Source organism: Ranitomeya variabilis, chromosome 8 (assembly GCF_051348905.1).
Source record: "Ranitomeya variabilis isolate aRanVar5 chromosome 8, aRanVar5.hap1, whole genome shotgun sequence".
In the NCBI taxonomy this organism is placed as follows: Eukaryota; Metazoa; Chordata; class Amphibia; order Anura; family Dendrobatidae; genus Ranitomeya; species Ranitomeya variabilis.
This window is the reverse complement of record NC_135239.1, coordinates 22,977,531-23,048,808: the sequence shown is the minus strand read 5'-3', so window position 1 is coordinate 23,048,808 and position 71,278 is coordinate 22,977,531. Positions and strand designations below refer to the sequence as shown.

The window sequence follows — 71,278 nt, the reverse complement described above, 5'->3', positions numbered from 1 at the left end:
CTATCTATCATCTATCTATCATCTATTATCTATCATCTATCTATCTATTATCGACCTATTATCTATCTATCTATCTATCTATCTATCTTTCTATCTATTATCTAACTTTATATTATCCATCTATTTATCTATCTATTATCTATCTATCATCTATCTATAAACATAGCTCAACATTGAAATTGCAACACTTAGAAAGAAAAGTTGTGGAATTATGAAAGTGACCGGATGGATAGACATGTTACTGATCTGCAAATTACGAGAGGATGGAAACAAAATGTTCACAACCTCTTGATTTATTCAGTCTGCAGTATGAGCCTTGTGCAGAAATCTCGGCATTTACAGCCTTGACTGCTATCACTGAGGTAATTAATGGTCGTCTGAGGAAGGTTCTGCCAGGTTCCATGACCAAATCAAGATAAAGGCAGATGCAGATGACAGTATTTTGTCTCATCCAAGAGAATCCGGACGATTAAGCTGATCACAGTTTGATCAGAGTGTGATCACAGTGTGATCCGATTCTCTCGGATGAGAAGATGGAGAAAAACATTTCATCCAAGACAAAAGTGGGATTTCTTACTAAAGAGGACAGACCTCCATTCCAGACCCCATAGTCGTCTTGCTCTGTGCCATGAAAGTTTTTGAAAACGGTGGTGTGGGGTCAGTGGACACCTGTAGCCGGACGTTTAGTTCGTAGCCCGCTGAACTTTGATGCCTTAGGCTTTGTATGTGAATTGCCATTTCACTTGCATTACTGAATGGATTAATTCAGGAACCAATGGTGCGGCCATCTTCCACTAGGCAGCATGTTGATAGCAGCCGAGGCTGTAAGTATAGGGATTTCTACACATGGCCCTACACATGGTGAAAAATCGAGATGTTTTGAAAATTTTGTTTCCATTTTTTCATCATACGCAGATCAGTAACGTCTCCATCCTGTGATTATTTCCATCATTCCACAACGTTTTCTTCACGGTGTTACAATGTCAATGTTGAGGAGTGTATCTCCATCTCTTATGTATTTATTTTTACCTTTCTTTGATTTTTTTTGTATGTCTATTTTTGTAGTAAACGCAAATTTGACTTTTTGTCAGGAAAATGTCTCCATGGCCAAATATTCTGCCCTATGAGCCATTAAAAATAGGACTAGAGACTTTCCTCTGCGGCATGTCCTGGAGTAGGTGCCATCCTGTTTACAGCAGATAGGAGACCTTACAGGAAGACGGGTCCCAGAGTTTAGATAAATAAATCCTTTCCAGTTTGATATTTCCAAAATAAATGATTCTGAGATAAAATCTGACAAGTTCTCACCATTGGTCTCTCCGGGGAGAGGAAGAGTCGAGTCAGGGAGTATCTGCGGATGACGCACGGGATGTTCCGCACGCGGCCATGCTCCATTACTTCAACTTGAACTTGTGCAACTTTGTGACTGATTTATGGGATTATGTCATTGGGACCACTCGGATTATCAGTGTCCATTGTGCTCTGGAAGGTGTGCTGATATAGAGCCGGATAGTATAGTTATTTTTAACGTCTCGTATAAGAGATATAAGATGTACTCATCAGATAGCCCCATACAAGACAAGTGAATATAGAACTTCTACCCAATTTGTGTATTAGATACTTTTTTACGCCTGCCATGATATTGGTGTACACATACATAGCTCCACGAGGCTATACTAGGAGTGAAATGGGCCAAACATGTCGTGTTTTGTCTTTCCACGTGTCCCATATTGAAACATTTGTTGTATTTTCTACAAGTTTTACAGCTTCTAATTTGATGCATTCTGCTACAATATTGCTCCATTTCCAGCACTGTCTTTCCTTCTCCAGCGCTCCAGTGACAGCTATGATGGTAAGATGTGGCAGTACAGTCCTGCATTAGTGGTCCTACCCAGCTGTCTCAGGACCACGAGATGCCCTCAGCCTGACACCTAAACAGGAGTAGGTGTGAACAAGCATGTCAGTGGGTCAGTATTTTATGTGTAGCCATTAGACACAAAACAGCTCCTGGTACGAGGATGATACAGTGATGGACAATGACGCCGCAGGATAGAATTCAGACTGGTGTACTCGTTGCAAGACAGAAAGGTATAATGGCTGCAGTATCTCAAGTAAAAACTTAATAACATAACAGCATAGACAAGGAGCTTGGTGGTTAGAGTTTAAGTCTGAGGCATTAAGCTTGATGGTTGCAAAACAACAGGAACAGATTCTAGCTTGATGGTTACTGTCACAACCGACAAGGTTAAGTCCAGCAGACGACACAACTTATGTCTCCAATGGAATGGAATAAGATGAGGAAGGCCCTAACCATAGGGAACAAGGGACAGGGGCACCTCCTGAGCTCCAACCTGAGCCTGTCCCTAAACTCCCCTTACGTCATAAGCGGGTCCTTCCCCCCGCCGCTGTCACATGCCTGGTCCCTGATTGTCACCTCACTAATCTCTGGCTAGTGCACTGGTTGGCAAGGATGTTAGCCTCACCACTGCAGATAATGAACAACACAGGGAGAGTGACAAAACACAAGACAGACAGATAGAGGTCCCTATGCTAGGTCCCTATGCAGCAGGGCGGACCCTCACTTACTGGCAGTGTCTGTCATGATACATGACACACTTCCGGTTCCGGCGACAGTATGATCCCGCCCTGCCACTATTAAAACACAGACCACTGGCCCCTGTGCATTCAACCAGCGGCGGATACCGCGTTGATGTGCACCCCCTACCTACCTTATATTGGTGAGTTCTTTTTGCTCTTTCCCCCGTAGCTAGCACGGACTATGTCTTATACTTTACTATACTATAGGAGCCGGGATCATAAACACACCTATTCCAGGAGCACTCTCAGCAGAGCCCTATAGTAATAGGTGAGTCGTTATTCCTCTTGGGGTCCAGGCACAGTTACTTATACACACATACACTCACCGGCCACTTTATTAGGTACACCATGCTAGTAACGGGTTGGACCCCTTTTGCCTTCAGAACTGCCTCAATTCTTCGTGGCAGAGATTCAACAAGGTGCTGGAAGCATTCCTCAGAGATTTTGGTCCATATTGACATGATGGCATCACACAGTTGCCGCAGATTTGTCGGCTGCACATCCCAAAGATGCTCCATACAAGGCAGGATGGATCCATGCTTTCATGTTGTTTACGCCAAATTCTGACCCTACCATCCGAATGTCGCAGCAGAAATCGAGACTCATCAGACCAAGCAACGTTTTTCCAATCTTCTACTGTCCAATTTCGATGAGCTTGTACAAATTGTAGCCTCAGTTTCCTGTTCTTAGCTGAAAGGAGTGGTACCCGGTGTGGTCTTCTGCTGCTGTAGCCCATCTGCCTCAAAGTTCGACGCACTGTGCGTTCAGAGATGCTCTTAGGCCTACCTTGGTTGTAACGGGTGGCGATTTGAGTCACTGTTGCCTTTCTATCAGCTCGAACCGGTCTGCCCATTCTCCTCTGACCTCTGGCATCAACAAGGCATTTCCGCCCACAGAACTGCCGCTCACTGGATTTTTTTTCTTTTTCGGACCATTCTCTGTAAACCCTAGAGATGGTTGTGCGTGAAAATCCCAGTAGATCAGCAGTTTCTGAAATACTCAGACCAGCCCTTCTGGCACCAACAACCATGCCACGTTCAAAGGCACAAAAATCACCTTTCTTCCCCACACTGATGCTCGGTTTGAACTGCAGGAGATTGTCTTGACCATGTCTACATGCCTAAATGCACTGAGTTGCCGCCATGTGATTGGCTGATTAGAAATTAAGTGTTAACAAGAAGTTGGACAGGTGTACCTAATAAAGTGGCCGGTGAGTGTATATATAACTGTATTATGCATTCTTTAGGTCTTACGCAATTACGCTGATATCTATAGCCAATTTATGAGATTTAATCTCTTCCTGATGAGGATTACACTGCTTCGTGGTGAGACATTTTCTTTATTTATACAGAGACTTATCTACGCCTATGTATGTAAATGACAGTATTTCACACCTTTTTATAGCCAAAACGTCCTATCACCTGATACCACGGACATACATACCTGAGTCCATACTCTAATACGGCTACATTAGGTGAGAAACTCCACGTGTTCCCATGTAGATATATTCACTCTCTGACACCAGCTCCTCCAATTTATTTATATGTTATCTTGCAGTCTTCATCCTCGCCATATTCTTTCTTTCCATATATTTGGAACGCCAGGCGTACACACACAGCTTACCTGGTTAGTATACCATCACTGTCCCAATTTTTCTACCATATATTCCATCATATAATTATCTTCCATTACTATAGGGAAACACCCTCCCCAGGTCCATCATAACAGTGATATATGACCTGGTCCATCTCCAGCAATATCCTACATCATATAAGCAGTCGGGTATGTCAAAAGATGTTACCTTATCCTTATCCCATCTCTCCTCCCTTCCAATTTGTCACATATCACGTAATTATTGTGAGATTTATCTTTTGGTTAATTTATCCTTTGTTGTTGTTTTCTATATACCTATTGTTGTTTTGTTATATATTTGTAACGCAGTTTACTGAAGAAGGTCTTATTGTTTTGACTGAAACGTTTATGCTGGACTGCTATTCAAGTAATAAATATCAATTTCTTTAAAATCACCACTATACACAAGTTGAGTGCCAAGTTATTTACTATATATATATAGACAGATAGAGGGGAACTTATACTTAAAGGGAACCTGTCACCCCCCAGGCATTTGTAACTTAAATAGCCACCTTGTGCAACATTAATGCTGCATTCTGACAAGGTGGCTCTTTTAGTTCTTGGTGCTGTAACTGCAGAAATAATCGATTTTGCAATTTGTCTAAAATACCTTCAAATAGTCCTGGGGCAGGTATTTCCTCCCCTAATGCAGACACAGCACCGCCGTCACTCATGCCCTCTTGGCGCCGCCTCAGCGTTGTTTTCAACTATCCCGGTGCCTGCGCTGTTATCTTATGCCTTGGGCATGCGCAGTTAGCACTGCCCATCTTCTGACATCATTTGATGTCTTGCTGACTGTGCCTATGCGGCTGTGCTGCCCGACATCCTGCCCCGCAGTGTCTTCTGATTTATTCACACTGCGGGGTGGGATCTCAGACTTCACCGGAAATGACGTCTCCACCCACTAGGATTCATGTCTGCAATCACCTGATCCTCAAGTTTACAGCAAACGCGGCCCAATGGAGATGGCAATAACATAGGCTCCAGAGGCATAACAAATCTCCAGAGCACGACCTGTGGAATATGTTGTATATCTGCATTACTGGGGGTATCTCCAGCTGGTAAGCCCTCGGGCTGATAATGGCCAATACCCGATACGGCCCAATCACCCTAGAACTCCAGGTCCCAGATGCGTACTTTCACCTGATGTTTTTGGTGGACACCGACACGTATTCATTCACACACAGGTCCGGACCTGAATGTTTATTTCCACGCATGTATTTGCCAAAAGATGGTGATCACTTTGAGTAGCAGACAAAAGAGGCATCCCCCTGTGTCACCAAACTCATACCTTCGCTACTTACAGAGGAAACCACCCCTCCCCAGATACCACCTCCTTAGAGGGCTCCAAGACTCAGGGTTTACTTGTAGTGAGGGTTGAGTCTTGCCCCTACTCCCAGGCAGCACCTTAGCTGCCCCCACCAGAGAAGATGGGGTAGGTATGAGAAGAACGGCAGAGATCATAGCTCCCAGGCAATAGTTTTTACAAGACTGGTCTCAACTGACTACTTCCCTGGACCGCCAACTTACGACTGGGTTGTGACTCTTCAGCCAGGAAAGGCCTAAGATGATAGGAGTTGGCATACACTCCAAGATGTAGCACGACAGGAACTCTTCATGAAGAATCCCTATATGCAGGTTAATATTGTCTACGACTTGTGTCACACTCCCTGGCTGAGAGGAACAGAGTCAATTGCCCGAACGGTAATGGGTCTCTCCAGCATCCTACCGATCAGACCATGGGTCTGACAAAGCAAGAATCCACCAAATTGACTCCCACTCCATGATCCACAAGCACCGGTACAGTCTCAGTTTCCCCACCAGCCACCACTTCAGCCAGAATGGTAAACTGAGATGTAAAGGTGAAGGAAATGTACACACCTGGTCGCCTCCCTCCACATGACCAGGGGAACACGGCTTTTGTGATGGAGTACATACTTTGGCGTGAGCTGGGCAGACATTGATGTAATGATCAGTCAGACCACAGAAAAAACATGCCCCTGTCCCACGGCGAACCGCAGGCAACCTAGTTTGAGAGGAGGTTACTCCCACCTGCATGGGTTTGCCCATCAGCACCAGTGTGTCCTCCTCCCTACCTCCCTAGAAAGAACAACAGGGGGTAGATTTGGTGTATGTCTCTCCCTGAGGCGTCTATCCACCGGGATAGCAAGGGCCATGGCGGCCTCCAATAACCCAGGAGATTGTGGAAGTCACTGGTGAGGTTTGTGGTTGACACTGGTAGGAATCTTGCCTGATGTTGGCAGGGATTGTGGCTAATTGCTGGTGGGGATTGTGACTGACGCTGGTGGGGATTGTGGCTGATACTAGTTGGTATTGTGGATGACACTGGTGGGTATTGTGGATAACACTGGTAGGGATCTGTTGTGGATTCTGTTTGTGGGCTCCCTCTGGTGGTTGCTGCTGGTACTGGGTGACTTTGGTGGGTTGCGGCCTTTGGTTTCCACCTGTCCATCAGTGGCTGGGTGTTTCCTATTTTACCTGGCCTTTCTGTCATTCCCTTGCCGGCTAACAATGTATTCAGATGTGCTCTGTTTGGTTCCTGCCTACCTGCTCCCAGATCTTTCAGGATAAGCTAAGTGCTGATTTTCAGTTGTTTGGTTTTTTTGTCCAGCTTGCTTATTATGTCTCTATGCTAGCTGGTAGCTCTAGTGGACTGAGGTTCTCCCCATGTGCCATGAGTTGGCACATGGGTTCTTGTAATCTCAGGATGGTATTTTTGATTAGGGTTTTTTGCTGACCGCTCAGTCCCCTTTTGTATCTTTCTGCTTTCTAGTTTACAGCGGGCCTCAATTTGCTAAAGCTATATATATCATCTCTATGTGTGTGCCTTCCTCTCATTTCACCGTCAATACATGTGAGGGGGCAACTATATCTTTTGGGGTTCATTCCTCTGGAGGCAAGTGAGGTCTTATTTTCTCTGCAGTACTAGTTAGCTCTTAGGCTGGTGCGTGGCGTCTAGAACCAACGTAGGCACGCTCCCTGGCTATCTCTAGTTGCGTTTGTCAGGCGTAGGGCAGCGGTCAGCCCAGGTTCCATCACCCTAGAGCTCGTCCGTTATTTATTTGTACTTTGTTTGTCCTGTGCTATCCCTAGCCATTGGGGATTCATGACAGGGATCTTGCCTGATGCTGGCGGGGATTGTGGCTGATGCTGATGGATATTGTGGATGACACTGGTGGGTATTGTGGAAGACATTGGTGGGGATTGTGGCTTACATTGGTTGGTATTGTGGATGACACTGGTAGACATCTTTGCTTGATGCTGGCAGGGATTGTGGCTGCTGCTGGTGGGGATTGAGGCTGATACTGGTGGAGATTGTGGCGGACACTGGTGGGTATTGTGGCTGACACTGATGAAGTTTGTGGTTGACACTGGTAGGGATCTTGCCTGATGTTGGTGGGGATTTTGGCTGACAATGGCGGGGATTGTGGTTGATGCTGGTGGGGATTGTGGCTCATACTGGTGGGTATTGTGGCTGACACTGGTGGGGATTGTAGCTGACACTGGTAGGGATTGTGTCTAACACTGGTGGAGATTGTGGCGGACACTGGTGTGGATTATAGCTGACACTGGTAGGGATTGTGTCTAACACTGGTGGAGATTGTGGATCTCACTGGTAGGGATTGTGGCTGATATTGTGGGGTTACTGTGATTATCTGTGGGGCATCCTGACTTTGGAACATTCTGCCTGACAATATAGACACACTGGTATTGATGAAGGATCTTTGGGATTGGAAACATTTGCTTATCTGTGTATCTGCTCTGTTAGGTCTGATGAACCATTAAACTTTTAACTAAAGGGTTAACCAGACGAGTCTTTAAACAATGGCCATTATTTTACATGTTACTATTGGGCCTTTGACGATCATTCAACCATGCGAAGCTTCTTAATATTCTATGCTGTGACGAAACTTTGGAGACGGGAAGGAGAGCAGGGGTCGACTTCATTACGAGAAGCTTCGTGCTTGCTGCCTGTATTAATTTGCTGGGGCCCATAGCTGGGTTTGGAGGGGGAAGAAATTCAGCACAAATATATTACATGTTTATGCTTTGCTGCAATGAATTGTTTTGGCATTTCCCTGAGCGTCTCATATGGAGAGGGTCGCATTTAATGATTTTATTAAAAAAAGGAATTAAAGGTCAAGAGGCCTCGTTCCAAAAGCCCTTCATTTCCTGCCCAAGCTCCAATTAATGTTCATAAAAGTGCTCTGATTGAGACAAGAAAGGCGCAGTTAAGCCGGTGCCTATCAGAGCCAGTCTGTTCGCGTCCCATCACACAGTGCAACCAGATTAGACCTGAGCTGCTTATAATGTCTCATAAACAAGCACCAATATTAGATCCGGCTCGGGCTGATATTATGCCTCTTGTCTTAATATGGAGAAGTCGGAGATACAAAGACAAGACTGAGGATATTTATGTCTTGTTGTAGGGAAGAGCACAAGTTTATAGAAACCATCTTGTGACTTATTTTGCAACATGTAAAAACATGCAATTTGCAAGCATTATTTTGCTACATTTCTGTATCCAGGAGAACTTAAGCCATAAATGTCTGATAGATACGGACCTGCACCTATCTTAAGAATGGGAAACCACCCCGTGCCCCAGGAATTGAGAGGTGACCAAATTCATGACAAGTTTCCTGAAATTTCGGGATTCTCACAAATTTAACATTTTGGAGGATTTCATTAGCACAAATGCAACACAAGTGCATGCAGCCTTTGGAGGACCAAGAAGGGGCTAAAATAATAATGAGTCCAAAAAAAAGCATTATTCTTCCCTGTTGTGGTTTTCACCCAGCTCCTTACGCCACGTTGATGCTGTCTGGTCCTCAGCACTGGCCTTTGGTTCTTATTTTAACCCCTTCTCCAATTGTCCGGACGATGATGGCACTTTCAGTTCAGACAGAATTTTATTTGGGCCAAATCAAATCTGTTGTCTTGTGGAATCTGTCCAAACCAGATTTTGGGAGGTTTGCTTGTCTCTAGTGGATACACTGGTGCAGATCTCTCCATACACTTCTATAGGAGTTCCAAAAATTGTTGTGCAACAGCCAGGAGGTGCGAAATTGGGCCTTGTTCTTAGAATGAGGGCAGATCTCAGCGTTGGAACCTTCATCTACATGGAAAATCTATTGACCATCCTCTTTATGTGCCCACAGGTGGTCTTCACGTTGTCACCCCCCCTTTGATCTGGAGCTCTTTGGGAATGTAGTGAGGCTGAACCAGTATTTGGAGGCGGTAGAAGCCATCTGGACACTCGGATCTTATACCGCGGCTTCTATGGCAGATACACCATCGGCCAGACCTGGGATGGTGACGGATATACTCCATGTGCTACTGGGAAAGCTGGGGGGCAATCATTATGGCTAGCATTATAGCTGCTGAGAGCTTTTCCCAAAACCTAAATTGCAGTAATAGAAGGGTGGGAGATTTCTACTAAGTTGTTACACCTTACAAAACTTTAGAAAAGTTGGGAAAAACGAGCAGAAAAGCTGCAGGGTTCACTTAATTCCTAAACCATCTGGACTATAATTTCTGACCCTTTACCAAATAATTTAATTCCTGCTCTCGAATATTCCGGTTGCTCTCTACCGCCCATTTCAGGCCACCGCTGGATGAGGCTTTCAGAAGGCTAAAATCAACACCATTAGTTAGACAAATTGGCTGCGACGCAGGAGCCGCTCGCGGGTTGTGAAGAGCGCAGACACTGCCGTTATTATTCCATTAGAATGACACGGGAAGGCGAATAGAGTGAAGAGAAGATGAATCATCCTCTGCGGTCCAAATATTTCCTGATGTGTCTTTCCTTGAAGGAAGCGGAATTATTGTTTTTATTATGAGCTGCCATCGCTGTTTTCTAACTGGAGACTTACAGCTGAAAAGTGACCCGTCAGCCATCGCTCGCCCCATTACTGAAGGGTTAATTAGATCGATGAGATTTGCAGTCACCAGTTGGTAATCTTCCACAATTATTGAATAGTGATCAGCGAATGTGCTAGGATAAGGTGTTATCTGAGCATGCTCGGGTACTAAGCGAGTGTCTTAGACAGCCACAACAAATGCAGCAAATGCCTGTTTGAGACATGCAGCAGAGGGGACTCAAACATATTTTTTGGGCACGTCGAAGACACTCTGTTAGCCCAGTATATCCCAAAAAATACAGAGCCCACATATGTAATGTTATAGAGTGATCCCATATACAGGGTGCCAACAATCGAAAGCTTCCATGTACTGGACAGTGCTCTGACTAGACCCCATATACTAAAGAGACCCCATATTTGCATAAGTTAATAGTACAAGTGATTATAAGAAACTTTGTAATATATCTTATCAGAGAATTCTGCTTTTTTTCCCCACTTATGAGCCACTTTCTTCCTTTCCCCGCCTCCCTGTTTTGGTCAAAGGGAGACAGACGACCAGCAAAGTGAGGCGTCAAGTTACAGCTCCTATTATACTTTATGTAGAGGGAAGGGGGAGAAGAAATGAGGATCAGAGTGGTTAAAGAAGCAAGTGAGTGATTTAGCTAATGTCAGAGCTGGATTCACAGCCTCACTGCTCAGTACTGCTGTATAATATCCTCCACCCCGCTGCTAGTTCGGAGCATGCGCTAAATTGAGAAAGATGTCGGAATGCCTCACGTCTCTGTGTGCGGGAGACATCATAGCAGCTAGTCTTCACCCACTAGATCAGAGACAACTGAAAATCGCACATAGTAAAGCTGGTGAGTAATGCAGGCTACAGGTTACATAATAGCCAGGTATAGTGTTATTTCTTATGTACACACAGGACAGGTAATTCTGGAATGTCACCTTAAAGGACATGTACACTTTTACAACAGAGATTTCATATACAGTTCCTCCGCTTTGAAAGTCCAAATATACAGTTTCCCAACTTAGAAAAAAAACTTTATATTGAAAGCCTCAACTATATAAAGCCCCAATATACAGTACCCTAACTAAGTAGAGCGCTTATATACAGTGAATTAGCTATGGGGGGTCCCCTTGCACATTGCCCCAGAGAACCCTTCTGTTGCAGTATTCACCACTGCAGTCTGCGTGCAAGAACTTCAAACAGAATTAAGAATGCAGCTCTGGGTGTGACTGGAGGAAAGTACATAATATAACGTATGATACAAAGTTTAATATATAATTACTTATAGCCAGAAACCTCCTTTAAGTGGTCACCATGTTACTCACTTTGGAGTTATTCAGGGCTGCTCTCATTTTGACTCACGTTTTTCTGGGATCTTTATCTAGCTCTGGCCAATTTAGTGAGGCACTGCCCTTGATATTCTTCATGAGACCATTTTGTTTCTCATGTGCTCCCTCCCCTGAAATTCGACAATCGTTAATTTTAACCCAGAAGGTTTCACATTGTGTTTTTCTGTCTGTATAAAGTACCTGTCATTGGTGCCACATCCTCCATACATTAGCAGTGGGCAGCAGGAGGCTCCATGCTGGTAGTGATGCTGACCGGCTCCATGCTGGCAGTGATGCTGACCGGCTCCATGCTGGTAGTGATGCTGACCGGCTCCATGCTGGCAGTGATGCTGACCGGCTCCATGCTGGTAGTGATACTGACCAGCTCCATGCTGGCAGTGATGCTGACCGGCTCCATGCTGGCAGTGATGCTGACCGGCTCCATGCTGGCAGTGATGCTGACCCTCTCATGGTAAAGTAATTAAGGAGAATGTGTGATTTCATTTTGGTTTGGAAGGAGATCCAGAGCTGCGCTCCCAAAGGATTATCCACAGATGCCTTTCTCATCGGCCAGTCTATCATTAAGGCCTATAGGGTCATAACGTATTTGCATTAAAAATTTGCACTTACAGCAAGAAAAGAGCTGAGGGGTATGGGAAACATAAAAAAATGTATAATCTACAGAGATCGCCAGTTATAAACGTATGTTCAGACTACTGGTGAAAAACGAAACTTCTGCAGCTGCTGATAAAATGTGTAACACCATTCAGTGGCCATAAAATATCACACAGTGTAATAATAGAGAAATGCCCTTTTGCATAGCCCTGGCCAAAGCAGTTCAGACGTGGTGCAAATCAAGCCTGCGGAGTGGGCACAGATGAAGGACCTCTGCACAGTTTTAAAATGTCTACTAAGATAATAAGCGCTGATGACGCCGTCATCAGGAGCATCACTATTCCGGTTTTCTACATGCACACATTGAATAATCTGTGGGAGGAGGTGGTGGTCCCAGGGGAAGAGGAGAAAGCAGAGGAGGATTTGGAAGGGAAAACAATATCTGTAAGTTCCATACTGTGGTCGCACAGGCAGGTGCCATGTGAGGGTGGATTACAGCGATCAAGCGGGGCTCATGGTACCAGACAAACCATCAGTGAAGGTGCAGGAGCCGAGGAACAAATGGAGGAGGATGAGGAGGAAAAGGTGATGGGCGTACAACAGTCAGGAGATGAAGGGGATAATGATCTCCACTCTGTTGTCCGTGGTTGGTGGGAGGGGATGAAGGAAGCAAGCTTGAGTGTTACCCCGCCACCAACACACCACGGACTTGGATCTCATGGAAGTGTCCGACACAGTGCAGCAAAAGGCACTCATATCTGCAACCTGATACCCATATTGTAAAAGGATTTGTGAATGCTGGAGTATTGAAACACGCTTGTAGACAATTGTAAGAGAGGTTTTCTGCAAGACAGCACTGAGGCACACAGTGTGCATCTCAGCGCTAGACTTCCAACCCCGGGAACGTCAAGGTGTCAAAGCAAAAACATTAGCAGCAGTGGTGTAAGTGGCATAAGGAATTTCTGTCATTTCACACATTTGTTAGACCAGCCTGTGCACCAGCAGAACAGAATACAAGTCTGACACATTGTAAATGACTGGAGATGATGGTGCAGGAGTATCTCAAGCTCAAGATCAATGCCATCAGGGGGAATTTCCAAACATTTTTTTGAGATGTGGAGACTCAAAGTTGGGTCTCCATCTTGTGGGTTGACTGTAGTGGAAGGGGTGTCAGAGGGCAATTATGCTAGCTATATTATAACAGTGCTATATGTAGTGCCCACATAACAGTGCTATATGTAGTGCCCACATAACAGCGCTATATGTAGTGCCCAATAACAGCGCTCTATATAGTGCCCAATAACAGCGCTATATGTAGTGCCCAATAACAGCGCTATATATAGTGCCCAATAACAGCGCTATATGTAGTGCCCAATAACAACGCTATATGTAGTTCCCAATAACAGCGCTATATGTAGTGCCCAATAACAGTGCTATATGTAGTGCCCATATAATATTTCTATATGTCTTGCCTATGTAAAAAAGCTATATAGTACACAAATACAGTTTTGTTCATAGTCAACACAATTATATACTGTCAGGGCCAAATAAAAGTTTTATATAGCGTATGGTGTCCACATGACGGAGGCAGAGATCCACAGTGGTAAACTAACCCAGCCATAGGGAATTGCCAAATTACAATACTGGTCAAAAGTTTGGACATCCCTCTTCATGCAGAATTAATAAGGCAATTTGTATTTTGAATGATCATTTTAATAATTAAACATCTCCGGAGCTGTCATCAATCCAAAAGGTGAAGAAACCTGAATAGTTAAGAAAGTAAAAGTGAGGGTTTGTCTTAGGAGATTCTCTCTGCTCAGGATTATTGCGCAACTAAATGCAAAATGAAAATTTTCCAATAGTTTATTTTCACCTGTTACAGTGAGAGCTAGAACCAAACACCTCAATGTGCAAAATACGTTACTGACATTTCCAAAAAATTCTCTGTGACCAATATAGTAAAATATATAGTAATATGGCTGCCCTTCCTCTCAATAACAATCATAAGCTCCATCCATGGAGTTTGTCAGTTACTTAAAAAGAACCTGTCCGGTCTGATAATACTCTTAACTGACAGATATAGGGTTAATCTGCAATTTAGTAGCATTATTGAAATGCAGAGCTGCAATACTGAAAGTGCGGCATCTGGGAAAAAAATAACTTTGTTTCTCCCGGGAGCCACCGGCTTTTAATGACACAAACGTGCCTGGAGCAATTATAGTTACCGCTCACAGCACTGAGTCCGGCAGCTATAAGCATGGCCTTGCACTGACTGACAGCCGGCACTGACTGATAGCTGACACTGACTGACAGCTGGCACTGACTGACAGCCAGCACTGACTGACAGACTTACACTGACTGACAGACTTACACTGATTGACAGATTTACACTGACTGACAGCCGACACTGACTGACAGCCTTACACTGACTGACAGCCGACACTGACTGACAGCCGACACTGACAGACAGACGGCCCCGCCAGGGCCGTGGGGTACTCAGTACCGGGTCCGGTGCTTAAATGGGATGTCACGGTGGCTGCGACACGGTCCATGGCCCTGGGCGCCCAAATAAAGGGAAAGGTCTTTAAGGGGATTTTGAGAATAAAGTTTGTTTGTGACGCCACCTGTGGTATTCGGTCAGTAGGGACCGATGCAGCTTAAAGGGGTCCTCTGGGGTGATCATGGTATGGCAGCTAGATGGTATAACTTCCCACAGGTGAATTAGGTCCCCAGGGCTCCCGTCTGTGTAGATGGAGATGGTGAATGATGCAGTGAAGAACGAGGACACAGGTTTGCAGTCTCTTTTACCTGGTTTACTGAAGCTTCAGGCAACCGCAGTCCAGGGCACCAGATCACAGGTACAGGCAGGGTCCCGCCGGCTTGGAAGCGAATCCAGAGTCCCCTTCACCAGGTGGAGATAAAAGCCTTCCTCAAAGTGCGGTGGTGTTGTAGTTCCTTAATGCCTATGGCTTCTGATAAGGTCCTCACAGTTCCTCTCTTTCCCCCATATAGGTTAGGACACAAACCCGTATGACAGATGACTCAAGCCTTTTTATATGGTCTCTATCATGACCCAGGCTCTATGTGTCACTGTGCCTCCTGGGTGTAAGGTGGACAGGTAACTTGCAGTTCAGCTGTCATGCCGGTTTCAGCTATGTCCCTTAGAGTCCGACACGGCCTCGGTCTTCCGGCTACCGGAATCTGCGCCAGCCAGGGAGGTAGCCAAATTACTGCTCTGCTCCCCTGGTGTCACTCTCCTGTGCCTTTTCTCTCCTGCACACTTTTCCACAAGTTGTTCTTTTCCTTTCTGTTCTCTTTCTCCAGGGGCTGTAGTACCTCAGACTACAGGGCCCCTTCAGACCTTCTGACACTCTAAGTCTGTCTGCTCTCTTCTCTGTCCTCTGACAGTCTGACTGAACTGAACTCCTTCCCTCCAGACCAAAATGTATTTATAAGGGAGTTCACCCTAAACCAGGTTTAGAGCTCCCCTTCTGGCCTGGAGAATGAACTTGTTATCTGTATGTGAGTGTTCACCTGGTGAAAGTTATCCTTCATCACTTCCAAGCATGACATCACTCTCCTTGGGAGGAAAACCATGCCACTGTGATGAGCAGGACTCTGGGGCGTCACACTGACCGCCAGCACTGACTGACAGCTTGCAATGACTTACATCTGGCACTGACTGACAGCCGACACTACACTGATGCATTGCTGAAGCGAGTGAACAGTGACTATATAACAGCTGTATAATGCACAGATAACACTTATATACAGTTTATGATGATGATAACATAGGTAAAGCATGCTGCATTTTTTAAAATCTTGCATAGATTTGTGGTTCAGTAACCCTTTAGGGGCTAAAAGAAACATATAAATCCGTAATTCCCAGTGGCGTGAGCTCTGCTGCTGTCATGTTGGCAGAACAGGTAATGTCAGCCATAAAGCTGCAGATTACAGACCTCCAGCGGAGAATAAACATACCCGTCAGGTATGTAGCGCAGGAGCGGTGACGTCACGCCCGGGAATGCGGTATACACTTCTTGATAATGGACGATCTTTATTTACAGTAGATTAAGCCGATCGCTTGCAAAACTGGAGGTTACATTCCAGATGTGAATTTCAATCGCTCTGTACACAAACCTTCCCCCACATCAGGCTACATGCATTATAAGTGAAAATTCTGTATTTACCCCCTAAAAATGGATGAGAGACAATAGTGTGTGACAATACAGTGCACACAGACCCCAAATATTGCATAACCCTATACTTACTAAATCTCCAAGATTGTATGTGGGATTACAAAAGGAGACACCCCTGACTCCTGGAAGAACAGGAAAATGTTCTAGGTACCCAGCGGCTTCTTCACAATATACTCACTCACCCCTCCTCATCCAGCAGTTGTCTTCACTCTCAGGTGCAAGAGTCTGGAAGTAAGAGGATGATAATCTGCAGGAATAAGAAGAAAGGAGAATCTGCTAAGCCAGGTCTGTATTACTGTTAGGGGCCTGGTCTGGGGTCTGTATTACTGTTAGGGGCCTGGTCTGGGGTCTGTATTACTGTTAGGGGCCTGGTCTGGGGTCTGTATTACTGTTAGGGGCCTGGTCTGGGGTCTGTATTACTGTTAGGGGCCTGGTCTGGGGTCTGTATTACTGTTAGGGGCCTGGTCTGGGGTCTGTATTACTGTTAGGGGCCTGGTCTGGGGTCTGTATTACTGTTAGGGGCCAGGTCTGGGGTCTGTATTACTGTTAGGGGCCTGGTCTGGGGTCTGTATTACTGTTGGGGGTCTGGTCTGGGGTCTCTATTATTGTTAGGGGTCTGGTTTGGAGTCTCTATTACTGTTAGGTGTCTGGTCTGAGGTCTCTATTACTGATAGGGATCTGTATGACTGTTAGGGGTCTTGTCTGGGATGTGTATTACTGTTAGTAATACAGACCCCAGGCCAGGCCTCTAACAGTTATACACATCCCAGACAAGACCCCTAACAATCAAACAGATCCCTAACAGTAATACAGACCCCAGGCCAGGTCTCTGTTAGGTCTCTGGTCTGAGATCTCTATTACTCTTATGGGTCTGGTCTGGGGTCATTATCACTGTTAGGAGGCCGGTTTGGTTTCTCTATTACTGTTAGGGATCTGTAGCACTGTTAGGGGTCTTGTCTGGGGTCTATATTATTGTTAGGGGTTTGTTCTTGGGTATGTGTCACTTTTAGGGGTCTGGGTTCTGTATTAGGTTTGTTTAGGGCAGAGGTGGGATGTCACGGTTCCACACCTCAGTGTGTCTGGCATGCAGTTACTGACAGCTCAGCTGTCCAATTTGGTAGAGGGGCGTGATAAAGCAGTCAGTACTTTTGATTGTTAGCTTGGTCATCCAACCTGTAACTGGGAGGTGCTGGCTGTCTCCAGGTGTTCATTGTCCCAGGTGATTGCCAGGCTACTTAACTTGGCTGTTACTCCCAGATCTCTGCATCTGTGTAGTTTGTCTCTCTGTGCCTTGCCTTCTGTTTGTAGATCTTTCATTGCCTGACCTATGCCCTTGTTCTGACCATTCATCTGTTGAACCCCTCTGCTCTGATCTGCTATCCTCCTGAAATTCTGACTTTGGATCATTACCTGATTACACCTTTGTCTCTTCCTTTTTTCTATGACATACCTCCCTTGCTTTTGTCCTTGGACTTCTTGACCATTCTGCCTTACGGCTAGAGTGTGAATAGTGACTAACATCACATTGAGTCTGACGAATACATTTTTCTTTTTCGCCAGTATGGATCCTGTTCACACGCTTTGTGACCAGGTGGCGAATTTGACACAGATGACTCAGGATCTGGCGAAGGAATGCCAGAGTCTGGAGTCATCACAATATCAGTTGCAAGATCAGAAAACTAATTTGATGAAGACCTCCTATTGCCCTCCACTGCCGACAGTGGCAGTGACGTCTGTACCCTCTGATCTACAGTTGGTCTCTCCCAAACCTAAAATGGTGCTCCCTGATATATTTTCGGGAGAGAAACACCAGTTTAGAATATTTAGGGAAAACCGTAGGTTATTTTTTACCCTGCGCCATCGGTCATCGGGGAGGAGTTCCAGCAGGTGGGAATAATCAGGTCCCTACTGCGAGGGGGTCCTCAGACCTGGGCATTTTCCTCATCCTCACAAGCCCCAAAACGGTTTTCTGTTGACGACTTTTTTGACAGTTTAGGTCTGATATATGACGATCCCGACAGAATTCAGGTCACTGAGGCTAAGATCATGAACCTGGCACAGGGGGATCACACACTCGAAGACTACTGTACTGAGTTCCGGCAGTGGTCCACCGAAGATCTGTGGAACGATGCTACTCTCAGGTGACAGTTCCATAAGGGTCTTTCCAAAACTCTTAAGGATGCTTTGGTCCTTCACGACGCCCCTTGTTCTCCGCTGGAGTCCATGCCTGAGGCCATACGAATGGACTGCAAAGTCCGTGAGACATGTGGTGAACAGCAGGCTGCTCGTTATACTTCCCTGGTGCAGGTCCATTTACCGAAGTTGGAGCCATTTGAGGCTAGAATTGCCAGTGTTGTGGAGAAAAGACTTAGATAAGATCTCAAGAACCAGGAAGCCCAGGATGAACGCTTCTCTTCATTAATCTCTGACAGAATCTGACAAACCAGGGACCCTTTGTCTTTGAGGACAGCCTGCTGTTCTGTAATCCTCAGATGCTTCATCTACCCTCGGGTCTTGGGTTACATACTATTATATTATTCGCTTGTTTGTTTTCTCAGTGACTGAATTATCGTCCAATAATCATAATTAGATTTGACCAAAAACATTAAGAACAGAACAAGTTGTGCCGAGGACACGACATGAAATCATCCCTCGCTGCACAGGTTTTGAAGACATATTGATCCCAGATACTAAATACAGATGATCCTTGACCTAAAATCCCACAAGACTTCACTTATCACAACCAGAACTGGGGAATGAGAACTCGTCACCCAACATCCCAAGGATCTTATCACTGCCAATGGCTGCCACTGTTTTGAGCCAGATTACATACATTGGTTGGATACACTGCCAGAATGTATCAAATAACAGCCAGAATAGTTACATAGCGATACAAAAGTGGGTCCCACTCATGAAGGGGGTCCTCTCTGAGAACATGTCTACTGACGACTGAGAATTAATTCATTTGTAAGCATTGGCTTTCCATGAACTCTCCAGGGCCTGTGACCGCTCACACAACAAAACTCCTTCCCTGACTTATTGCTTTTTTTTTTTTTACCTGAAAATGACCTCCTGAACCTTAGAGGAGTTAATAAAAGAAACAAGGTTCTGTTATTAGTTATGATAAAGCAGCTACACAAGAAGCAATTACATGCGTCAGACGGGAATATGTAATTAAATCCATTATTGTAAATCTACCTTGTGTGATAACATCTGGATGGTAAAAATGACCTTATAAACAGCTCATTGTATTTTCAGTCCAAAAACTTGAGAATAATATAACTACTACTACAAGAGAATAACTACTATAATACTGCCCCTATGTACAAGAATATAACTACTATAATACTGCTCCTATGTACAAGAATATAACTACTATAATATTGCTCCTATGTACAAGAAAATAACTACTATAATACTGCCCCTATGTACAAGAATATAACTACTGTAATACTGCTCCTATGTACAGGAATATAACTACTATAATACCGCCCCTATGTACAAGAATATAACTACTATAATACTGCTCCTATGTACAAGAATATAACTAGTATAATACTGCCACTATGTACAGGAATATAACTACTATAATACTGCTCCTATGTACAAGAATATAACTACTAAAATACTGCCCCCTATGTACAAGAATATAACTACTATAATACTGCTCCTATATACAAGAATATAACTATTATAATACTGCTCCTATGTACAAGAATATAACTACTATAATACTGCCCCTATGTACAAGAATATAACTACTATAATACTGCTCCTATCTACAAGAATATAACTACTATAATACTGCCACTATGTACAGGAATATAACTACTATAATATTGCTCATACAGTATGTACAGGAATATAACTACTATAATACTGCTCCTATGTACAAGAATATAACTACTATAATACTGCCCCCTATGTACAAGAATATAACTACTATAATACTGCTCCTATATACAAGAATATAACTATTATAATACTGCTCCTATGTACAAGAATATAACTACTATAATACTGCCCCTATGTACAAGAATATAACTACTATAACACTGCCCCCTATGTACAATAATATAACTACTATAATACTGCTCCCTATGTACAAGAATATAACTACTATAATACTGCTCCTATGTACAAGAATATAACTACTATAATACTGCTCCCTATGTACAAGAATATAACTACTATAATACTGCTCCTATGTACAAGAATATAACTACTATAATACTGCCCATATGTACAAGAATATAACTACTATAATACTGCCCCCTATGTACAATAATATAACTACTATAATACTGCCTCCTATGTACAATAATATAACTACTATAATACTGCTCCTATGTACAAGAATATAACTACTATAATACTGCCCCTATGTACAAGAATATAACTACTATAATACTGCCCCTATGTACAAGAATATAACTACTATAATACTGCTCCTATGTACAAGAATATAACTACTATAATACTGCCCCCATGTACAAGAATATAACTACTATAATACTGCTCCTATGTACAAGAATATAACTACTATAATACTGCCCATATGTACAAGAATATAACTACTATAATACTGCCCCCTATGTACAATAATATAACTACTATAATACTGCCTCCTATGTACAATAATATAACTACTATAATACTGCCCCTATGTATAAGAATATAACTACTATAATACTGCTCCTATGTACAAGAATATAACTACTATAATACTGCCCCTATGTACAAGAATATAACTACTATAATACTGCTCCTATGTACAAGAATATAACTACTATAATACTGCCTCCTATGTACAAGAATATAACTACTATAATACTGTATCTCCCTGTTTCTGCTTTTTGCAGCTGTTCTCCGCCCATTTTCCCTTTTCAGTAGAGGTATAATGTGATTTCTGTTTATAATACTCCCGTAATAAAAATAATAAAATATGTAGGTCTTAGTGAAATGGAAAGAAATACATTCCTTGTGTGCATGAACGTTCCTTCACCGACTGTACTGGGCCGTGGGGTGAACAGACCTGCAGTGCTTGCCATTAAACTGTCTTCACTTTCCTGTTTAAAGAAGCCCCTCCTGGGCATTAGGAGACGGAGCCCCTCTGGGTCAGGATGCAGGAAGGAAGAGGTGTCTAGGGTGACCAGTGCGGTCCTATGGACGGTGGAGTCATAGAGTGCTGCGCTCACATCACTAAAAGTGAGAAGAACCAGCCGGATAATGTACGAAAAGAGACACGACGCGGTTTATAATGAGGCCATTGACGGCTGAGCGCCATTAGTGTGTGTAATCCGCGCCTTGAGTCCAGGACAGGATCATTTATTAATGAAGCCATCAAGTGATTTAATATTTGTGCCGCAGACTCCTCGTCTTCACTATGGCCACAGATTTGCTTTTGTGATAGGAAAATCCTAAAATGAAAATCCAATGGGCAAATATTCATCATAGAAGAAAAGGACCGAAATCTAAGGACCGTATTAGTGCAAGAAATTCATGGGTTGGAAATATGGGACTGATCTTCAGTGTGACTGTACTACAACCCCCAGCAGGAACTGGGAGATCTTCTCTCCACCTGAAATGTTGCCAATTCCAAGCCTCCTTCCATTGTAAAAAGTTTAGGCTTACTATCAGGTAATAGTCCTATTACTCGTAGAAGCTGCATGGAGGATTAGGAAGAAGAAGCTCCACAGCCAATATGGCTCCATGACCGTCCCACCGACCTACCTGCCATTACTTACTGTTTTTGTATGGGACGTATCAAAACCCATCCTTGATTTGTCCAAAAATAACCAAAAATGTTCCAGAAATGTTTTTGAGTTTCTCATTCTCCCATTTTACAGAAGTGGCAGGATGATAAGGGGTTGTTTCACATGTTGGATATTTGGCCAGGGTCGATGGTCGTCTCAATGCTTAGACTTCATATACTCGAGTACTAAAGGCATGAAATGGCCAACAGAGCTCCAGCAGGACAAAACGAAGCATATACAGAGATTGCCGAAGAAATGGCTCAATGACAATGAAGTAGAGGTGCTGGATTGGCCCCACAGTCCCCAGACCTCAACCCAATCCAACATTTGTGGGTAGAGTTGATGAAAAATCCATATACACACCCAAGTGACCAGTATGAACCGACTATGGGAACGGGTAGAAGAGAACTGGGATCAAATTGTGGTGGAGACATGCTTGAATCTGATCGAGAGCTGAAGGATTCAGGCAGTGCTGAAAGCCAAAAAGTGGATTTACAAAATACTAACAAAATAATAAAACTAAAATTCAGATTTTTTTTAGGCGCAAAACAACAGCAATGCAGTGACAAGAATATGCATAACTAATCATATGCAGAGTAGTTGCAAGTCAAATTTAAGCATGAGATATCCAAGATGATTGTTTACAAAATGATGGCAGTCTCAAGTTCAAAGCAGAAGAGGATAATGAGATATGGAGCATGAAAGTCAAAAGTTCAAAACATTGTTACCCTTTCGCTCATCAGTGTCCATTACATTACTGATCCAGTACTGACCCTGAGTTACCTCCTGTATTATACTCCAGAGCTGCACTCACTATTCTGCTGGTGCAGTCACTGTGTACATACATTACTGATCCTGAGTTACATCCTGTATTATACCCCAGAGCTGCACTCACTATTCTGCTGGTGCAGTCACTGTGTACATACATTACATTACTGATCCTGAGTTACATCCTGTATTATACTCCAGAGCTGCACTCACTATTCTGCTGGTGCAGTCACTGTGTACATACATTACATTACTGATCCTGAGTTAGATCCTGTATTATACTCCAGAGCTGCACTCACTATTCTGCTGGTGCAGTCACTGTGCACATACATTACATTACTGATCCTGAGTTACATCCTGTATTATACTCCAGAGCTGCACTCACTATTCTGATGGTGCAGTCACTGTGTACATACATTACTGATCCTAAGTTACATCCAGTATTATACTCCAGAGCTGCACTCACTATTCTGCTGGTGCAGTCACTGTGTACATACATTACATTACTGATCCTGTACTGATCCTGAGTTACCTCCTGTATTATACTCCAGAGCTGTACATACATTAACATAGTAACATAGTTAGTAAGGCCGAAAAAAGACATTTGTCCATCCAGTTCAGCCTATATTCCATCATAATAAATCCCCAGACCTACGTCCTTCTACAGAACCTAATAATTGTATGATACAATATTGTTCTGCTCCAGGAAGACATCCAGGCCTCTCTTGAACCCCTCGACTGAGTTCGCCATCACCACCTCCTCAGGCAAGCAATTCCAGATTCTCACTGCCCTAACAGTAAAGAATCCTCTTCTATGTTGGTGGAAAAACCTTCTCTCCTCCAGACGCAAAGAATGCCCCCTTGTGCCCGTCACCTTCCTTGGTATAAACAGATCCTCAGCGAGATATTTGTATTGTCCCCTTATATACTTATACATGGTTATTAGATCGCCCCTCAGTCGTCTTTTTTCTAGACTAAATAATCCTAATTTCGCTAATCTATCTGGGTATTGTAGTTCTCCCATCCCCTTTATTAATTTTGTTGCCCTCCTTTGTACTCTCTCTAGTTCCATTATATCCTTCCTGAGCACCGGTGCCCAAAACTGGACACAGTACTCCATGTGCGGTCTAACTAGGGATTGGTACAGAGGCAGTATAATGCTCTCATCATGTGTATCCAGACCTCTTTTAATGCACCCCATGATCCTGTTTGCCTTGGCAGCTGCTGCCTGGCACTGGCTGCTCCAGGTAAGTTTATCATTAACTAGGATCCCCAAGTCCTTCTCCATGTGAGATTTACCCAGTGGTTTCCCGTTCAGTGTGTAATGGTGATATTGATTCCTTCTTCCCATGTGTATAACCTTACATTTATCATTGTTAAACCTCATCTGCCACCTTTCAGCCCAAGTTTCCAACTTATCCAGATCCATCTGTAGCAGAATACTATCTTCTCTTGTATTAACTGCTTTACATAGTTTTGTATCATCTGCAAATATCAAAATTTTACTGTGTAAATCTTCTACCAGATCATTAATGAATATGTTGAAGAGAACAGGTCCCAATACCGACCCCTGCGGTACCCCACTGGTCACAGCGACCCAGTTAGAGACTATACCATTTATAACCACCCTCTGCTTTCTATCACTAAGCCAGTTACTAACCCATTTACACACATTTTCCCCCAGACCAAGCATTCTCATTTTGTGTACCAACCTCTTGTGCGGTACGGTATCAAACGCTTTGGAAAAATCGAGATATACCACGTCCAATGACTCACCGTGGTCCAGCCTATAGCTTACCTCTTCATAAAAACTGATTAGATTGGTTTGACAGGAGCGATTTCTCATAAACCCATGCTGATATGGAGTTAAACAGTTATTCTCATTGAGATAATCCAGAATAACATCCTTCAGAAACCCTTCAAATATTTTACCAACAGTAGAGGTTAGACTTACTGGCCTATAATTTCCAGGTTCACTTTTAGAGCCCTTTTTGAATATTGGCACCACATTTGCTATGCGCCAGTCCTGCGGAACAGACCCCGTCGCTATAGAGTCCCTAAAAATAAGAAATAATGGTTTATCTATTACATTACTTAGTTCTCTTAGTACTCGTGGGTGTATGCCATCCGGACCCGGAGATTTATCTATTTTAATCTTATTTAGCCGGTTTCGCACCTCTTCTTGGGTTAGATTGGTGACCCTTAATATAGGGTTTTCATTGTTTCTTAGGATTTCACCTAGCATTTCATTTTCCACCGTGAATACCGTGGAGAAGAAGGTGTTTAATATGTTAGCCTTTTCCTCGTCATCTACAACCATTCTTTCCTCACTATTTTTTAAGGGGCCTACATTTTCAGTTTTTATTCTTTTACTATTGATATAGTTGAAGAACAGTTTGGGATTAGTTTTACTCTCCTTAGCAATGTGCTTCTCTGTTTCCTTTTTGGCAGCTTTAATTAGTTTTTTAGATAAAGTATTTTTCTCCCTATAGTTTTTTAGAGCTTCAATGGTGCCATCCTGCTTTAGTAGTGCAAATGCTTTCTTTTTACTGTTAATTGCCTGTCTTACTTCTTTGTTTAGCCACATTGGGTTTTTCCTATTTCTAGTCCTTTTATTCCCACAAGGTATAAACCGCTTACAGTGCCTATTTAGGATATTCTTAAACATTTCCCATTTATTATCTGTATTCTTATTTCTGAGGATATTGTCCCAGTCTACCAGATTAAGGGCATCTCTAAGCTGGTCAAACTTTGCCTTCCTAAAGTTCAGTGTTTTTGTGACTCCCTGACAAGTCCCCCTAGTGAAAGACAGGTGAAACTGTACAATATTGTGGTCACTATTTCCTAGATGCCCGACCACCTGCAGATTTGTTATTCTGTCAGGTCTATTAGATAGTATTAGGTCTAAAAGTGCTGCTCCTCTGGTTGGATTCTGCACCAATTGTGAAAGATAATTTTTCTTGGTTATTAGCAGAAACCTGTTGCCTTTATGGGTTTCACAGGTTTCTGTTTCCCAGTTAATATCCGGGTAGTTAAAGTCCCCCATAACCAGGACCTCATTATGGGTTGCAGCTTCATCTATCTGCTTTAGAAGTAGACTTTCCATGATTTCTGTTATATTTGGGGGTTTGTAACAGACCCAAATGAGAATTTTGTTACCATTTTTCCCTCCATGAATTTCGACCCATATGGACTCGACATCCTCATTCCCTTCGCTAATATCCTCCCTTAAAGTGGACTTTAGACAAGACTTTACATAGAGACAAACCCCTCCTCCTCTTCGATTTTTACGATCCTTTCTAAACAGACTGTAACCCTGTAAGTTAACTGCCCAGTCATAGCTTTCATCTAACCATGTCTCGGTTATTCCCACTATGTCAAAGTTACCTGTAGATATTTCTGCTTCTAGTTCTTCCATCTTGTTTGTCAGGCTTCTGGCGTTTGCGAGCATGCAGTTTAGAGGATTTTGTTTTGTTCCAATCTCCTCGCTGTGGATTGTTTTAGAAATGTTCTTACCTCCCTTCTGAGTATGTTTTCCTGGGTCTTCTTTGTTCGAGTCTAATGTTTTTCTTCCCGTCCCCTCTTCTTCTAGTTTAACGCCCTCCTGATGAGTGTAGCGAGTCTTCTGGCGAATGTGTGTTTCCCAGGTTTGTTGAGGTGTAGTCCGTCTCTGGCGAGGAGTCCATCGTACAAGTAATTCACACCGTGGTCCAGGAATCCGAATCCTTGTTGTCTGCACCATCGTCTTAGCCAGTTGTTCGCATCAAGGATCCTGTTCCATCTCCTGGTGCCTGCCCGTCTACATTACTGATCCTGAGTTACATCCTATATTATACCCCAGAGCTGCACTCACTATTCTGCTGGTGCAGTCACTGTGTACATACATTACATTACTGATCCTGAGTTACATCCTGTATTATACTCCAGAGCTGCACTCACTATTCTGCTGGTGCAGTCACTCTGTACATACATTACATTACTGATCCTGAGTTACATCCTGTATTATACTCCAGAGCTGCACTCACTATTCTGCTGGTGCAGTCACTCTGTACATACATTACATTACTGATCCTGAGTTACATCCTGTATTATACTCCAGAGCTGCACTCACTATTCTGCTGGTGCAGTCACTGTGTACATACATTACTGATCCTGAGTTACATCCTGTATTATACCCCAGAGCTGCACTCACTATTCTGCTGGTGCAGTCACTGTGTACATACATTACATTACTGATCCTGAGTTACCTCCTGTATTATACTCCAGAGCTGCGCTCACTATTCTGCTGGTGCAGTCACTGTGTACATACATTACATTACTGATCCTGAGTTACATCCTGTATTATACTCCAGAGCTGCACTCACTATTCTGCTGGTGCAGTCACTGTGTACATACATTACTGATCCTGAGTTACATCCTGTATTATACCCCAGAGCTGCACTCACTATTCTGCTGGTGCAGTCACTGTGTACATACATTACATTACTGATCCTGAGTTACATCCTGTATTATACCCCAGAGCTGCGCTCACTATTCTGCTGGTGCAGTCACTGTGTACATACATTACTGATCCTGAGTTACATCCTGTATTATACCCCAGAGCTGCACTCACTATTCTGCTGGTGCAGTCACTGTGTACATACATTACATTACTGATCCTGAGTTACCTCCTGTATTATACTCCAGAGCTGCGCTCACTATTCTGCTGGTGCAGTCACTGTGTACATACATTACATTACTGATCCTGAGTTACATCCTGTATTATACTCCAGAGCTGCACTCACTATTCTGCTGGTGCAGTCACTGTGTACATACATTACATTACTGATCCTGAGTTACATCCTGTATTATACCCCAGAGCTGCGCTCACTATTCTGCTGGTGCAGTCACTGTGTACATACATTACATTACTGATCCTGAGTTACATCCTGTATTATACTCCAGAGCTGCGCTCACTATTCTGCTGGTGCAGTCACTGTGTACATACATTACATTACTGATCCTGAGTTACCTCCTGTATTATACTCCAGAGCTGCGCTCACTATTCTGCTGGTGCAGTCACTGTGTACATACATTACATTACTGATCCTGAGTTACATCCTGTATTATACTCCAGAGCTGCACTCACTATTCTGCTGGTGCAGTCACTGTGTACATACATTACTGATCCTGAGTTACATCCTGTATTATACCCCAGAGCTGCACTCACTATTCTGCTGGTGCAGTCACTGTGTACATACATTACATTAATGATCCAGAGTTACATCCTGTATTATACCCCAGAGCTGCACTCACTATTCTGCTGGTGCAGTCACTGTGTACATACATTACTGATCCTGAGTTACATCCTGTATTATACTCCAGAGCTGCACTCACTATTCTGCTGGTGCAGTCACTGTATACATACATTACATTACTGATCCTGAGTTACATCGTGTATTATACCCCAGAGCTGCGCTCACTATTCTGCTGGTGCAGTCACTGTGTACATACATTACATTACTGATCCTGAGTTACATCGTGTATTATACCCCAGAGCTGCACTCACTATTCTGCTGGTGCAGTCACTGTGTACATACATTACATTACTGATCCTGAGTTACCTCCTGTATTATACTCCAGAGCTGCACTCACTATTCTGCTGGTGCAGTCACTGTGTACATACATTACATTACTGATCCTGAGTTACCTCCTGTATTATACTCCAGAGCTGCACTCACTATTCTGCTGGTGCAGTCACTGTATACATACATTACATTACTGATCCTGAGTTACATCGTGTATTATACCCCAGAGCTGCACTCACTATTCTGCTGGTGCAGTCACTGTGTACATACATTACATTACTGATCCTGAGTTACCTCCTGTATTATACTCCAGAGCTGCACTCACTATTCTGCTGGTGCAGTCACTGTGTACATACATTACATTACTGATCCTGAGTTACCTCCTGTATTATACCCCAGAGCTGCACTCACTATTCTGCTGGTGCAGTCACTGTGTACATACATTACATTACTGATCCTGAGTTACCTCCTGTATTATACTCCAGAGCTGCGCTCACTATTCTGCTGGTGCAGTCACTGTGTACATACATTACATTACTGATCCTGAGTTACATCGTGTATTATACCCCAGAGCTGCACTCACTATTCTGCTGGTGCAGTCACTGTGTACATACATTACATTACTGATCCTGAGTTACCTCCTGTATTATACTCCAGAGCTGCACTCACTATTCTGCTGGTGCAGTCACTGTGTACATACATTACATTACTGATCCTGAGTTACCTCCTGTATTATACTCCAGAGCTGCACTCACTATTCTGCTGGTGCAGTCACTGTATACATACATTACATTACTGATCCTGAGTTACATCGTGTATTATACCCCAGAGCTGCACTCACTATTCTGCTGGTGCAGTCACTGTGTACATACATTACATTACTGATCCTGAGTTACCTCCTGTATTATACTCCAGAGCTGCACTCACTATTCTGCTGGTGCAGTCACTGTGTACATACATTACATTACTGATCCTGAGTTACCTCCTGTATTATACTCCAGAGCTGCACTCACTATTCTGCTGGTGCAGTCACTGTATACATACATTACATTACTGATCCTGAGTTACATCGTGTATTATACCCCAGAGCTGCATTCACTATTCTGCTGGTGCAGTCACTGTGTACATACATTACATTACTGATCCTGAGTTACCTCCTGTATTATACCCCAGAGCTGCACTCACTATTCTGCTGGTGCAGTCACTGTGTACATACATTACATTACTGATCCTGGGTTACATCCTGTATTATACCCCAGAGTTGCACTCACTATTCTGCTGGTGCAGTCACTGTGTACATACATTACATTACTGATCCTGAGTTACCTCCTGTATTATACCCCAGAGCTGCACTCACTATTCTGCTGGTGCAGTCACTGTGTACATACATTACATTACTGATCCTGAGTTACATCCTGTATTATACCCCAGAGCTGCACTCACTATTCTGCTGGTGCAGTCACTGTGTACATACATTACATTACTGATCCTGAGTTACCTCCTGTATTATACCCCAGAGCTGCACTCACTATTCTGCTGGTGCAGTCACTGTGTACATACATTACATTACTGATCCTGAGTTACCTCCTGTATTATACCCCAGAGCTGCACTCTCTATTCTGCTGGTGCAGTCACTGTGTACATACATTACATTACTGATCCTGAGTTACCTCCTGTATTATACTCCAGAGCTGCGCTCACTATTCTGCTGGTGCAGTCACTGTGTACATACATTACATTACTGATCCTGAGTTACCTCCTGTATTATACTCCAGAGCTGCGCTCACTATTCTGCTGGTGCAGTCACTGTGTACATACGTTACTGATCCTGAGTTACCTCCTGTATTATACTCCAGAGCTGCGCTCACTATTCTGCTGGTGCAGTCACTGTGTACATACATTACTGATCCTGAGTTACTGTATATTTCATACATATAACATCGGTCCCGTTCTCATCTACACAAGTGGGCAGATTTTTTCTCACTTGTTATCTGTCTAATCTTATACCCAGCAGTTATTAATCAGTTTCAGGACCATTTGCAGTTTCCCATCTTACAGATTTGCTATGTATCTCTAGATATTACATGATACACTGATGGTGTGTATGGCATCTGATTTTTTTGCGCTCATCTGAAGCTTAGCATGCCGCGAGTGAAGTCCCTTTTTTATCGGATTGCCCTCGGCTGATTTACACGCTCTTATGAGCGAACCCTAAAATTGAGACTGACATGAAATGCATGATACATTGGTGTAGAGTTGACTGCACAAGTTCTGTTTGTCGCCTGTAACCATGGAGACACGTCTGTTCGGCATCTATACACCACGTCTATATACTGAGGTGTGGATATGGTCGGGGACATTACTGCAGTCTGTTTCTTGTTGTGTGACAGGTGAATATTAGTGAACTTTTTGATTCAGGAGTTTCCAGCTTTTAGATACTTTGTTTTTATTTTCCTCCAGTGATAGATTTCTGGTAGTTTGTTTTGTAAACAATGAAAGCCTGTAACACAAAGTGTTCTATGTCAGACGCCCGGGCCCGGCAGTGATCGATGCCATGCGCCGAGCCAGGAACCCTTTTTGGGCATTAGACCCGTCTGTGTTTGTAAACTGTGTTCTCAGCAATTAGAGCCCAGACCACTGACACTTTCCTTCCTTCTGGTTTGGTTCATTTGTAAATGTCTCATTCTGCTGAGGTTTCCTGCATTATGGACTGGGCCCAGTGTGCGGAGCTTACAGTGGTGGGCAGAGAAAGCAGCCCTGACTGATGTGTGCCCGCAGTGTGATTGCCACCGGGCGGATGGATTACAGCCGCTGCTTCCTAACATTACCCAATCTGCTACATTGAGGTGATGGAGTTACCTGCTGTCACTATAGTGCAAACATTGTGGACGGGCAGTGAGCGGTAAATGATGTGCAAACAAGCGCCTGAACCCAAATGCTAATATATACCGCACACATACAGACATAAATTATACGGATCCTACACAAAGATTTCATGGATTACCCCCAATTCACTGAATATATAATGTGCCTTTATTATATCACTGGATCTATGTAATCCACATAATACTGCCATACTGCAGTATTCCCACATAATGAAGTCCTACAATGTTGGCATTATATTACTATGCAGTGCCCACAGAATACCACACCAGATGCCTACAAAATACTGTCATACGGGTGCTCACAATATCATAATACAGTACCCACATAATATTGCTCCAGATGCCTATAAAATACTGCCATATTGTGCACACAATATCATAATACAGTACCCACCTAATACTGCTCCAGATGCCTAAAAAATACTGCCATACTGTGCATATAATGTTATAATACAGTACCCACATAATACTGCTCCAGATGCCTATAAAATACTGCCATACTGTGCATATAATGTCATAATACAGTACCCACATAATACTGCTCCTGATGCCTATAAAATACTGCCATACTTTATCACACAATATCTCTATGCAGTGCATAATACAGCCTTACACGTAATGGCAATATTTACTAAATAGGACTATACAGGGCCCAAAAACCAATACTTTAGTGCCAAGATAATATTGTTATTCACTCCCCACATAATACAAAAATACATTATCTATGAAATATGGCCATACAGTGCATGCATAATACTAATATACTCCCAATAATGTCAATATTTACTAATTATTTATAACTAGATGGTAGCCCGATTCTAACGCATCGGGTATTCTAGAATATGTATGTAGTTTATTTATGAAGATTTTAGAATAATACATTGAATACACAGAATTCGGCCAACTGCGACCAATTAGCGAAGCGTGGTTCAAATACCACGCCAATTCGCGGCCGGACTGCACCTGTCGCTGATTGTTCGCGGCCGGCCACGTAGTATATAGCACAGCCACATAGTATATAACAGCCCACGTAGTAAATAGCACAGCCACGTAGTATATAGCACAGCCACGTAGTATATAGCACAGCCCACGGAGTATATAACACAGCCCACGGAGTATATAGCACAGCCCACGGAGTGTATAACAGCCCACATAGCATATAACAGCCACGTAGTTTATAACAGCCGACGTAGCATATAACACAGCTCACATAGTATATAACAGCCCACGCACACAGTATATAACACAGCCCACGTAGTGTATAACACAGCCCACATAGTGTATAACACAGCCCACGTAGTATATAGCACAGCCACGTAGTATATAACAGCCCACGTAGTAAATTGCACAGCCATGTAGTATATAGCACAGCCACGTAGTATATAGCACAGCCCACGGAGTATATAACACAGTCCACGGAGTATATAACAGCCCACGGAGTGTATAACAGCCCACATAGCATATAACAGCCATGTAGTTTATAACAGCCCACATAGCATATAACACAGCTCACATAGTATATAACAGCCCACGCACGCAGTATATAACACAGCCCACGAAGTGTATAACACAGCCCACGTAGTATATAGCACTGCCCACAAAGTATATAACAGCCCATGTAGTGTATAACACAGCCACGTAGTATATAGCACAGCCCACGAAGTATATAGCACAGCCCACGATGTTATGATTTTCCCAATGGCAGGGAAATCAAAATAACAACGGACTAGCTCTCGGGTGATGGGAACTAAAGTGACCGTGACCTGAACCTGACACGACACTGGAAGTAGCCGGGGAGTGTTTCCTACGATGCCCTAGACACCACGCGCCAGCCGGAGATCTAACTACCCCTATCAGAGGAATATACAGGCCTGCCTTACCTCCAGAGATGAACCCCAAAAGGAGATAGCAGCCCCCCACAGATATTGACGGTGAGTCAAGAGGAAAAGACATACGTAGGATGAACAGCAGATTTAGCACAGTGAGGTCCGCTTACTAGATAGCAGAAGTACAGGAAAGAGTCACTTCACGGTCAACTTCAAAACACTACTCAAAAACACCATCCTGAAATTACTTTAAAACTCCAGTGACAACTCATGCCACTGGAGTGGCAATTCCAGTCCACGAGAGCTTCCAGCTACAGAGAGTCACATTGCAAATAGCTGGACAAAAATAGCATAAACTAGAAACAAAATTCAACTTAGCTGAACAGGATCTTGAGGCAGGAGAATGCAACAGAATGCTACTGATACATTGTTGGCCGGCATCAGACCAGCAGCCAAGCAGCCTTAAATAGGAAACTCCCCTAATGGGTGTCAACAGGTGATCAAGGATAGAAGAAGGCAAATAAGTGGCACTACCATAAAACACCACCGGGGGAGCCCACAAACAGAATTCACAACACCACGAAGTATATAGCTCAGCCCACGTAGTATATAGCACAGCCACGTAGTATATTGCACAGCCCACGTAGTATATTGCACAGCCCACGTAGTATATTGCACAGCCCACGTAGTATATTGCACAGCTCACGTAGTATATTGCACAGCTCACGTAGTACATTGCACAGCCCACGTAGTATATTGCACAGCCCACGTAGTATATTGCACAGCCCACGTAGTATATTGCACAGCCCACGTAGTATATTGCACAGCTCACGTAGTATATTGCACAGCTCACGTAGTACATTGCACAGCCCACGTAGTATATTGCACAGCCCACGTAGTATATTGCACAGCCCATGTAGTATATTGCACAGCCCACGTAGTATATTGCACAGCCCACGTAGTATATTGCACAGCTCACGTAGTATATTGCACAGCTCACGTAGTACATTGCACAGCCCACGTAGTATATTGCACAGCTCACGTAGTACATTGCACAGCCCACGTAGTATATTGCACAGCCCACGTAGTATATTGCACAGCCAATGTAGTATATTGCCCACCCCACGCAGTATATAGCAATGTGGGCACCATATCCCTGTTAAAAAAAATAATTAAAATAAAAAATAGTTATATACTCACCTTCCGTTGGCCCCGGATCCAGGCGAAGCATTTACCGATGCTCCTCGCGCCCTCCGGTCCCAAGAGTGCATTGCAGTCTCGCGAGATGACGTAGCGGTGCCGCAAGACCGCTACGTCATCATCTCGCGAGATCGCAGCATGGAGCGGTCACCGGAGCGTCGCGAGGAGCGGGAAAGGCCTGTTCTGGATCCGAGGGGCCGACGGACGGTGAGTATATAATGATTTTTTTTTTATTATTCTTTTTAACATTAGATCTTTTTACTATTGATGTTGCATAGGAGTGCGTTACCCGCGGCATAACGCGGTCTGTTAAGGCTGCCATTAACCCTGTGTGAGCGCTGACTGGAGGGGATTATGGAGCGGGCACTGACTGCGGGGAGGAAGGAGTGGCTGTTTTGCCGCGACCAATCAGCGACTTGGGATTTCCATTACAGACAGACAGACAGACGGAAGTGACCCTTAGACAATTATATAGTAGATTTACTACAATAATGCCGATAGCACTATATAGGGCCCACATTCTATACTACACAGTACTCGCAAATTGTTGCTAATTTCTGCCAACATAATAGAAATATACATTACACCGTATCCACAAAATATTATCTTACACCTCACATGTAAAACCAATATACAGTGTCTACAACATAACACCATACTGTGCTCACAAAATAGCACTATAAAGTATCCACATATTAATATCACACAGTGCCCACATAGTAATGCTATACACTCTCCATATCATACTAATATACACTCACCGGCCACTTTATTAGGTACACCATGCTAGTAACGGGATGGACCCCCTTTTGCCTTCAGAACTGCCTCAATTCTTCGTGGCATAGATTCAACAAGGTGCTGGAAGCATTCCTCAGAGATTTTGGTCCATATTGACATGATGGCATCACACAGTTGCCGCAGATTTGTCGGCTGCACATCCCAAAGATGCTCCATACAAGGCAGGATGGATCCATGCTTTCATGTTGTTTACGCCAAATTCTGACCCTACCATCCGAATGTCGCAGCAGAAATCGAGACTCATCAGACCAAGCAACGTTTTTCCAATCTTCTACTGTCCAATTTCGATGAGCTTGTACAAATTGTAGCCTCAGTTTCCTGTTCTTAGCTGAAAGGAGTGGTACCCGGTGTGGTCTTCTGCTGCTGTAGCCCATCTGCCTCAAAGTTCGACGCACTGTGCATTCAGAGATGCTCTTAGGCCTACCTTGGTTGTAACGGGTGGCGATTTGAGTCACTGTTGCCTTTCTATCAGCTCGAACCAGTCTGCCCATTCTCCTCTGACCTCTGGCATCAACAAGGCATTTCCGCCCACAGAACTGCCGCTCACTGGATTTTTTTTCTTTTTCGGACCATTCTCTGTAAACCCTAGAGATGGTTGTGCGTGAAAATCCCAGTAGATCAGCAGTTTCTGAAATACTCAGACCAGCCCTTCTGGCACCAACAACCATGCCACGTTCATAGGCACTCAAATCACCTTTCTTCCCCATACTGATGCTCGGTTTGAACTGCAGGAGATTGTCTTGACCATGTCTACATGCCTAAATGCACTGAGTTGCCGCCATGTGATTGGCTGATTAGAAATTAAGTGTTAACAAGAAGTTGGACAGGTGTACCTAATAAAGTGGCCAGTGAGTGTACATCTACACACAAGGCCATATAGTGCCTACATAATAATACTCATATATTGTCAGCAGGACATTGCCATACAGCAATATAAAGTATCCATTAATAATACCATTTAGTGCACAGATAATAATACCGCACAGTGGCCACGTTATAACATTGTATTGTCACATATGTGTCTGAAGAAGACCCTGCCGCTCCAGGTACAAAGGGGTGACAGTCTTTGAATTATTTTACTGTAGGCTGAAAAGCGAGATGCTGTGCACCTCATCTGCAGTGAAGCCTGTTTGACCACTAGATGTCAGCGCACAGAAAAATGTGTAGCGAAAAAGTGCCCCTATTATAGCGCCCCAGCTATTCCTTGGGATTTTTTTTAATGAAGTTTCTCTTAAGTTAACTCCTAACTTGCCACATAATAAATAGGACTATACCATTAGATGGCGTGAGTCTCGCTCCAGTGCGGCGCTCGTACATCTGGCTGCAACATGTTATATTGTTTATTTGTGTGAAGGATGATTACTGCTGTTTGGGCGAGAGAAGAAGAACATTTCTCCTGTCTACAGAACCTAATGTTATAATGAAGGATCTCCAAGTGTAAAAACAACAGAATAAGAAAAATAACAAACTTACCAAGAAGTGAAAAGTTATGTAAAGTCATATGTGCTGCTGGGAAAGAAGGCTGACAACCAATATGGCAGCCACTGCAGCTCCTGTCGGGGTTGTCAACCAATTGTGCTATTGAAAAAATAGCAAATTTGAGTAGAATATTTAGAGTAACTAAATCTTAAATTGTTTTCTTTTTTTCAAATTTTGCAGGCACTTTCCATGTCTGCAGATGGTTGGGGGTCCGTGACCTGAAACCCGCATTGATTGCTCAAAAAACGACTGAAGCGCTTGTCAATCACAAGGCAAAGGGGGCGCCTTCTGAGAGATGGGTGGGGGTCTGGGTCCTCAGGCCAGGAGACTAATAGGGTGGGGGTCTCAGGACTCGGACTCCCACTGATCTGCAGACATGCCAAGTGCCTAAAAAATGTAAAAAAAAAAAAAAAAGATTAAAAGTTTAGCTACTTTCTCAAAGTTATTGCAGCCCCCCCCCCCCCCCCAAGTTACTGCCTATAGAATGGTTAGGGGATAACTCGCTGATCACTGGGAGTTCAACAATGTGAATCCCCAAGCTTTGGAACCTCGCTATGAATGCAGCTCTGCAGCCCCCTCGTGAATGCAGCTGGGGTGCACATGCTTCATATTTACTCCATTCATTGTCAATATGACTGCCGGAAAAACTCAAGTATAGTGCTTTGTATAGTCAATGAATGGAGTGGGGGTTTGAGCATGTTCGTGTCTACACCATTCACCAGGGGGCTTCAGAGCTGAATTCACAGGATCACTGGGGGTCCCAGCGGTTGGACCCCTAGTGATTAGCAAGTTATCCACTATCCTGATTTTTGGGACTAACTCTTTATTCATGATAACATGCGGATGTGCACGTTCTGCCATGTCTACCACTACAGCTTGCTGTGCCAGGTCTCTTGTGCCAGTTTTCCCATCTTCCTTGCAGAGCAGAAAACAAGCCAAAATGGGAAAATAAGACACATTAAACCACAAACCACAGAGCGAAATATCTGGGTGAAGCGCCTGATTCCTACTGGACTCAGTCAATCTGACCACAGCAAGAAATAACGAGGATGTTGAAGGCAGAGAGGAGAAGATTCCAGGGTGGAGGCAGAGGTGCCCTCCTGCTCTGTCTGCTGCCCTTCCTACTCAATGACAGATGCAGCTTTTCCTGGAAAATCTCTGATTCTGGAATTGTCCCTGATTTTCCTGGAATTTACAAACTGCATGAAAATATTGATCAAAGTATGACTTCTGTTTTGTTGTAAAGTATCACACATGATGGGCTTAGATGCTGTGAAGAATATGGGGGGATTTAATGGCAGTTTACAATCCTTCAGCATGTCTAGCTGTAACATGTCACCTGGCTAAGCAGGTGTTTGCCCCACCAGCTAGTATCCAGTCTCATACAGGATGACCACCTGTGGAGCACACGCTGTGTGACTGCTTCATTTAAACTTCCTCCAGTCAGATAGGATTTCATAAGGAAATGTAAGTAGAATATAGAGTTATCGTGCATCCTAGCCACACAACGGTTACATTTTCAAGATCTCTGCAATGGGCCGAACGCCTTCCAGGGTCTCGAACCATTTTAGCACCCCAGGGTGGGGAATATGCAGAATGGCTAGTAGAAGCCTGGCAGCAAAGCCGGATTTGGTCTCCAAATGTAACAGGAGCAAAGCTGGATCCAATGGCGCCAGAACTGCCGCCTATGACCTTCTGATGGGAAGTTATTATCTTTCATAGGTTTTGGGAGATTTAGCTACAAATCCCCATGGGAGGGGGATAAGGGCCATCCCTGGGACAGAAAAGGGTGTGACCAACTAAAGCCTTGTGTAAGGCCATGTGCTTTCTCTCTCTCTCTCTGTCATACTTACTGCTCACTTCTAAAGGGGGATGGCCATGACGAATAATGTGCTGGAAGGACCTGGAACCAGCGGGCACACCATGCCTCCATGTGGTCCAGCACATGGTCGAACATCAAACCGGTAACTGACATGTTTAGTCTGCTTATACCTTTTGTACTACCACCATTATTTACATATCTGACAGTTGTATATGTGTAACCATTGTGTATATAATGTATTGTCTAGTGTGCGATTAAATATATAATTTACCCTTGGGCTGTTCTTTTACCTCAATCCACACATCCATTTCTCGGTTTAACTTTGCATGCTACCTGGGCTGGTTTCTGGCCTGCTATAATCCTGTTAACAGACTGGGCTTATATCTAACAAGGAACTGGTGGCAGTCCTACTAGGCTGACCTGGCGCTGTTTCACTGGTGCTATTAAACGTGGCTGTCAGGGTGAGCGAGTGTGGTGCCGCGTCAGTGACTGCATGAGCCACACTCTCACTCCACGTGCCTCCCTGGGCCTGTGTGGACAGGGGGTGTCTGTGTAATTCTGTGCCAAGCTGATTGTATGTGTCCCCAGGGGGTGCATAATGTCATGTTTGTGAAAGTGGGGTGACTGTACCGTGTGATCCCTTATCTGCTGGTTAATAGTGTTTTTTTCTGGTGACAGTTCCCTTTCAGAAAAGTATGATACGTGATAGGATTGGATGCACTCACTCAGTAGACAGTATCATAGATAAGAACCTTAGATACGCGGCTCAGCAGGATGGCACATGATGGCGCCACGTCATTGGGTCCATGGTTAGTCTTGTAGGTACAGGACCAATGATGGGTAAAGCTCAATATCATGCAGTCACTAAGGACCCTAAGGATGGTGCAGCCCCACTGCTGATCCAATATATGTGTATATATAGGCATCTACAGAGATTAGACGAAGGTGCCGGATTACTGGAAGTTTACGGGATTTGTAAGCAGTCCCCCAGGATGTGGATGTTGCACTGACAGCAGCAGGAGCGCAGGATTGATGATGGGATTCTCCATCACCTGCATTGACTCCCACATATGAGCGCCTGGGGCCGAGCATTCTTCTGCATGGTCTCCCATGAGTTTACATTTCTGGGATAGCTCAGGGCAGATAAAGCGTGTTACATACTGGTAGCATGTACAGGAGCCGTCTGACTGCAGAGAACACAATCCCTGTACACCTGGATATGTGCCCCCCTCGCCCGGCACTCTGCACGCACAATACGAGCGTCTACGTGTAGAGACAGAGCCAAGACCGGTCTATAGAGAGAAAGTCATCGAGCCGAACCTGAAGAAGGTATGGAAGGACCTAGAAATGTCGCCTACATATACTGTATCCATAGAAGATCTGCTTCGTCAACTCTCATAAATTACACCTGTACCTTTATTTTATATATATTTTAAGAGCAGAGACTCAATATTCAGTTGTTTGAAGGAGCAGAAACAGTCAGGAGAGGCCCCTGTGCTAGAACAGTATACGGGCCCCCTGCAGTCCAATAGCTCATCACAATGCACAATTCCACCTACACTGGAGCTGGTAGTGGCCCCTTTATCTCTTGGGCCCCCGAACACCTACACAGGTTGCACCAATGACATGTCCGCCTCTGGTTGTTTGTATATTATTATCACTTTGTCATTGCTGCAATAAAAATGAATGTACTGAATCTTGCTGAGCCAGAACCCAATGTGGTTCTCCAACCATTGAAGACCCCCATTCACAGGATCAGTGGGATTCCCAGCAATCAATAAGCTATCGTCTATACTACGAATTAGGGATAACTTAGTGACATGGACTTGGGAAAAAGTCTTCAATTTTTGTATGATGAAAAGTTTCATATCTTTCCAATTTACTTTTTGTAGCAATTTCTCCAGTATCTCTGCTTCCTGTCCACGAATAGAAACATTCTTGTTTACGGTCAGTGATTTGCAAATGTCTACACTTGTTATTTCTTACAGCTGAATGGTTCTCCACAATTGTATCCCGTCTATACAATCCTCTTTGAGGGAAAGTCTGGACTTCAGGATGATTTATAAACCAGAACTGATACATTGTAACGAACTATCAGGAAAGAAGAGAGAGTTGCACACCATGTTACTCCTCTGATAGATCTGTACTGATTTTCAGCTTCTGTATAAAAACAATATTTATACTCAATGTCAGCTGGTAAATGTATTTATTTATTCTAAATCAATGAGAAGAGTGTAGAGGTCATTATACTGTTTGGAGTGTTATGGGGATGCATTATACTATATGGAAGGCTATGTGAAGCCATTATATTCTATAGAGCACTATGTGAAGCCATTATACTCTATGGAGCACTATGTGGGGCCATTATGCTCTATGGAGCACTATGTGGGGCCATTATACTCTATGGAGCACTATGTGTGGGCATTATACTCTATGGAGCACTATGTAAGGTCATTATACTCTCTGGAGCACTATATGAGGCTATTATTCTGTATGGAGGACTATGTGAGGCCAGTATACTCTATGGAGCACTATGTGAGGCCAGTATACTCTATGGAGCACTATGTAAGGCCATTATACTCTATGGAAGACTTTGTGAGACCAGTATACTCTATGGAGCACTATGTGAGGCCAGCATACTCTATGGAGCACTATGTGAGGCCATTATACACTATGGAATACTTTGTGAGGACATTATACTCTATGGAGCACTATGTGAGGCCAGTATACTCTATGGCAGAGGTGTCAAACTGCATTCCTCGAGGGCCGCCAACAGGTCATGTTTTCAGGATTTCCTTAGCATTCCACAAGGTGCTGGAATCATTCTGTGCAGGTGATTAAATTATCACCTGTGCAATACAAGGAAATCCTGAAAACATGACCTGTTGGCGGCCCTCGAGGAATGCAGTTTGACACCTCTGCTCTATGGAGCACTATGTGAGGCCAGTATACTCTATGGAGCACTATGTAAGGCCATTATACTCTATGGCAGACTTTGAGGCCAGTATACTCTATGGAGCACTATGTGAAGCCAGTATACTCTATGGAGCACTATGTGAGGCCATTATACTCTATGGAGCACTATGTGAGGCCATTATACGCTATGGAATACTTTGTGAGGGCATTATACTCTATGGAGCACTATGTGAGGCCAGTATACTCTATGGAGCACTATGTGAGGCCATTATACACTATGGAATACTTTGTGAGGGCATTATACTCTATGGAGCACTATGTGAGGCCATTATACGCTATGGAATACTTTGTGAGGGCATTATACTCTATGGAGCACTATGTGAGGCCAGTATACTCTATGGAGCACTATATGAGGCTATTATTCTGTATGGAGGACTATGTGAGGCAATTATACTGTATGGAGGAAAATGTGGGGCCATTATACTGTATGGAGGACTATGTGGAACCTTTATACTCTATGGAGGACTATGTGGTGCCATTATTCTGTATGAAGGACTACGTGGGGCCCATTTTACTGTATTTTTTTGGGGTATCATACTTTATGGCAGCCATGAAAGGGGAATCTATGGATTGACTAGGAGGAAAATTACTTTATAAGGGCTGCAAAGTTGTGAGATATGTTCTCCTTTGACCCCAAAGTTTCTTTTTTTCTTTGGGCAGGGTGGGATTGGGGCAACTAGAACTTCTGCTATGGAGCCCATGATTTCTATCTATGTCCCTGGCTTTTAGTCTTGATAAATATCCCATTGACTGACAGAAAGCAGAGATACTGAGAAGTATGATGAAGTAAAGTAGAAAATACATTAAAAAGTATCAGAACTTTCCTTTATACAATATTAACACTTAATTTATATAATACTGGACTAAAGCGCAGGAAAGTTTATATGGAGTACAGCGATCCTTACATGACAGCGTTCACCTGCGCTCCCCACTGATGGCGGAACGTGAGATATTAAGACGTCCGGCACATTATTACTTATCTCTAGGAGATTTCTGGGTAAACACGTCAGTGGAAATGTCTTTAGAAGGCCTCCAGGATAAATCGGCCGCTCTCAGAGGATGATATTTGCTGACTGTGTTCTGCTTAACACGATCAAAACACCAAGGAAACTCCACACTTCCTAAAGGATAAGTCAAGACTCTTCTGGACTTATCTGCCGACTTCAAAGCCCGAGATCCAGAAGCTTCAGAAGTTCAGCAGGAAGAAAGGCAGAGATCTGAGAGCGACCTATATACTAACCTGAGTTTAAAGGCTTCTGAATATTTATTTTCTGCAGTTTTGTAAAGTTTAACCTCAAGTAAATGTAACTTTTATAATGAAAACAGGAGGGCAACTAGAAAGGGCCGGGCCCCATGGCGAACTATTGAGTGAGCCCCTTCCGTCATTCACACTTTCCTGCCAAGCCAAGAATAGTGTCACCCTTAGTGCAGCACACAGTAGTAGTGCCCCTTAGTGCAGCACACAGTAGTAGTGCCCCTTAGTGCAGCACACAGTAGTAGTGCCCCTTAGTGCCCCAAACACTTATAGTGTTATAGGTTTTATAGCGCGCCTTTAGAGCTCTACACACTTTAATAGTGTCCTCGTGTGGCATATAGTAATTGTGCCTCTCCACAGTAATTATGCCCCTTTGGTGCCCCTTCACTGTAATAATTTCCCCTTAGGTCCCCCACACAGTAATGGTGTCTCCTTAGTTACCTACGCACAGTATGATGTCTGCTTGGTTTCCAATACACTATATGACACCTCTTTTATGCCCCCTAACATTATATTGACCCCTCAGTGCCTGACACGGTACGATGACCACTCCATGCCCCACACAATACTATGACCACTCAGTGCCCCACACAGTACAATGTCCCCTCAGTGCCCCACACAGTACAATGTCCCCTCAGTGCCCCACACAGCGCAATGCTCCCTCAGTGCCCCACACAGTACGATGCCCCTCAGTGCACCACACAGTATGATGCCCCCTCAGTGCCCCACACATTACCATGCTCCCTCAGTGCCCCACACAGTATGATGCCCCCTCAGTGCCCCACACAGTACGATGCTCCCTCAGTGCCCCACACATTACCATGCTCCCTCAGTGCATCACACAGTACAGTGCCCCCTCAGTACGCCACACATTACCATGCCCCCTCAGTGCCCCACACAGTACAATGTCCCCTCAGTGCCCCACACAGTGCAATGCTCCCTCAGTGCCCCACACAGTACGATGCCCCCTCAGTGCCCCACACAGTACCATGCTCCCTCAGTGCATCACACAGTACAGTGCCCCCTCAGTACGCCACACATTACCATGCCCCCTCAGTGCCCCACAGTACGATGCTCCCTCAGTGCCCCACACAGTGCAATGCTCCCTCAGTGCCCCACACAGTACGATGCCCCCTAAGTGCCCCACACAGTACGATGCCCCCTCAGTGCCCCACACAGTACGATGCCCCCTCAGTGCCCCACACAGTACGATACCCCCTCAGTGCCCCACACAGTACGATGCCCCCTAAGTGCCCCACACCATACAATGCCCCCTCAGTGCCCCACACAGTACGATACCCCCTCAGTGTCCCACACAGTATGATGCCCCCTCAGTGCCCCACACAGGACGATGCTCCCTCAGTGCCCCATACAGTAAGATGCCCCCTCAGTGCCCCACACAGCGCAATGCTCCCTCAGTGCCCCACACATTACCATGCTCCCTCAGTGCATCACACAGTACAATGCCCCCTCAGTACGCCACACAGTACGATGCCCCCTCAGTGCCCCACACAGTACGATGCCACCTCAGTGCCCCACACAGTACGATGCCACCTCAGTGCCCCACACAGTACGATGCTCCCTCAGTGCCCCACACAGTACAATGTCCCCTCAGTGCCCCACACAGTAAGATGCCCCCTCAGTGCCCCACACCATACAATGCCCCCTCAATGCCCCACACAGTAAGATGTCCCCTCAGTGCATCACATAGTACGATGTCATATTAGTGCTACCACAAAGTATGATGCCCATTTTATGCCCACACACAGTATAATACACCTTTGGTGCCCCCACAAATAAATGCCCCTTAGAAGTTCATTTCAGGCAGGCACAGTGTCTTTTTTGCATTGTACCAGCCCTTATTAGTGAGATCACAGAGAGAATAGTGGAGCAGGGAATCGTTTTAGAAGTATCTGCAGCCCCTCTGCGCCATGTGAATGTAACCTTATAGAGCATCTCAGAGAACAACAAAGGCTGAATACGAGACCTCCTCTCCAGAGATGTTTGGCTGAAGCTCCTCGGAGTGCCAGCTCCATTCATTCACTATGTGACCAGTCTTGTCTTTCACTCTTATTCACTCGGGACAATCTGTCACATGAGATGGAGACAATCCTCCCGTCTTTCCAGCTTTAAATTCCTCCAAAATGTGTAGAACAGAGACTGGAGAGTCATCACTAAGGCAATGAAAGTGTTATTATTAAGGGGGTAACCGATAATGTGGAATCTGAGGTGTTAAACTTTGACCTCAATGCCAATGAAGAGACTTTGCAAATCTTCAGCAAATGCACTTTTGTGTATACAGCTCTTATGCAGACCTATGTGTCTCCATGGTTACAGACTACAAGCCAAAACTCTGTAGTCTGATGCTGCAGTCACATACAGTATTACTCATTTTTCTCTGTGTCTTAAGACTAAACACAGTAGCTGGGGGGACAGATCCAAAAGTGTAAGCCAACTACACAGGTAATTGGAGATTTTTAACCAAAACTATTTTCTTTTTTTATTTTAGATGCATTTTCAAAGGAAATGCTGCATAAAAGCCTTCCAATAAATGCATCAATGTATTAATAAATAATGAATCACAGAATTTCTGCCCCGTTACTTGGACATTCTTTGCGACACCTCAACTGTGACACTTTTACTCTGGTTTAGACTTTGTATTTTTAACAAAATAAACCAGACTTGTTGAGATCTTGTACAAAGATTCCAGTTTGTGGTTGAGGATCTGCTTCAAACAAAGCCGCTCTCCTCCGAAGAGTCCTGGAGAAAAGTCCAAGCACTGAGGTTATCCGTTTGCTTGTACGGACGCAGCTCTGGCGTCTCTGAAAATATTGCAAATTATTGGGAGAAAATCTTCAAATTCTTTAACTTTTTAATTAAAAAAATATCATTCACACAGAGGAAGTCTCCATGTTGGGATCTACTGACGGACACCAGGGCATCCTGACCATATTTCACATTACTAGGGTTAAAAAAAAATAAAGTTTTTAACCTTACTTGGACTTTATTTATCGTTTAGAGTGTAATTTTTCATTTCTCAGCAAGACCTAAGTATATGGGTCTAACAATCGCGGTTGCAGAGGTTGTGACCGCAACCGTGTGGGTGAGGGGCCTGCCGACATCAGTGCAAACTTCAACTGGATGTGGGTCCTCGGATGCACATTCAGCTGAAGTGTATTACTGTGTAGAGATCCTCCGGGTCTGTGCACCGCAGTACACACTGCCGGCCAATCAGAGGCCAGCAGTTGACATCAGCATGCACATGACTGGGGATGCATGGCAGTCTCCTGCAAGCGGAAGTCAGCTGCCGGCTTCAGAAGATGACACTGCACTGTGGGGGATCGGAGGGAAAGTGAGTAAAATGGTTTTGGTTTTTTTCTGTGCATTAATGAACAGCGGCAGAATGGGGAACATATACCAGGATGGGGGCCCAGGATAAGGATCATATATACAAGGAGGGGGAACATATATACCAGGATGGGACATAAGACAAGAGCATATATACCAGGATGGGGTCATATATACCAGGAGGGAGAACATATATACCAGGATGGGGGACCTATATACTAGGATGGGGCCCAGGATAAGGGTCATATATAACAAGGAGGGGGAACATATATACCAGGATGGGGCCCAGGATAAGTGTCATATATACCAGGATGGGGTCATATATACTAGGATGGGGTCATATATACCTGGATGGGACCTAGAATAAGAGATACATATACCAGGATGGGGTAAATTTACACTAGGATGGGCCCAGGATGGGGAACTAGAAAGGAGCCAAAGATGGGGGAGAATACTACATAATGGGGGAGGGTGTGCAACTTGTATGTCCTTATAAGATTTATAACACTACAATGGCACATACATCTGACGAACATATAGTTGTGAGCCCAGGTCCAAATTTTGCATCGAGGCCCATCGGACCCTAGTTACGCCACTACCTAAGTAGTTAGTTTTCCCCTTATAATGTTCCCTGTTCATTTTCCTTCCCTTCCCAGTTCTCACATCCCTTTCTTTACCCTACTCTCATTCCCTTAGTAGGAATATTACGAATATTATGTAAATGTATTAAAAAATGTTACTAAAAATATGTATGACAAAAAAAATGAAGGAAAGGGAAAGTAAAATAAAAAATTGGTAACAAATAAAAAAAGATATCTTAAACATAACATAAAATATTAGCAAAAAAAAGAAAAATAATATGCACATATACAGTATCCCTGATTTATAATATTATTTATCATGATAGGTATATGTTACAAACAAAAAAATCTGATACATTTTTCCAGTATTTTTCATAAAACAAAAAATTATATAGGGTAGATGAAAATTTTTCTGACCAAAAAGAAAAGTTCTTCAACTTACCCTCACCCGTCAGTATTCACCGCAAGAAGTGGAGAGGTCACCAATTCAGAACCGCTGCGATCTGTGATTGGCTGCAGAGGTCAGGCAAAACCTGGCAGAGACATGAAGTACAGAAAAGTCATAAAAACAAACAACAACAGCAAAAATTGGAAAGCAAAGAGGCATATTGTTAAAAATGGTCAAAATTGTCCCGATCCTTAAGGAGTTAATCTATGTAACGAATGTTGTTACATTGTTTCTGTTGTTGTTGACTTTTTATTTGTAGAAATAAAGATTTTTCTATTTGCTTTATACACATTTTGTAGGACGGGGCTTGTTGTTCGCTTGCGATTCATCATAACGCCCCGATGATCGGCCACCATTGATGGGGAATGTGGCTGTTATCGCGGTGCAGACCTGGCAGCTCCGGGCATGTTGCAGTTTATATCATGTTTTGTCAGAGCGGGGTGAAATTTCCGTCTGTACAGGATCACACAAGAAGGCAGTTATCGAAAGTTAGGTGTCATTTTTTGGGATTACCGCAAACCTTCATCTTTTAGGAAACCTCATGACCTCAACAATTCCGAAGACCCCTACAATTATCCCCCCGGACTTTCCTGACAGTAATAATGGCTTCCAGCCCCCTATAGGCTGGGGGGTTTGGGATAATATTACAGAAGGTCCCATCAATTGCTTTATGCACATGACGCATAATCCCGTATCACTGCGCAGGTGAAAGGTAAAATCCACAAGTTCCTCACTCCGCTGCAATCTTCGTGGCTTTCCTGGGGTCCAGTGCGTAGGACATGATGGGGGTACACATTGGCGGGGGGTTCATTTCCCAGATTCCTGTATAGGGTTGTCCTACAGTGGGGTGATATTGGGTTCTTCACTTGTTATTATCATTTCATTTTTGTTATTATTGTTGCATTAGACGTTTGTTTGTTTAATTCTACATCAAATGTTTTTAAACGCAATTTATCAACTAATAATTGTGAAATAAATGTATCTATCACATTTACCTTCATGCGCCGAGCGCTGGCAGTTCATCTTTGAAACAGGCAGATACTAGAGTTGAGCAAATCTCAAAATTCATTTTACGCAGATTCACTTACTTCGGGGGACGTTTATTCGACATGCATTGAATTAAAGGAGCTGTCCAGGCTTGGGACTCAAGTCTGCAGTCACTCTGTGCGACTGCAGACTTGTGAATTCTCAGAGCACACGTAGCGCGCACTGTCAGGATTCTCAGCTGCTGGCGCATGTAGTCACATACCACAATGCAAGTGAATCGAATGAGGCTGAACACGTCTAGTCGGGATGTGGCCGTAAGTGTGCAAATCACGTACTTGTGATCATATGACTGCCCGTTCCCGACACTGGAAAATCCTGAGAGAGCGCACTGTAAACCTCGACAAACCCTTCAAGTCAATGCAAATCAAATCTGTTGGGAATGGATCAAAAGTATAAATAATAATAGTGACAAGTAAATGTACTCGTATAAGGTGTTTGCCTAAGAAACAGACAATCCCTGTATGTGTTGTTGCTGTCGAACAGCCGCAAGACATGCAGCCGTGGGCACACAAACATATCTTTCGAGCATGATGAAGACTCTCAGTAAGCACATGAGCATGCTCATATAACACCTTATCTCAGCACGTTCACTCATCACTAATGATTAGCTCACCTCTCCTTCACCCTCCCCATATGCTGCTGCTGCTGCGCCTCTTCCTTCCTCCCGCTCAGCTCCCTTCCTTACTCTTCTCTCATGTTTTCCAGGAATTAAGACCCCTGATCAGACCCCGCCACTGATGAGGCCACGTTGGGTGTAAGTTTTATCAACAACACGTGCTGCACTCTACATGGTCACATAGGATGCGATGCGTGTAATTTACGTGTAGCACCAAATGTGACCACATGGGGCCTAGTGAGCAGCAGCGCTAACTGGAAGACTAGGGGGAAAAGAAGAAGAAGAGGAGCAGAATGGAAGAAGGAAGAGGAGCGGCAGAGGACAAGTATGGGAGAGCAGGGAGTATCAGAGCTAACTTTTTAAACCCTTTGCCAGCCCACGGACTCCAGCAAAATATCACCTACATTTTTTCTGAATTCATACAAATCACATCACCCAAAATTTGGATTAGTTTGAAACCAAATTTTTGGAAACATTTATAGTAAATTTGATTTGTTTACAATCAATTTGCTCATCTCTAGTGGATACAAATCAATGTCTAGAGTGATATCAGCCAAGTGCTCTCCAGCTACAGAAGGTTCATGGCCACATAGGGTCACATGATGTTCCTTCAGTAAGGCAGGACACTGGAGTGGAGGAGTTTCAGGTGTGAAAATGTAATATTATCCCCGTACAGGAATAAGATAGTGAAAACACTTTTTTTAATTAAAGCTGCAATACAAGACTTATATTATTTTGGAAGTTTTTCTTTAGAGTAAATGTCGCCTTTTGAAAAATATTTATTTTACTCTGAATTTGTGCTGATCAAATTCTTAATATATGTCTATGTGTATAGTGGTGGAAGCTTTATTTTCTATAGTGGAACCCCAGAGTATAAATATAAAGATAAATGATAAAATTCTCACTGCCTGCAGCCACCACTAGGGGGAGCTGAGGTGCCTACTACATAATGTTTGTATGCCGCTATGTTATGAGCTCCCCCTAGTGGTGGCAGCAGGCAGCAATATTTTTATTATTTAGCTATCTGATTATGCAGAGGATTTATCGCTGTAAATGAAGCATGCAAACTCTCGCCCTGGGATATGGCACTCAACACGGCACCGAAGCTTGAAATCTTGAAAGCTGCTATCCTAGAAATGCTAGTCTGTCTTGTGCTATGATGGAAGTGAAACCTATACAGGACCACATACAATTGCTTACAGATCTACAAAGCTGGGGTCCTGCAAGTTAGGGTCCAAAAAGCTTTGGCTATCACCCAGATTGGAAGGCAAAGGCATGTCTGATTTGGCCACTCTTTACTAAATTTAAAGGGATTGTCTAGTTTTTAGAAAAGCACAACTGCTTTCCTCCATGAACAGCGCCACACCAGTCTCCAGGTTGTGTCTGGTATTGCAACTCAGCAATATGGAAGTAGATAGGTGCAATTCCATAGACAACCAGTAGACAGGTGTGGCACTGTTTATGGGAAAAAGTAGCTGTCTTTTTTTGGAAACCCACTGAAGAAGAGCGCCACAACTCTGGACAACCGGACCAAAACTGACTTCACGGCAAAGAATATTTTATAATTATGTCTCAGTCAAAACTGAACTTTGGCGTCTGTGTTGTACTAGAAACTGTTACCATTATCAGGGCCAAGTTCGCGGTTTCCACCTCTTTCCAGCTGAGCATCGATACTCTCACACACTTGGAGGAATACACTAATCTATTTACGTTGCCATTAACTTGTCAGGTGGCAATTATCGTATCTTTAGTATCTGTTACAGGGCTATTTCGATCACATCATCGGTGGAACGTCATGAAATAGAAGCCCCCCCATCACTCGCTACATAGTAACAGGTTTCATCATTCCACAGTTCTACTCCCATTAAATTCTGTTTTCTCTCGCTACATAATTGCGTCCCGCATCAGCATATTCCTTCATACGTCGTGCGGATTTTCCACCCAGAAATGTAAACAGAAATTCCTCCGACTTCCAAAAGTTTAGAGCAAGTTTTTTTTTTCTGTAGAAAACCAACGAGAGGCCCCCAAGCTTCTCAGATAAAAGGAATTTTCCTTTCACAATTTCAGTATATTCACCACGTTAACATTTGAAGGAATTCCAAACATACCGCAGCAGAATTTATACATCTGAAGCAGCCGAACCAATAATAAACCACACCTGACCAGGAAACCATGTGTTCCTACACACCGGACCCTACAAAGCTTCGCCTTCAGCTTTTTTTTTTTTACCATTTTTTATTGTTTTTGCAAATTTAGGATATTTTTTTTTTACATTTTGATTAACTCAAAATCTGACACTTTAATGATAAACCAATAAGTTGTTTAGTTTATTGATCATGTTCATGAGTTTTCACTATTTTTTTTTTTACAATGTAAAGCATTCTGACAATGTATGACAAAAAAGCGAAAAAAAAAATGTTGCTTTTAAAAACTAAGGACAAAACTAGGCAAACGCCAACAGTCACGTAATTTAGGGCCCCCTCAAATGTTGCCAAAATTATGTGTAGCGCCCCCACTGCCGCAGGGCCGAGGGGTACCCGGTACCGGGCCTCTGAGCCTCTGCTCTGGGGTTGTCACGGTGGCTAGGCCCCGGTCCGTGACCCTGCCGTGGGGCGCACAGTGTATAGGTAGGTAGATGTAGATGGTGGTGACGGTAACGGTGCAGTTGTGGGGTGCAGGTCGCGGTAAATAACGAGGACACCAGGTTGCAGTCTCTTTACCTCTTTACTGAAGGTCTCTGGGTCCTCAGTCTGGAGTCCGGGTAACCAGGCTGCGCAAGTCCAGCCGGTCCAATGGCACCTCCAGAGTTCTCTTCACAGGTGGAAATCTGCGCCTTCCCCCTAGCGCTAGGTGTTGTGGTCCTTCCCTGCTGTGCTTACGGAAAGTACCCCACAACTGTTGTGTCTGTTTCTTAAGTTCCCTCACAACTCGATTAGATGATGTTCTGCTAATCCTCCGTTCCTCCCTGATGTTCTGGTTGGGACGGCACCCGTTTGACGGGTAGGCTCGGAGCTCTTCCGGGACCCTAGAGTCGCCCCTCTCCACAAGTTGCCCCCCAAGACTGCATAGGTGATTTGAGTTAGACAGCCCGCCTTAGACTGACTGCCCTGCCGCTGTTTAGAGTATTGCTTGAAGCTGGATATTATAATACTCCCTCGGCGTTCCGGCCACCGGTTATGCGCCTCAGTAGGATGTTGCTTTGGTCTTACAGCACGACTCCTACTGGTATTTCTCCTATTGCTATGATCTCGTTTCTCACTCAGCACAATCTATCTTGCTTCTGATCCTTTCTTGGGCACCGCCGCTACCCGGAGCAGGCACGGTCCCGTTACGTTCGTTCAAGTTGCCAAGCCTCTGTCAGGATCCCACCCCTGACAGAGACCCTACTGTATCTTCCCCCACAACACCCTCTGCCACAAGGTGTTGCCTGGTTCCAACCCAGTCAGCTTCTCTTCTAACTTCCTGCCTGACCCCCAGTTTACCCACTATGGTGGGGAGTGGCCTAGTGAATAGAACCCTTAGCTCCCCCCGGGGGCCCAGCTGTGAAATGTATTGGTGTCTGTGATACCTGGTCAGATGAACTCCTTCAGTGCCATCAGACGTGCCATAGCTCCCCTTAGTGGCGGAGCCACAGTACTGCAACGACCAGGACTCTGGGGCGCTGCATATGGACTTCTTCAAGCTTTAGAATACTGGCATAAAAGCTTTGATGACTCTGGCTCTAAGGCTATGTGCACACGTTGCGGTTTTTGCTGCGGATCCGCAGCGGATTTGACACTGCGGATCCGCAGCAGTTTTCCATGCGGTGTACAGTACAATGTTAACCTATGGAAAACAAAAACCGCAGTGCACATGCTGCGGAAAATTCCGCTCGGAAACGCTGCGGAAAAAAAGAAGTAGCATGTCACTTCTTTCTGCGGATTCCGCAGCGGTTTTCAACCTGCACCAATAGGAAAGTGCAGTTGAAAACTCGCAGAGGAATCCGCAGAAGAAACCGCGTGAAAATCCGCAGCAAAATCCACAACGTGTGCACATACCCTCAGGGTCCAATTCATCATTTGTATTTTTTTTTGTCACTTTTCTTTTCTTTTTTTTTTATCTTGTGGCATTCGTTGAGGTTTCTACATTGTGAGCCCCAATGGGGACAGTGATGATGATGTGTATAAGACGCTGTGGAATTAAACGTGCTATATAAGCATGGAAAATCAATTCATCAATGCGGCGCATGTCATTAAAGCGAACCTGTCATCAGGATTTTGCTAAGTAAATCACAGACACGGTTAGGTTGGCGCCGAGGTAAAGAAAAATTTGGCTGCAGGAAGAAAAAAAATGGCGCATGTGCAGTAGTATCTATCACTTGCCGATAGCTGCTATTGCGCATGCGCCACCGGCTGTACCATTTTTTTGGAGGAAATTTTATTTTTGCTCCAGACAAATTTTTTTTTCCTTGGCACCAACATGTCAGTGTCTGTAGTTTATTTAGCAAAATCCTGATGACAGGTTCGCTCTAGTGAATTTTATGCAAAGTCAAAAAACCTCTTGATATTACTTTTTTTTAGTGTTTTTAATGACTTTTTAGCACAAAAAGTTGCACCTTCTGCTACATGCAAAATTTGCACAGAAAAACTCCAAGTGGACATAAAGTAACTCCAAAAAGGAAGACTGGAGCAGATTTGCATAAAAATTTAACAAAAGAACTAATTGATGAATCAGCCGAAAATAACTAGAAAAACTCAAATACATTCCATATTGGCAGCCCAAAAAAAATGCAAACACTTAAAGTAAACTTCAAGGCAGTAATGAAAAAAACAGGCAAAAAAAAAAAATGGACAAAAAAAGGTGCAACAGTAATAATGAATCGGGTCCTTGGTATCTGAAAGGATCACAGTTTGGGTGGAATAAAATAAATGGTTTATGTTTGCAGAATGTAACACTGTGAACAATGTAATTTAAGTGTATTTATCTTAAGTTACTAAACTAATAATAATGATTAATAATTCCAAAGGAATTATAGATGCTTTTTTCTCTTTTTTCTTTTTTACTTCTTTTAGTATTTCTTCCCTTTTTTTCCACCAACATAAAAATTTAGATTTTTTTTTTAATTATTTTATGACAGTTTTTATAAAAATTAAAAATATATCATGGATTTTTTTAAAAAATATATAAATAAAAGGTCATTATTAAGATTTTTATCAGGACTATATGGAGACTTACGAAGATTCGGCTGAAGGTAAAGTTCACACCAAATAAATGCTATGGGCTATGGATGTATGTAGGATTGTGGACCCTAATTAGAGAGCCATCCTGAGCCCCCTCGCTATCCTAGTCCATGTGCCGTCCATATCCATCTAATCCAGGATAGTCTGGTTCTGATGCCAGTCCTGGCTGGATCAGCCATACTCTACAATTCTAATTCTTGGCAGCTGACTTTATTTATGGGAAAAAAAAAAGTTTGGAAAAGTTCCGAAAAGTTTCAAAAACATTCAAAGCAGCTTGGACCGTTTGTACATTTACTGCTACTTATGGTGCCAAATTAATCTGCACAAATATCTTCTTTGGAGGTTTATAGAGGAAAACTGACCTTCTAGCTAAATTTTTTCACTTTGAATAACGCTGATCACAGAGAATTGCTGCAAAAAAAAAAATGTTTATGATTTATGCTGTATATAATGATGAAAAGACTCACCGGGCACACAGCGGAGAGATGGTTTCCGAAATCAGATTCAATAACTATCAGAGAAACCTCAAGATCTTATCCAGATGTGTTGTGTTGCCTTCATTAAGCAAATCCCAAGGATCAGGAGCTTCATAGTCTCACTTTCAATATTTTTCAATTTCCTAAGATTTCTTTCTTAAAGATACATATGTTGAATGTTCACAAAGGAGAAGTTACTTTATATGTTGCTTAGGTGAAGTAAAATAGTGACAATGCTTGAAACATTAAATAATAAAGCAAATTTATCCAAAGAAATGTCCCAAAAAGTGCCATCAAAACTAAAGCAAGTGTGCGGCATATTTGTGAAACTCTTTTTTGCAACATTTATGAAAGATTCACAAAAAATTGTGAGATATATATATTATTGACTTGTGCCATTATGGGGGGCAACACACTGGTGTACAGCTGACTGTCTTGTGGTTTGTAAGGAAGACCCCTCCAGACAATGACTCTAAACATAGTGCGGTGGCCGTGAAGATTTAGTTGCGACTGTAATAGAAGACGCAATGTAACTTAAGATCAGGGCTTGCATTTTTTGGAAAGATCTGCTCACTTTTGGACTGAATATGGTCATACAAGGTGAGGACAGATGATAATATTAGGAGCCGGGAGCCAGTGGCCCAACCAGAATATAATTGGCCCTAGTGCAAAACCTGGACCTGGGCCCCCATCTGCATGTTGGTCAGATATATACACACTTGTAGCGTTCTAGAAACTATAATAACGTGTATTCAACCCCCATGTAATAATGTCCCGTCCTGATTCCTTCCTGTAATAATGTGCTCCTTCCTGTAATAATGATTCCCCTTCCTGGAATAATTTCCCCCTCCTGGCCTTTTCCTGTAATAATGCCCTCCATCTTGGCCCCTTCAAGTAATAATGTCTCCCATCGTGGACTCCTTCCAATAACAATGTCCCCCATCTTGTCCCGTTCCTGTAATAATGTCCCCCCGTCTTGGCCCCTTCTAGTAATAATGTGCCCCATCTTGGCTCCTTCTAGTAATAATGTCCCCCATCTTGGCTCCTTCTTGTAATAATGTTCCCCATCTTGGCTCCTTCTAGTAATAATGTCCCCCATCTTGGCTCCTTCTAGTAATAATGTCCCCCATCTTGGCACCTTCTTGTAATAATGTTCCCCATCTTGGCTCCTTCTAGTAATAATGTCCCCCATCTTGGCTCCTTCTAGTAATAATGTCCCCCATCTTGGCTCCTTCTGGTAATAATGTCCCCCATCTTGGCCCCTTCTAGTAATAATGTCCCCCATCTTGGCTCCTTCTAGTAATAATGTCCCCCATCTTGGCTCCTTCTAGTAATAATGTCCCCCCGTCTTGGCCCCTTCTAGTAATAATGTCCCCCCGTCTTGGCCCCTTCTAGTAATAATGTGCCCCATCTTGGCTCCTTCTAGTAATAATGTCCCCCATCTTGGCTCCTTCTTGTAATAATGTTCCCCATCTTGGCTCCTTCTAGTAATAATGTCCCCCATCTTGGCTCCTTCTAGTAATAATGTTCCCCATCTTGGCTCCTTCTAGTAATAATGTCCCCCATCTTGGCTCCTTCTAGTAATAATGTTCCCCATCTTGGCTCCTTCTAGTAATAATGTTCCCCATCTTGGCTCCTTCTAGTAATAATGTTCCCCATCTTGGCTCCTTCTAGTAATAATGTCCCCCATCTTGGCCCCTTCTAGTAATAATGTCCCCCATCTTGGCTCCTTCTAGTAATAACGTTGCCCATCTTGGCTCCTTCTAGTAATAATGTTCCCCATCTTGGCTCCTTCTAGTAATAATGTGCCCCATCTTGGCTCCTTCTAGTAATAATGTCCCCCATCTTGGCTCCTTCTTGTAATAATGTTCCCCATCTTGGCTCCTTCTAGTAATAATGTCCCCCATCTTGGCTCCTTCTAGTAATAATGTCCCCCATCTTGGCACCTTCTTGTAATAATGTTCCCCATCTTGGCTCCTTCTAGTAATAATGTCCCCCATCTTGGCTCCTTCTAGTAATAATGTCCCCCATCTTGGCTCCTTCTTGTAATAATGTTCCCCATCTTGGCTCCTTCTAGTAATAATGTCCCCCATCTTGGCTCCTTCTGGTAATAATGTCCCCCATCTTGGCCCCTTCTAGTAATAATGTCCCCCATCTTGGCTCCTTCTAGTAATAATGTCCCCCATCTTGGCTCCTTCTAGTAATAATGTCCCCCATCTTGGCTCCTTCTTGTAATAATGTTCCCCATCTTGGCTCCTTCTAGTAATAATGTCCCCCATCTTGGCTCCTTCTAGTAATAATGTTCCCCATCTTGGCTCCTTCTAGTAATAATGTCCCCCATCTTGGCTCCTTCTAGTAATAATGTTCCCCATCTTGGCTCCTTCTAGTAATAATGTTCCCCATCTTGGCTCCTTCTAGTAATAATGTTCCCCATCTTGGCTCCTTCTAGTAATAATGTCCCCCATCTTGGCCCCTTCTAGTAATAATGTCCCCCATCTTGGCTCCTTCTAGTAATAATGTTCCCCATCTTGGCTCCTTCTAGTAATAATGTTCCCCATCTTGGCTCCTTCTAGTAATAATGTTCCCCATCTTGGCTCCTTCTAGTAATAATGTCCCCCATCTTGGCTCCTTCTAGTAATAATGTCCCCCATCTTGGCACCTTCTAGTAATAATGTCCCCCATCTTGGCTCCTTCTAGTAATAATGTGCCCCATCTTGGCTCCTTCTAGTAATAATGTCCCCCATCTTGGCTCCTTCTTGTAATAATGTTCCCCATCTTGGCTCCTTCTAGTAATAATGTCCCCCATCTTGGCTCCTTCTAGTAATAATGTTCCCCATCTTGGCTCCTTCTAGTAATAATGTCCCCCATCTTGGCTCCTTCTAGTAATAATGTTCCCCATCTTGGCTCCTTCTAGTAATAATGTTCCCCATCTTGGCTCCTTCTAGTAATAATGTTCCCCATCTTGGCTCCTTCTAGTAATAATGTCCCCCATCTTGGCCCCTTCTAGTAATAATGTCCCCCATCTTGGCTCCTTCTAGTAATAATGTTCCCCATCTTGGCTCCTTCTAGTAATAATGTTCCCCATCTTGGCTCCTTCTAGTAATAATGTTCCCCATCTTGGCTCCTTCTAGTAATAATGTCCCCCATCTTGGCTCCTTCTAGTAATAATGTCCCCCATCTTGGCACCTTCTAGTAATAATGTCCCCCATCTTGGCCCCTTCTAGTAATAATGTCCCCCATCTTGGCTCCTAGTAATAATGTCCCCCATCTTGGCTCCTTCTAGTAATAATGTTCCCCATCTTAGCTCCTTCTAGTAATAATGTTCCCCATCTTGGCCCCTTCTAGTAATAATGTTCCCCATCTTGGCTCCTTCTAGTAATAATGTTCCCCATCTTGGCACCTTCTAGTAATAATGTCCCCCATCTTGGCCCCTTCTAGTAATAATGTTCCCCATCTTGGCTCCTTCTAGTAATAATGTCCCCCATCTTGGCTCCTTCTAGTAATAATGTTCCCCATCTTGGCTCCTTCTAGTAATAATGTTCCCCATCTTGGCTCCTTCTAGTAATAATGTCCCCCATCTTGGCTCTTTCTAGTAATAATGTTCCCCATCTTGGCTCCTTCTAGTAATAATGTCCCCCATCTTGGCTCTTTCTAGTAATAATGTCCCCCATCTTGGCTCCTTCTAGTAATAATGTCCCCCATCTTGGCACCTTCTAGTAATAATGTCCCCCATCTTGGCACCTTCTAGTAATAATGTCCCCCATCTTGGCTCTTTCTAGTAATAATGTCCCCCATCTTGGCCCCTTCTAGTAATAATGTCCCCCATCTTGGCTCCTTCTAGTAATAATGTCCCCCATCTTGGCTCCTTCTAGTAATAATGTCCCCCATCTTGGCCCCTTCTAGTAATAATGTTCCCCATCTTGGCTCCTTCTAGTAATAATGTCCCCCATCTTGGCTCCTTCTAGTAATAATGTTCCCCATCTTGGCTCCTTCTAGTAATAATGTTCCCCATCTTGGCTCCTTCTAGTAATAATGTCCCCCATCTTGGCTCTTTCTAGTAATAATGTTCCCCATCTTGGCTCCTTCTAGTAATAATGTCCCCCATCTTGGCTCTTTCTAGTAATAATGTCCCCCATCTTGGCTCCTTCTAGTAATAATGTCCCCCATCTTGGCACCTTCTAGTAATAATGTCCCCCATCTTGGCTCCTTCTAGTAATAATGTCCCCCATCTTGGCTCCTTCTAGTAATAATGTCCCCCATCTTGGCTCCTTCTAGTAATAATGTCCCCCATCTTGGCTCCTTCTAGTAATAATGTCCCCTATCTTGGCTCCTTCTAGTAATAATGTCCCCCATCTTGGCACCTTCTAGTAATAATGTCCCCCATCTTGGCTCTTTCTAGTAATAATGTCCCCCATCTTGGCCCCTTCTAGTAATAATGTCCCCCATCTTGGCTCCTTCTAGTAATAATGTCCCCCATCTTGGCTCCTTCTAGTAATAATGTCCCCCATCTTGGCTCTTTCTAGTAATAATGTCCCCCATCTTGGCTCCTTCTAGTAATAATGTCCCCCATCTTGGCACCTTCTAGTAATAATGTCCCCCATCTTGGCTCTTTCTAGTAATAATGTCCCCCATCTTGGCCCCTTCTAGTAATAATGTCCCCCATCTTGGCTCCTAGTAATAATGTCCCCCATCTTGGCTCCTTCTAGTAGTAATGTTCCCCATCTTGGCCCCTTCTAGTAATAATATTCCCCATCCTGGCCCCCTCCAGGAATAATGTCCACATCTTGACCCCTTCCTGAATTAATATCACCTGTCCTGGACTCCTTTCTGAAATAATGCTCCCTCCCAACCTATAACAATGTCCCCTATTCTAGGCCTTTCTTGGTATAATGTCCTCCATTCTGGGCCCCTTCCAGTAATAATGTCCATCTCCTGACCCCTTAGTGTAATAACACCCCTCTCCATCCTGGGTCTCATCGAATAACAATGTCCCCCATCCTGAGCCTCTTCCAGGTATAATGCCCCCCGACCCCCATCCTGGGCCCTGTTACGCAATAATGTCCCTCTTTCTTCTCCAGCACATTTTAAAAAACAAACAATTTTCCTTCCGCTCCCACAACGCGTGGCGTCCTCTTCTATAGTCGACGCAGAAGTCGCTAGCTGACTGCTGCCTATCGCCATGCGTCAACCGTCGGCAACCATCAAGTGCAAGCCGACGCCAGTTGCCGGCCTCTGGATGACAGGTCTCTGCACATTTCAGGATGTACGTCCTAGGAAGCACATCCAGGTGAAATAGGTGCTGGCATTGGTGGGCCCCATTCCCGCACGGACCCTGTTGTGGTTACGCCCCTGCTGAGAGCCCTACATAGTGAGCACTGTAAAGAGATCTCCGAGGTTGCCGCTTAGCATAACATAATATCCAGAGAGTTTCTCATTGAACTATTAGAATTGAACCCTGCGCCAAATTCCTTGACCCAAAAATTGTCCCTAACATTTAAAAAAATGGTCAGACATCTCAATGAGTGGACACTTTTAATTGATCGTTAGTGGGAATCATGAGTTTCCCAGTCATGGAAAAGGTTTAGGAGCTAAATGCTTCAATTAGGAAATCAACACGGTTCAAGCTCAATGTGATGTATCTGACAACTTTTTAATGGTGGATTTTCCTTCAATTCTTCTTTTTTATGGATTTTTACCGGCATGGTTGCATATTCACAAGTGGTTCAAGTTGCTGCAGAGCTATTTCCTGACAAAGGAAGTAATTATCGATTACACATGATGAGCCGTGATCGACATAAGACCCAACTCAGGTCAAATCACAGGAGTGAGAGAGACTGAAATTAGATACATAACTGGGAAATCCATACGGCGTCTCAAGCTCCAGTAAGTCAAGAACCAGCCTGACGTCCATGGGAACCAAAGGCTGCAAAGAATGAATATACTCCACCTGCACAGCCATCAATACATGTGCTGTAGATACAAACAAACTAATCCAGGATATACACTATGGTCCATCATGAGTGTTACATAAGTTTTATATTATTATTATTTATTATAGCGCCATTTATTCCATGCCGCTTTACATGTGAGGAGGGGTGTACATAATAAAAACAAGTTCAATAATCTTAAACAATACAAGTCATAACTGGTACAGGAGGAGAGAGGACCCTGCCCGCGAAGGCTCACAATCTACAAGGGATGGGTGAGGATACAGTAGGTGAGGATAGAGCTGATAGTGCAGCGGTTTGGTTGATCGGTGGTTACTGCAGGTTGTAGGCTTGTCGGAAGAGGTGGGTCTTCAGGCTCTTTTTGAAGATTTTGATGGTAGGTGAGAGTCTGATATGTTGGGGTAGAGGGTTCCAGAGTAGGGGTGATACGGGAGAGAAATCTTGTATACGATTGTGGGAAGAGGAGATAAGAGGGGAGTAGAGAAGGAGATCTTGTGAGGATCGGAGGTTGCGTGTAGGAAAGTACCGGGAGACGAGGTCACAGATGTATGGAGGAGACAGGTTGTGGATGGCTTTGCATGTCATGGTTAGGCTTTTGTACTGGAGTCTCTGGGTAATGGGGAGCCAGTGAAGGGATTGACAGAGGGGAGAGGCCGGGGAATAGCGGGGGGACAGGTGGATTAGTCGGGCAGCAGAGTTTAGAATAGATTGGAGGGGTGCGAGAGTGTTAGAGGGGAGGCCACAGAGCAGGAGGTTGCAGTAGTCAAGGCGGGAGATGATGAGGGCATGGACGGGTTTTTGCAGATTCTTGGTTTAGGAATGTACGGATCGGTGAAATATTTTTGAGTTGAAGGCAGCAGGAAGTGGAAAGGGCTTGGATATGTGGTTTCAAGGAGAGATCAGCGTCAAGGATTACCCCGAGACAGCGAGCTTGTGGGACTGGGGAGAGTGGGCAGCCATTTACTGTAATGGTTAGGTTCGTTGGGGGGGGTCGCGTGAGATGGGGGAAAGATGATGAATTCTGTTTTGTCCATGTTAAGTTTTAGAAATCTAGCAGAGAAGAAGGATGAAATAGCGGATAGACATTGAGGGATTCTGGTTAGTAGGGAGGATCTGGTCCAGAGATGTAGATCTGTGTGTCATTAGCATAGAGGTGATACTGAAAGCCATGAGATTCTATGAGCTGTCCCAGGCCAAAGGTGTAAATGGAGAAGAGCAGGGGCCCAAGGACTGAACCTTGTGGGACTCCGACAGATAGGGGGCGAGGTGAGGAGGTGGTGTGTGAGTGGGAGACGCTGAATGTCCCGTCTGTTAGGTATGATGAGATCCAGGATAGGGCCAAGTCTGTGATGCCAAGGGATGAGAGGGTCTGTAGTAATAGGGAATGGTCCACTGTGTCAAATGCAGAGGACAGGTCGAGGAGGAGGAGGATAGAGTAGTGTCGCTTGTTAATAGGTCATTGGTGACCTTAGTTAGGGCAGTTTCAGTGGAGTGGTGTGACCGGAAGCCTGATTGTAAGTGGTCGAAAAGGGAGCAGGAAGATAGATGGGAGAACAGTTCAAGATGGACGTGTTGTTCCAGTAGTTTTGAGGCATAGGGGAGAAGTGATATAGGGCGGTAGCTAGATACAGAGGATGGGTCAAGAGAAGGCTTTTTGAGGATAGGTGTGATGGAGTCATGTTTAAAGCTTGATGGGAAAACGCCAGTTGTTAGTGATAGGTTGAAGAGATGGGTTAGGGTTGGGATGAAGTGGGAAGTGAAGGGATCGGGTCAAGTGCACAGGTGGTGAGATGTGATCTTGAAAGTAGAGTGGAGAGTTTATCTTTTGTAATGACATCCTAATATGTTGTCCGGGATAGTTTGATAGCCTCAATGGATGATAGTGGATCTATCACTAAAGAATAGTTAGAAACTAATGGTAACCCCGGTGATACTCAAAAACCCATTTAATACCACAGCACGCTGATAGACTTTTCACTTGTTTTTAACTAAAAAAAAAAAAACCTTCTTGGTCATTTGTAATCAGGTAGACTGTTGTGTACAGAACTGACTCAAACTGATTGAGTCACTGTCAGAGGTAACATCATCCTGCTTTGACTGAAATGAGTGATGTTCCATGTATTTCATAATGCCCTCTGCTGCCTCACTACTCGTACACGTGCCCGAATCCAAAGAGGCCAATTGTGACCAGAGCCTCCCCTGACGGTTTGTGTTAAGGTACCTTCACATGGAGCGACGCTGCAGCGATAGCGACAACGATGCCGATCGCTGCAGCGTTGCTGTTTGGTCGCTGGAGAGCTGTCACACAGACCGCTCTCCAGCGACCAACGATGCCGAGGTCCCCGGGTAACCAGGCTAAACATCGGGTTGCTAAGCGCAGGGCCGCGCTTAGTAACCCAATGTTTACCCTGGTTACCAGCGTAAAATGTAAAAAAACCAAACAGTACATACTTACATGCGTCCCCCGGCGTCCGCTTCCTGCACTGACTGAGCGCCGGCAGTAGCAGGGCACAGCGGTGACGTCACCGCTCTGCTGTGCTTTCACTTTCACTTTGCGGCGCTCAGTCAGTGTGGGAAGCGGACGCCGGGGGACGCGAATGTAAGTATGTACTGTTTGTTTTTTTTACATTTTACACTGGTAACCAGGGTAAACATCGGGTTACTAAGCGCGGCCCTGCGCTTAGTAACCCAATGTTTACCCTGGTTACCAGTGTAAAATATCGCTGGTATCGTTGCTTTTGCTGTCAAACACAACGATACACAGCGATCGGACGACCAAATAAAGTTCTGAACTTTATTCAGCGACCAGCGACATCACAGCAGGATCCTGATCGCTGCTGCGTGTCAAACACAACGATATCGCTAGCCAGGACGCTGCAACGTCACGGATCGCTAGCGATATCGTTACAAAGTCGTTTCGTGTGAAGGTACCTTTACTGTTGGTGTTGGTGATTCTTCTGCTGCTGCGAGCTGCTCCCCCATTCTTAACTGTGATATGGATTTTTTTTTCTTTTACACTGCCCTTCCATTGACATTTTTTCTTCTACCATACAATTTGTGCATCACTAACATTAACTTTTGACAATCTTTTTAATCTTTTCAGCCCCAATTATTCTATCCTTGCAAAAGAGGACATAATAAAAAACGATAAGTAGCTATGGTAGACGTACAGAAAGCAAAATGTGGCAGAGACCACGGTATAGGAATGACATGAATGATTGTCAACTTGAACTAGTAAAACAGATGTGGAAACACAGGCAAGAATAGTTTCATGTCTACATTAATATATATATATATATATATATATAAATATATATATAAATATATATATATATATATATATATATATATACAGTCATGATGGCCGAAAGTGTTGGCACCCTTGAAATTGTTCTAGAAAATGAAGTATTTCTCCCAGAACATTATTGCAGTTACACGTGTTTTGTTATACGCAGGTTGTCTCCTTTATGTGAATTGGAACAACACAAAAAACTGAGAAAAAAGGCAAATTGGACATAATTTCACACAAAAAAACAAAAATGGTCCAGACAAAATTGTTGGCACCTTTCCAAAAATGTGGATAAACAACTTTGTTTAAAACATGTGATGCTCGTTCAAACTCGCTTGTCGCAAGTAACAGGTGTGGGCAATACGAAAATCACACCTGAAACCAGATAAAAAGGGGAGAAGTCCAAGTTTTGTACCGGGGCCCATCTGACTTTATTTATGCCCCTGGATATTTCCCAAACTTTTTCAGCCCATGAAAGTTCAGTAGAGAATTAGACACATCCCCTCTCACATCGCTGAATAACACGGCTATTTAGGACCAAGCACAAACAGGATTCAGCCGTTTCTTTGTTATATTTGTCTGACAACCACTGTCGTAGTGTATTGACACCATATTGCTTCTTCTCATCTAACTTTCAAAAACTCTTATAACTAAGAAATGACAAAAGTTAATTTATATCCAGGTTTTATATTTACTGGGAATTTTGGTTTTTTTTTTGTAAATGGGAAATATTTTTTTAAGTGATAGTATACTTTTTGACAAACTATTCATAGGTTGTGAGAAAACAGATGTATGGAAACTTTGTCCTACGTGGCCAGAGTCAGGTATAATGGGGGGTAAGCACAGCTGACGCAAAGAGCTGCTCCGCACTAAGTGCCCACATTGTAAGCAGGCTCACAAGTGTTATCAGTAGGCCCGGCCGTCAATCAGTCCCGTCGCCCCCTCTTCTTGGGTGGCCATTTCCCCTGTAGACCAAATAGATATTAGTCAGGTTGGTGTTAAGAAAACTTCCAGTAATTAGTGCCGGGGATGTGTATTTGAGGAGCTACATGGTGTTTGTTTATTGGCCGTGTGTTTGTGTATAGATCATCAGCCTGGCGAGGGGCGTACGTCCAGACCCCTTCCTAAAAAAATCCCAGACTACACGATATTTAGGGCTGAGAAAACCAAATAAGCTTTATTGATCTCCATGGGAGGGCGAAATACAAAGATACCGTGTTACTAATAGCCAGGCAAAAAACTACGGTTTGAGGTAAGAAATATTACTGGGGTTGCCTCCTGCCCTCTGCCAACCCTAAAAAGTTCTAAAACTTAACTTGATATAGTGCAGATTATTTACAAAGAGTGTCTCTCACCCTGGAGGACCTGTCCTGTCCTGCATCACAAAGACAACCCATTAATATAAATTGGCACTGTGTAATACCTTATTTCTCCTGCGGAGGTGCTGTAGGGAAATGACATACTTAGAGCCTGATACATTGGGATCATCCTAATGTCAAGATACCCTTTTTTCTTCAAAGTGGAGGACCTCATTACTAGTGGAGATGTGTTCTATACAGTATCTCACAAAAATGAGTACATCCTTACATTTTTGGAAATATTTTATTATTAATGGCTGTGTTGAGTTATTTAGAAGGCACCAAATTTACACTGTTATACAAGCTGTACACTGATGACTGTTCAATGTATCACAGGTTCAGATCTTCAGTGTTGTCCCATGAAAAGATAGAATAAAATATTTACAAAAATGTGAGGGGTGTACTCACTTTTGTGAGATACTGTATGTTCAAGAGCCCTATAGCAGCTGTTATACTGACCTCTTAACTTACCACATGATGCTTAATTCTAGGTGTCCAGTAGGTCGCTTACTCTATGGTCTATGTATCAAGGACCACATTGGTGGTGGGTGACCTCACCGTGGGATGCAATGCTGGAGACATTTTCCGCACACGTCTCAGTTGCTCTATTTCAGTCCGTTCATGACACATTTTTTTGATCTGTGTAATCTTGAAGGAAGTGAAGGTGGAGCAGATTTTACACTTTGCTCCCATAACGAGCTGTGGACCATGTGGCAATAATTAGACATTTTTCATTTTTGACAAGCTGAATTACTCTTGGTCAATTAAACACATTTCACATCAACCATTTACTTAACTGGAGATCATGGGCTCAATCAGAACGTACGTGGAAATGATCCTCGGTGCAAAAAGTGGCCGCCTTGAAATGTCTTCACCTCTGAAATGATTTACATCAGGAGAAGACCTAAGCCTGGAAGCTGCTCCATAAGGATGAGTGTCAGAGCGGAGAGAAGACTACGCTGGCTGAGTGGATTTACTTTTCCCGCTGGTCTTTAATGTCTTAAGAAGAGGTCACCTTAAGGTCTTCCATGAAGAAGAACATGACATGAGTTGGATGCTCTGTGTTGTTTTATCTGAGAAGAATTTGCTCAGAAATGTCATTCTTATCAATTACCTGATATCACACCCGGTATTAAACTATTATCAAAATGTGTATCTCGCAATTGGCCAACTGGGAAGGTCAAAAGGACCTGACATATGACATGGAGACTCGCTCAGACCTGTGCCACCTTGGCCCAAGGATGGATCCCAAGAAAGGCAAAAGGAGCTGAAGGCACAGACAGCTCTCCACTTTTTATTTTTTAGGCACAATGCCACCACTAACCTTCTTCAACAGTTTATTTTCATCTCATACAAAATACATTTATAAGATTTCAAAAATCATTATCATTGACCAATATGGTAATATATATAGTAACATGGCCGGCCTTCTTCTCAGTAACGATCATAAGCTCCACTCGTGTAGTCTTCCAGTTTCTTAAACTGTTGACCATCAACTTTTTGGGCAGCAACAACCACAGCCCCCAGGCGACTGTTCTCCTTCTCTGTAAATCTCCTTTAAGGCACCGAGCAGTGGAGACTTTGATGCTGCGATGGAGAATTGTCCTGCAGAACAATCCTGGTTGTCTGGAGAGACGCAGACTTTTTTCTGTATCGCTGCTTGAAGAAAGTGTCTTCTAAAATCTGGCAGGAGGTTTAGGAGATGATGTTGAGTCCATCTTCAACCTGAAAAGGTCCAACAACATCAATAATCCCAGCCCATAGCAATGGCCATCTCTTCTTCACTGGCATCTGAGTGGAAGTGGAGGTCCATCTATCTGGTCCATCCAGAGACAAACTCATCTCATCAGTCCATAAAACCTGTGAACAACTGTATCAGATAACTCTTGGCCCAGGCTTGAGGTTTCTCCTTAGGCTAGGGTCACATTGCGTTAGGGCAATCCGTTAAGCGCATAGCGCTAGCGAATTGCGCTAACGCAATGCTTCTCTAGGGTCCGCGTTCGGCGTCCCCGCTAGCGCAGATCCCCAATCTGCACTAGCGAGGAACGGACCTCGGGCGCGCCGCGGACACTGCAAGCAGCGTCCGAGGTCCGTCACTCAAATGACGCGACATCGCTAGCGCACGCCCAATGCGGGCGGGCGCTAGCGACGCGCTCACCATTACAGGCTATGGCGGCGTTAACGGACTACGTTAACACCGCGTTATGCCGCAGTGTAACGTAGTCCGTTAAACGCGGTCACATGACGCAATGTGACCCTAGCCTTATGTGTCTCGTTCAGCTGTGGTCGGGCTCAGCCTTCTCACCTCAGCCATGTCTCTTAGCACTGAACACCTCGTGCTTCAGTGTCTTGCTCAGTGGTGGCCGGGCTCGGCCTCCTCCCCTCAGCCATATCCTTAGCACTAAACACCTTGTACTTCTGTGTCTTTGTTAGTGGTGGTCAAGCTCAGCCTCCTCACCTCGGCCGTGTCTCTTAGCACTGAACACCTCGTGCTTCAGTGTCTTGATCAGTGGTGGTAGGGCTCAGTCTCCTCACCTTGGATGTGTCCTGGAGCACTGAACGCCTCCATGCGACAAGATTAATAGGGAAAAAGTTTTAAGAAGATGATTGTGACACCTTACAGGAGACCTGTGGGATGTATTACTGTTACATTAAGGAGTAACTTAACTTAGAATTTTTATATAATTTTGTCCGGTGTAGAAAGTTTTAAAAGTTTGCAAAACACTTTAGGCTATAGGCTGAACTCGGTGGACTTCAGTTTACCTTCAGCCTTAAAAACTATGAAACTATTATGGGATTTGTCTTAATTTCCGTTAATAAAAATTGCATGTAAGTGGCTCAAAATCAAAAGGATTTTCCCTAAGTCTACAAATATGTCAAACCTTCAGCTGCATCGATATGAGGACGTTCTCATTTAGCGCACTGATGATGCCAACTTCTGTACTCCCCATGAGAGCATTCTGATATCAAACTAGCTGAAGGCAGCAAAATAGACAGTGGAAAAGCAGAAGTTTGGACGTCAGTTACAAGTTGTTTTTTTTTTACAGGATTGAAAAAAAATCCCCTAATAAAATATTTTGGAAACTCTCATACCTTTCCATACTTGACAATATTATTACTAAAAAATGAAAGTTTTAGTTATTCTTTAAACATTTTATAATTTGGAATCAAGTGCTCCAAAAACCTGCTGAGATACCACCCATGAAAATTATATTAAAAAAATTAAGTCAACAGCTTGCATTATCGAATCTTTGGCAGAAAATATTACCAAAATATTATAAAACTCCAACTGAGCTTGGAGATGACCTGAGGCTTCCAGAGATGTTGGAAGCACAGAATGAATAGAAAACAGCATTTTCCAGTTCCCAATGATCTGACAGTTTGAAAATCTCATAAAACTAAAGCTCTAATTGAACCTCAACAAACATAATATGGGTGCTGCCATGGGTCCGTACAAAACCCCAAAATTTGTCATGATATATTTGACATATATAAATATTGACTCTATCTCCCTAATATTTGTGTCCAAATTTAAGACTTCAGAACAGGTCAAGAAATACACTTTTATTTTTCTATTGGCTTCACTTTTGCCATTGGGTTGTCTTAAAAAGTGGATGTTTCAAACCCCTAATTTTTTAACTTTAGGGAAAAAACTGATAATCACAGCCATAATACCTCAGTGTATGCTCGGCTCACCATCATCCAGGCTTTTCTACTATGGAGTAGTTACCATGTTGTGTCTGGAAATCCTCAATTTGTCTTTCATTCATGATGTCGTCCATATGCTTCTTATTTGTGGAAGGAGGAAAGGAAACTTTATTCCAGGAACATCAGGCCTCTGGATATTTTGCTCCAATCACTACATATTCTCCATGTTCTGTTCTTGCAGCTTATGCACACAATGATACTGATGGTGGAGAAGAAACACCTGGCCCACCAACCCCAACTGATGTATATTACAGGGCACTGGTCTGAAAGAACTTACATATAACAGAAGTGGAAAGAAGATCCATCATACAAGAGGGAGAAATACAGAATATTCCCCCTAAATCAGGAAGCTGAACACCTGCAAAGTCATAAATCAAAACTTCTTATGCATATGGCCGGCAGTATTATAGTAGTTATATACTTGTACATAGGAGCAGTATTATAGTAGCTATATTCTTGTATATATGGGGCAGTATTATAGTAGTTATATTCTTGTACATAGGAGCAGTATTATAGTAGTTATATTCTTGTACATAGGAGGCAGTATTATAGTAGCTATATTCTTGTATATAGGGACAGTATTATAGTAGTTATATTCTTGTACATAGGGGCAGTATTATAGTAGTTATATTCTTGTACATAGGGGCAGTATTATAGTAGTTATATTCTTGTACATAGGGGCAGTATTATAGTAGTTATATTCTTGTACATAGGAGCAGTATTATAGTAGTTATATTCTTGTACATAGGGGCAGTATTATAGTAGTTATATTCTTGTACATAGGAGCAGTATTATAGTAGTTATATTCTTGTACATAGGGGCAGTATTATAGTAGTTATATTCTTGTACATAGGAGCAGTATTATAGTAGTTATATTCTTGTACATAGGAGCAGTATTATAGTAGTTATATTCTTGTACATAGGGGACAGTATTATAGTAGTTATATTCTTGTACATAGGGGCAGTATTATAGTAGTTATATTCTTGTACATAGGGGCAGTATTATAGCAGTTATATTCTTGTACATAGGAGCAGTATTATAGTAGTTATATTCTTGTACATAGGGGCAGTATTATAGTAGTTGAATTCTAGTACATAGGGGCAGTATTGTAGTAGTTACATTATTGTACATAGGGAGCAGTATTATAGTAGCTATATTCTTGTACATAGGGGCAGTATTATAGTGGTTATTCTTGTACATATAGATCAGTATTATAGTAGTTTTATCCCTGCACATAGGGGCAGTATTATAGTAGTTATATTCTTGTACATAGGGGCAGTATTATAGTAGTTATATTCATGTACATGGGGCAGTATTATAGCAGTTATATTCTTGTACATAGAGGGTAGTATTATAATAGTTGTATTCTTGTATATAGGGAGCAGTATTATAATAGTTGTATTATAGTACTTGGGGAAGTATTATACTAATTGTATTCTGGTACATAGAGGGCAGTATTATAGTAGTTATATTCTTGTACATAGGAGCAGTATTATAGTAGTTATATTCTTGTACATAGGAGCAGTATTATAGTAGTTATATTCTTGTACATAGGGGACAGTATTATAGTAGTTTTATTCTTGTACATAGGGGGTAGTATTATAGTAGTTATATTCTTGTACATAGGGGCAGTATTATAGTAGTTTTATTCTTGTACACATAGGGGCAGTATTATAGTTGTTGTATTCTTGTATATAGGAGCAGTATTATAGTAGTTTTATTCTTGTACATAGGGGCAGTATTATAGTAGTTGAATTCTAGTACATAGGGGCAGTATTGTAGTAGTTACATTATTGTACATAGGGAGCAGTATTATAGTAGCTATATTCTTGTACATAGGGGCAGTATTATAGTGGTTATTCTTGTACATATAGATCAGTATTATAGTAGTTTTATCCCTGCATATAGGGGCAGTATTATAGTAGTTATATTCTTGTACATAGGAGCAGCATTATAGTAGTTTTATTCTTGTACATATGGGCAGTATTATAGTAGTTGTATTATTGTATATAGGTAGCAGTATTATAGTAGTTATATTCTTCTACATAGGGGCAGTATTATAGTAGTTATATTCTTGTTCATAGGAGGCAGTAGTATAGTAGTTATATTCTTGTACATAGGGGCAGTATTATAGTAGTTATATTCTTGTACATAGAGGGCAGTATTATAGTAGTTATATTCTTGTACATAGGAGGCAGTAGTATAGTAGTTATATTCTTGTACATAGGGGCAGTATTATAGTAATTATATTCTTGTACATAGGAGCAGTATTATAGTTGTTGTATTCTTGTATATAGGAGCAGTATTATAGTAGTTATATTCTTGTACTTAGGGGCAGTACTATAGTAATTATATTCTTGTACATTGCGGCAGTATTAATTAAATATTTTATTCTTATTCTTCCAATGTTCAACAATTTCTTAATTATATTTTCTCCTCCTCACTTCTTATATCCTTTTCCAGATCTCAGGAGTTAAAGTAAGAGCTGAATATCACCAAATTAGCCTTTTTGTATAAAGAACCGAAATGAAGGCGTTTGTATGTGGATTGTGGTGTAAGTGATGCTCCGTGTAATCAATGAGCACATCCATAATGAAATCCTGAGAACGAGCGTTTCACAAAGACGAGTGCGCACACATCCAC

General features: G+C 43.3%; 1 long non-coding RNA gene across 1 annotated transcript; it reads right to left on the bottom strand.

Annotated features, from left to right (window-relative positions):
• Window positions 1-11,657: 11,657 nt before the first annotated feature.
• Window positions 11,658-26,332, bottom strand: LOC143787442 (uncharacterized). Its single transcript, XR_013218368.1, has 3 exons — window positions 26,176-26,332; window positions 16,337-16,511; window positions 11,658-12,038 (listed from the first exon to the last, which is right to left on the bottom strand). It is a non-coding gene; the product is annotated as an uncharacterized LOC143787442 (long non-coding RNA).
• Window positions 26,333-71,278: the final 44,946 nt, after the last annotated feature.